Source organism: Andrographis paniculata, unplaced genomic scaffold (assembly GCF_009805555.1).
Source record: "Andrographis paniculata isolate CXL003 unplaced genomic scaffold, ASM980555v1 Contig61END, whole genome shotgun sequence".
NCBI classification, from domain to species: Eukaryota; Viridiplantae; Streptophyta; class Magnoliopsida; order Lamiales; family Acanthaceae; genus Andrographis; species Andrographis paniculata.
Window position 1 is genome coordinate 2,931,153 of NW_026137597.1, and position 72,089 is coordinate 3,003,241.

At 33.2% G+C, this 72,089-nt stretch overlaps 1 protein-coding gene, 1 long non-coding RNA gene and 1 pseudogene across 2 annotated transcripts; 2 read left to right on the plus strand and 1 right to left on the minus strand.

The window, feature by feature from the left end:
- The first annotated feature begins 13,266 nt into the window (after positions 1-13,266).
- Positions 13,267-15,636, plus strand: LOC127260348 (ADP-ribosylation factor 1-like). The gene is made up of 6 exons (XM_051288059.1): positions 13,267-13,369; positions 13,472-13,510; positions 13,810-13,872; positions 14,769-14,787; positions 15,324-15,371; positions 15,567-15,636. Exons 1-5 carry the CDS (start codon positions 13,267-13,269, stop codon positions 15,334-15,336), a joined length of 237 nt encoding a protein of 78 aa, XP_051144016.1. The 3' UTR covers positions 15,337-15,371; positions 15,567-15,636.
- A 16,171-nt stretch (positions 15,637-31,807) lies between these two features.
- Positions 31,808-32,597, plus strand: LOC127260317 (uncharacterized). Its single transcript, XR_007840705.1, has 3 exons — positions 31,808-31,924; positions 32,075-32,198; positions 32,293-32,597. It is a non-coding gene; the product is annotated as an uncharacterized LOC127260317 (long non-coding RNA).
- An 11,109-nt stretch (positions 32,598-43,706) lies between these two features.
- On the minus strand, positions 43,707-58,859 carry LOC127260329 (purple acid phosphatase-like; annotated as a pseudogene).
- Positions 58,860-72,089: the final 13,230 nt, after the last annotated feature.

The window sequence follows — 72,089 nt, forward strand, 5'->3', positions numbered from 1 at the left end:
AATTTCGTTGGCCCGACTTATTAGAAAAAACAGAACCAACAGCTTCATCACAAGACCCGTTATTGGAGTTTAATTTAGGAACCGAATTGGTTCCAAAAGTGATCAGGTTAAGTGGTTATTTGTCTAAAGAGCAACAAACAATGATGCTCGAAGTTATTAGAAACAACATTGATTGTTTAGCATGGGATTATTCAGAGATGCCTGGTTTGACAAGAAGTCTAATAGAGCATCGATTGCCTATCAAAGAAGGTTGTAAACCTTACAAACAACCTCCAAGGCGAATGAGCCCGGATCTGATGCCTCAAATCAAGGAAGAAATCCAAAAACTTCTCAAAGTGGGTTTCATTCAGCCTTGCCGTTATGCGGAGTGGCTGGCTAACATTGTGCCAGTGGTCAAGAAAAATGGTAAGATAAGGATATGCATCGACTTCAGGGATTTGAATCTAGCTACCCCTAAGGACGAATATGTGATGCCTATGGCCGACATGTTGATAGATGCAGCAGCAGGGCATAAAATCCTTAGTCTGATGGATGGTTATGCAGGTTATAACCAAATATTCTTGGCAGAAGAAGACATTCCTAAGACAGCATTCAGATGCCCAGGGGCTTTAGGTATTTATGAATGGACAGTCATGCCATTCGGGTTAAAGAATGCAGGGGCAACTTACCAAAGAGCCATGAATTCAATCTTTCATGATTTAATTGGCAGATCTATGGAAGTTTATATTGATGATGTTATTGTTAAATCTGCCAGTTTTGACGAACATTTGAGAGATCTTGAAGAGGCATTTGAAAGAATGAAGAAGTACAAGTTGAAGATGAATCCAACCAAATGTGCTTTTGGAATATCAGCCGGGAGCTTTTTAGGATTTCTAGTTCATGAGAGAGGAATTGAAATCGATGCCAATAAGGCTAAAGCCATTCTTGACAGTCGGCCACCCAAGACGGTTAAAGAAATCCAAAGTCTTTTGGGAAAGGTGAACTATTTGAGGCGTTTCATTTCTAATGCTGCTGGCAAGGTTAGACCCATTACTAAATTGTTGAAATCTGGAAAAAATGCCTTTGAATGGGGTCCCGACCAACAGACGGCTTTAGATGTTATCAAGCAGGCATTGGTTCATCCTCCAGTCTTGATGCCTCCTAAACAAGGTCGGCCACTCAAACTTTATTTGGCAAATACATATGAAGTGGTTAGCTGTTTATTGGCACAGGATGGTGATGACGGGAAGGAAAGGGCAATCTACTATCTCAGTAAAACCCTTACAGGACCAGAACTGAATTACACTATGCCAGAAAAAATGTGTTATTCATTGGTCTTCGCTTGTACTAAACTCGAGCATTATTTGTTGCCCAGAAGAATTGAGGTCATATCAAAGGTGGATCTCATCAAATTGATTTTACAGAGACCTACTATGAAGGGCAGACTCATGAAGTGGGCCATCAAATTGGCTCCTTTTGATCTTCAACATTCCCCTTTGAGGGCAGTCAAGGGACAAGCAGTAGCCGACTTCTTAGCAGAATTTTCACAAGTCGGGTACTCTCATTGTGATAGCGTCCGACCACTTGTTTGTTCATCATATTTGAATAATCTACAGGTCGGATGTGTACCTTATATAAGTACCAGAACATGGTTGATGTTCTTTGATGGCTCTACCTCTGGAAACAAATCAGGGGCATGGGTCTTTTTGCAAGGACCTGATGGTCAAAAGATCAATTTGCAACTACGATTGGAAGCCATGACCCATAATTCGGCAGAATATGAAGCTTTAATTTTGGGTTTGGAGGCTTTAATAGCCAGGAAGGTCCAGTCTGTAATCATAAGAGGGGATTCTCAACTAGTAATCAACCAGGTAAACAATCAATATGTCTGCAATTATCCTCATCTTCGCAGATACAGGGATATTGTGGGTCGGTTACTGACAAGAATCTCAGAAGTAATAATTGAGTTCGTTCCGAGGAAAGAAAACCAACGTGCTGATGAATTGGCTCAAAGGGCCTGTAAAGGAATTCTGGAGGATTTTGGGTCGGAGGTCAAGTCGGGCATAGAAGAAAAGACAGACCCAATATGTGACCGAATGGTCGGGCAAGAGACTGTCGGACAGGAGCCCGACTACGAAATTGTCGGACAGGAGCCCGACTGTGAAGTTACGGTCGGGCAAGAGATTGTCGGACAGGAGCCCGACTGCGAAGTTATGGTCGAGCAAGAGATTGTCGGACAGGAGCCCGACTGCGAAGTTATGGTCGAGCAGGAGATTGTCGGACAGGAGCCCGACTGTGAAGTTACGGTCGGGCAAGAGATTGTCGGACAGGAGCCCGACTGCGAAGTTATGGTCGAGTAGGAGACTGTCGGACAGGAGCCCGACTGCGTAGTTGATATCAGGCAGGAGTCCGACGGCGAAACAGTGCCCGATTGGAGAACAGAGCTTATCATGTATTTACAGAATCCAGGTGCGAGTGTTTCGGTTGCGACACGATTGAAAGCTTTACGTTTTCAATTGATAAGTGGAATTTTGTATAAGAGATCATTTGAAGGTCTGCTTTTGAAATGTTTAGGGTCTAAAGAAGCTCTAGAGGTAATGACAGAAGTACATGGTGGGATATGTGGAGCTCATCGGGCAGGTCTCAATATGCGATGGGCCATTCATCGTTTGGGTTTTTTCTGGCCTAAGATTTTCGAAGATTGCATACAATTTGCCAAAGGCTGCCAGGAATGTCAGAGACATGGAAATTTAAACCATTTGCCAGTAACCGAATTGCAATTCTTGGCAAAACCATGGCCTTTTAAATCATGGGCTATGGATATTATTGGTAAGATACATCCTGCTTCATCGAAACATCATTGTTTCATATTGGTCGCGACTGACTACTTCACCAAATGGGTAGAAGCAGTTGCTTTGAAAAATGTGGATCAGAAAGAAGTGATAGACTTCGTTTTGAATCAAATTATTTACAGGTATGGTATTCCTCAGTCTATAACAACCGACCAAGGTCTGGTTTTCACAGGGGAAAAGTTCTCTAGTTTCTTAGCAGAATTTGGTGTTCGATTACACCATTCGTCACCTTATTATCCCCAAGCCAATGGACAAGCGGAAGCAGCAAATAAGATTATTATTGGGATTATAAAGAAGATGGTTGAAGGGAACCCAAGAAAGTGGCATTTGTTATTGTCTCAGGCTTTATGGGCGCATAGGAACACCAGAAATACGGCCACAGGGTTCTCACCTTACCAACTCACGTTTGGCCAAGATGCTGTTTTACCAGCCGAGATTCGAGTATCATCTGGCCGAACAGAGTTTACTGATAGTGATCTTACAAAAGAATACCAACAACTTATGCTGCAACAGTTGGAGGATTTGGATGTTAACCGACTTCATGCAATAGGTCGAAGTGTGAAACAGAGTGAAATCAGAGCAAGGACTTACGGAAAGAAGGTTCTTCACAGGACATTTCAAAAAGGAGATCTAGTTTGGAAGACCATCCTTCCTACATATAAGAAAACTGACCAATTGGGAAAGTGGTCACCGAATTGGGAAGGACCATACATTGTTCAAAAAGATATTGGGAATGGTGCTTTCATTATTGTAAATCATGAAGGTAGAAGAGTACATGATTGTATTAATGCTAAATATCTGAAGAGGTATTATCCTGCCTTTTCAGATAACAAAACTGCCTGAAACAAAATATTATTTTCAGAACCCATTTATGGGGTTCGGGTTCGAACCTATTTAAAGGTTCATTTCTGTTAGTCATCATGTATTTGTGAAAAATTTTCTGCCTCTGAATCAGACTTTTCATCCCAGTGAGTGGATATTAGTTCTGGTTCTTCTTCAATAAGATCTTCCAAATCTGGTCGGTACCTTTCCCATTGGCTTTGCATGTCGTCTAGATCTTGATGGGTACGTGCTTGCATGTCTGTTAGGGCTTGATGTTCACGGTCAACAATGGTGCGCAATCTTGAAAAGACTTTTCGTTGATTGGAAAATATATTATCCCAACCAAGATCTGGAAGTATGGTTGCTGCGTGATTTTCGATCATTTCCATGTGATGATGGAGATCAGGAATGCGGCTAAGGATGTCACGAAGAGGTTCATACCCTTCAATGACTTTTTCTATCAGGCGGATGACGCGATGAATGGTTCTTCTTCCTCGTTGGGAGAATCGGAATTTGAAGTCTAGTTGCTTGAGTATATGTAACAAGTCTTCTGCATGGCCTCCAATAGGGTGATTACCCACAAAGAAGGGTTGAAGGACACCTTCCCAGTTGCTTGATGGAACATGAGGTCGGTCATTCGCCATGTTTGTTAACGTTTCAAGTGTTTTGATTTTTAAATATGCCTTGGAATGTGTTTCTTAAAATGTGAGAAACAGTGTTCTTTTAAAGAAGGAGTTTGTCTCGATTCCTACAAAATTGGAAATTGAAAGGTGATCCTTGTTTTGAGAGAAGAAAGAAAAAATAGATTACTAAGTCATGTTGTTACAGAAGGGGAAGTATTACAACAGTGCCCCTAGGGCAGTTTTTATATGGGTCCATTTGATTTCGTCCCTGGATAGCCTTCTGGTATTGGCAGCCGTCTGATATCTTATGATGAATTGGGATCGGGCTTGGGTTTTCAGCTCTTGGTCCAATTCAGCCTCATTCTTTGTATATTTCTCAAGCAGACGCTGTTCATTGATAATTTGCTTATCCAGGGTAGACTGTTCTTTCTTTAGTTCCCTCAATTCTGCCTCCTTTCTCTGGATAGCTTCATCAACTTGAGCTTTCGTGCTAAGGAGACCACCCAGCCTTCCAGTAGTCTGCTGAAGGGATTCTCGGGTCTTAGCCAAAGAATTCTCCAGCGTTGTTTGATCGAAGTCGGGCTGGGGGGTTTCGGCTGACAGGAGTCCAATGACTAGCACTTCAGTCTTGAGCTCTGTAAGTCTTTCCATCAGCCGATGCAGAATGGGGACGGCTGGCGATTCCGTTGGAGTGTAAAAAAGAAGGCCACCAACCGTCTGAATGAGTTTGTCCAATAAGTCGGACCTTAATTCTGACAGGGGATGGTTGATGGCCTCAGTGATTATAGTCTGGGCCTCCGCTGGAACTGGAACAGTCGATAGGACAGCTAAGTCCGAAGGCCCCTGTAAGTCCTACAATGTCAATAAGTATTCCAAGGGAGGTGCAACTTGGTTCAGATAAGATATGTGTTACCTCTGGGCGGACTGCTGTCAGTGAGGGGGGCAGCAATGAGGTCGGTCGAGTAGGGCAGACAGCTGGTATGATAGCAGCCGACTCGTCGGCTGCTGCGAATGGTCGCTGAGGTGCCGACCTGGGTCCCTATGAAAAGTGGTATATGAAACAGTTAGTGTTTCTGAAAGAAACATTGTAGCATGGATTGGTTTAATCTTACCAAATTCACAGAAGTCTCCGATTCGGACGAAGACATTTCTTCCATTTCTGGAGGTTGGATTGCCGCAGGTGGTTCTTCTGCCTGCCACTCGATGGCTAGAGGGAGCGCCGCTGCTGGTTGGGCGGCTGCAGGTTGGGCGGCTGCATCTAGAGCCACTGCAGCCGGGATCTCTGGGGCACCTTCGATTTCGGGATCAGCAACATCAAGGATGTCGTTTTGAGGGTCAGCTTCGGCGAGGGCAGTTGGTCCTTCCTTCGAAATGGATGAGTCTGATGCCATGTATGGTAGTTGACCCATCTGGGAAGTTGTCCCCTCACTGTCCGAAGAGACCCCTGCTGCTGATTCGATGGGTGAAGGTGTCTGTGAAAAATCATGGAAATGTTGTTGTTAGATATCTCAAAGTTGGTCATTAGAATCCTAAGTATTGCTGATGAGAGAACTTACTGGTTCTATAGGCACTGCGGGTAAAGATTGCCTCCTGGTCGGGTGCCTGACCCGACCACTCCTCGGTACGGGAGGAAGAGTTTGCCTCCTCGTCGGGTCCTCCGCCCGACTGCTCATTGGCAAAGTAAGAAGTGGAGTAGGGGTTTGGAGAGGAACTGCCTCAGTCGGGACCAAAGGTTGGTCGGCTGGGGCTGGCGTCGGTTGTGTGGTCGGTGCTGCCAAGGTCGGTTCTGGTGAATGATATGTGAAATCAAAGTTAAGATATAGTGAATTGGTTCACGATTTTAAGAAAAATTACCTAGTCGGGGTCGGGTCCTTGCTGACGTCCTAGTAGTTCCAAGGTCCGCTTGAGCTTGCTGGTCGGCCCCAGAGGTCGGGGGTGTTTGCAGCTGGGAAGCTTTCCTTTTTCGTATTGGAACACTTGATCCGGTCCCCGGGGCGGTGGTTTGTTGTTGAGTGCTAGTATGTCTAGCCGCCCCTAGAACCAATCCTTGGGGTGGAAGGAGTATGTTCAGCAACCGACCCTCATCAGGGGAAATCAGGGGCCATACAACCGACCACCATTCATTGAAAGTATCTACAGTCTCAGGGTTGGAGCGGAAAGGAATATACGAATTGGAAATTATATACGTGGTGAGCTGGGAGATATAAGAAGGGATTGAATTTGGTAGGACTCGTCGGTCGGGACTTTGAAAAATTATATGAGGACAAGCGACGGGTCCAGGGATACCTTGGCAACAGCCGAACTGGCGCGCCATGAATTGAGGTTCATAATTAAAAGTGTAAAAGGTTTTCTGCCCCTTTTTATCAAGTTTTTTGCTACTAAAAAGAGACCTGGGTTTGAGGGCAACGTCCCAGGCAAAAAGATAAGTGGGATGAGGACAAGGCTCAGGAGTCGGAAGTGGGTTTGGTGCTGGAAAGGGCCAAAAATGGTCGGGAGCATAACCCGCATACTTTTTATACATAGAAAATCGAGAGTTACTGCGGATATCTGTTAAAATTGCGGTTATTATTGGATCGGAAGATTGGAGTTTATTGCGTCCTGAACAGAGTCGGTTGAGGGCTAATCCCAAATGTTTTTCGGAGGTTGGCATAGTGGGCGGAGATCCTAAGTTGAACGCGTTAGGGAAGTAAAGACGGAACCAGAGTTCTAAAAACCAAAAAGGACCCGATGCAGCAGTGTCTAATTTTCTACTATCATTATCTGTTAGACGAAGGCTAACTCTAGTAAGTCCTTCAAACAGATTGGCTAAAAACAGGGTGCCGAGAGAAAAGAACCGACCTGACGCGATATGAATGGCCAGGTCGAGATGAGAAGGAAGAACACATTTGGAAGGGGAAACAATGATGTACCTGCAAAGCCAAAAAAGGATAAAGGCAGTATGCTCCCGGTCGGTCACAGGGGTCCCTGGAGCCCCTTGCTGGTCGGTTGCGAACTTTGTCCAACCCCATTCCTTCACACCTTGTAAAGACCATCCTGGATGGTCTTCTGATGGCTCCTGCCCATCTAGGGCTCCCATTACAGGGTCTTCACCCACGACTGGGAGATGCGCGATCATTGCCACATCCATAAGAGTTGGACCAAAGGGGCCAGAGGGTAGGAGGAAAGTCCCATTTTCCGCATTCCAGAAGGCAGACATGGCCAAGAGCACCTTCTCATGCAGGTTGATAGGCATGGTGGATAGTAGTATTGCTTGGTCGATTTTTTGAGATCGCCATTGGGTCTGGAAGTGTTCTGCTACCCGTCGATACCAAGCGCGGTAAGGATCTTTTGGGTCCGTGAGATGGGTTTTGATGCTATCTCGAATGCGAACTGCTTGGTAGTTAGGATTGTTGATAGCCAGGGAATTTCGGGATTCCAAAACTTCCCTCATTCGATTTGAGTCTTCAGGAGTAGTGCAATATGGGCGGATCGTCGGAGTTAGTACTTTCGAGGCTGAAAATGGGCCCTCTGGGAGGGTTCCGTCGAAAGGAAGGGCAGGAATGTATTGATTTGCCATGGTTAGAGTGTTTTGGGATTGTGATTCACAAAAGCTCGTATTGCAGGGAAGGAAGTTAATCAGGAGTGTTGCAGTAACTGGTGCAGTTGCTAAGGGAATTTTTCAAGAGGGTAGTGATGTATGAACTTCCAAACATTGATTGTTAAATGGCGTTTGAAAGTCCCTTGGCGGCGGGCAAGTTGTTACGTACGAAATTTAGAATTAGGTTAAAAGCCCAAGGAAAAAAGAAGAATGGGCCTGGTAATAGAGTTGATTGAACTGGCTGAAGGACACCGTGAGGAAATCAAGGAAAATAGGTTTATTTCTAAGGAAAGTCCTCAGGTCGGAAGGATCTCAGGTCGGTTGGTCCTCAGGTCGGAAGGATCTCAGGTCGGTTGGTCCTCAAGACGGAAAGTCATCAGGACGGAAGGACCTCAGGTCGGTAGGTCCTCAAGACGGAAAGACCTCAAGTCGGAAAGATTTCAGGTCGGAAGGTCTTCAGGTCGGGAGGTCCTCAAGACGGAAAGTCATCAGGACGGAAGGACCTCAGGTCGGTAGGTCCTCAAGACGGAAAGACCTCAAGTCGGAAGGTTTTCAGGTCGGAAGGTCCTCAAGACGGAAAGACCTCAAGTCGGAAGGTCTTCAGGTCGGGAGGTCCTCAAGACGGAAAGTCATCAGGACGGAAGGACCTTAGGTCGGTAGGTCCTCAAGACGGAAAGACCTCAAGTCGGAAGGTTTTCAGGTCGGAAGGTCCTCAAGACGGAAAGACCTCAAGTCGGAAGGTTTTTAGGTCGGAAGGTCCTCAAGACGGAAAGACCTTAAGTCGGAAGGTTTTCAGGTCGGGAGGTCCTTAAGACGGAAAGACCTCAAGTCGGAAGGTTTTCAGGTCGGGAGGTCCTCAAGTCGGAAGGCCCTCAGGTCGGGAAGTTCTCAGGTCGGAATGCTGCGGCAGAACCAACAAGTCAGATGGTTTGCAAGTCGGGAGGATTGGCAGTCGGACCCATACTATTGTAGAATGGCAGTCGGGCCTAAAGGGCGGAAGGTCTGTGGTCGGCTTAAAGAGTGAAATGTAGGGATAATTTTGGTCTGCTGGGGACACGTGTCAGCAGGAGAGGGGTTGGAAGACGGTTGGGAAGGAGACGTTGTAACCGTTCGGGTGACGGTTTTCGGTACGGTTTCCCAGAGAATATTGGTTTGAATCATCATTTGGCAAGGTATCTTCAATCAACTTCAACAAAGCAAAGTCAGATTTGGGGATCACCACTTTAAATTTCAGTCTTTTATTTTCCAGTTTATTTTCTGTACCATACAGTGTTTAGAGATTCCTAATCTCAGGCACTAATTAATCAAGTTTAAGGATATTTTCTATATCTTTGAATTTTACTTTATTTTTGTTGAAAAATTACATCAACAATATTATATCACACACTGTCACGTATCAATCCGACCACAACATACCTCTCACTCTCCTTCGGTTCCCAAATCTGTTGTCATCGCTCCAACTGAAGCAAGCAAACAAACAAATTAAAATCAACTAAATATAAAAAAAGTTAAAATTATCTGAAAATTGAAAAATTCAATCCAAACAAACAAACAAATTAAAATTAATTAAATATAAAAAAAATTAAAATAATTTGAAGATGATAAAACTCAAAATGAATCAAGCTCAGAAGCCATTTAGCAAAGAATTAGAACCATTCAAAAAATCCTAATAAAAAAATAAACCCTAATCATAGTCTGGATGTGTTTCTGGAAATCATCACACAAAAGCATAAACTTGCGAAATGAGAGAAGCGGAGTCCTTTTATAGGACAAAGACTCTACCAGAACTTAGAATATTTTAGGTGTTCTCAAATGATCTAGCGTGTTCTACAACCTTCCAGAAGGATTCCGGAATATTTCTAAAATATTTAGCCAAATTTGGGTGAACGCTTTTGAGACTGCTTCAAAAAGCTAAATCACCTTTTTCGCCTTAACCGTTTTCTATAATGTATTTATAATTTTTATTTATTTATATTGTAAATTTATTCTAGACTATTCTTTTTTTTTGTTATTATTATTATCTAATGTCTTTAGATACTCTTTCATGACATACTATATCTATATTATTAAATACCTTTCTTTATGTATTTTTTAATTAATTTATTAACAGTATATTATATGTTTTATTTTATTAATATTTATTATATATATTACTTTAATTATCTTATAATTATTATATTTTAACTGTGTTTGTTTTTTAATTTAAATAAAAAATTACACCACAATCCATGGGATTTCAATAAAAAAATATATTATTGTATCTAATAAAATTATTGTACAGTATTAAATATTATTTAAACAAAAATTCAAATAAAAACTCACTTTAAAATCAAAACAAACAAACCCTTTATACAAGGAAAATCTTATGATTTATTTAGTTTTGATTTGAAAATTAAATTTTTTATTTTAGTTTTCATTTAAATAGTATATAAGTGTGATATAATATTGATTTGTATTTAAAATAAAAAAAAAAAAACATAGAAACTTTTATCTAATATGAAATACTTTAATTTTGAATTATAAAACAGGAAAAAAAAAACACTATTTTCTCTCACAAAGTATTACTTCAAAATACTATCTAAACAAAAATTTAAATTAATATTTCATTTCAAATCAATTTTAAACCACAATCAAACAATTTCAATGAACATCATAAAAACATTTTTAAGTAGCCCGAGACTTTGGTCAAATAAAATGGTAAATCAATTCTAAATCTTGGGTTATTATTTTTAAGAATATGCACAAATTAGAAAAAAAAAAAAAAAATTCCCTATTATTTTTCTCATTATTTTCAATACCAACAGCTACATTATGATACAAGAATAGTGAATCATTGAAGACCATATATATATATATATAACAAGATAGGAAAATGACTATGCAACGTATCTACAGAATTAAAGGTAATTATGAATAGACCATTGTTAGTATCAAATGTGACTTCAAGGAAAGAACAATCTTTATACTTTCGGTTCAGGTGGGTTCTATGAAGAAATATAGTAGCTCTGAATCCACGACAAATCAAAGTAGGCATGCCAAGAAGCAAACGAAGTGGCAGTGCAATTTATTTGCTGTTGGCTCAATCTCGTAGTCTACAAAACTTCTGGGATTTGTTTGTTTCACGGAATTGAAATATCGTAATTTATCAAAGTCATTCCCTTCAAAACCATGTATACATCTCTTTCGCTCCCCATGTTTGCTTGTAACTGATTTTAATGCGATATTCAATTTGTCTATTTTTACTACAATGAAAAAAATGATAATATATATATCCCTCACTATAAATTTTAATCTCATATAATATCATATTATTTAATTAAAGAGTTTCATTGTTACTACTTGCATTTTTGTTATCATAATCAAGACATCTACTTTTACATTTGTGTCGAGCATTTAAGTGAATCATATGGTCTAAGCTTTATTTTTGTTTACTGTGGATATGTGCTCATAAATGACCCATGATTCTACATACAAACAACTGTAGTTGTTGATCTAGATGCAGTGTCATATTTTGAAAGAAGAAGATAAAATAAAATACACATATATGTTCCGGATTGAGAAAGGTTAAAAATTATAATTGATCAAGAATAATTAAGTTACAACAAAAGAAAATTATAAGTTTTAACTTTAAATTAAAATAAATAACACTTCACACTTGTCACTATTTAATTGATAATGCGGGAGGGGCTTAATTGCATTGGGGCTGAGGATCTCACCCCATATTCAATATACCTATTTTTCATCTTCCAAAACTTGGCATAAAATAAAATAAAATAGTCGTATTTTAACTCATATTGTTATTGATTCCACTCGAAAAAAAAAAAGGTTATATAATGCAAATAAAGATTTGAAGGATCTTAAATTGACTTTGGAATATAAGATAGGATTTTTTTTTTTTTAACCGATTAGTCAATTTGTAAAATTGCTATACATTGCTTCAGAGGCTGCGCTGCATCGACCTCGCCGCCACCACCTACCAAACACAGCACCTCACAGTTTGATAAGAATCGAAGTCATGAATTTTTATGGGTGACATTAACCATTCGTTTACCAAGGCAAGGACTTGTTTCCAGCTATTGAGCTATTGCAACGGTGATTTGAATTATGAATACCAAATGTGTTAATGTGATATTAACTACCACAACATCCTAGACACTCACTACCAAAAAAATGATCTTTCACCACGGCTCAACAGTTCGTTACAAAAACATCGTAACAAATAATGGTTTTTGTTACGACAATTTCCGTGACCAAATATATATTTTCTTGGTCAACGTTTCAGGTTCTTTAATTACGCAAAATAATCCGTAACAAAAACGGAGTTGGTAGACTTTGTTCAAAATAACATTAGTTACGATTGTGCTTCGTAAGAAATGGTGTTTCCTTTTATTTTTTAAATTTAAAATATATTTTGGATTTAAAAAAAGGTAGAAACGCTATAGCGATTTTGGAAAACTAAGAACGATTTCATACCCACACGCGCAGGCTTTCTTATTCCCCTCCTCGGTGCTGAATAGATTTCACACTTAGCAAATTTCAGAAAGTTAGGGCACATCTCATTCTTCGACGCGATTTCTCAATCAGCACTGGACGAAGGTGGGATCGAGGAGGTTAATCGGCACGGCGTCCAGGTAATGTTTTTAAGTTATCTCGAGTAGTATGAGGATCGATCCACGGATCTTCGTCGCGTCCTCTGTAAGGAGAAATCGATATAGGGCATCGTAATATTCTTCTTCTTTCTCATGTGGTATTGGGAATTGTATGGCTTGTGTGTGATAAACAGAACTTGATTAGTTGGTAGGATAACGTATTCTTGTGTTAGAGAACTAGTAGGCAGATTGTTTAAGTGCCCTGTGAAGTTTGATTTATTAATGTTGTAATTTTATCACATGATTATTTTGGTTCTGGAATTTTGGTTTTTGGTCTGCTGGTTTGAAAGGGAAGAATCTCAATCTGCACCTGTTCGACTCTACCCTAGGATCAGTATGGGTTGAGGTGTTTGTGTTTCTGTCTTGTTGTTTAAGATGGGTGATGAGAGTATAAAAATGATAAAATAATACATGGCTGGAGTATAAAATTATTTATAATGAGAGTATATTGTATCATGACTGGGAAAGATAACAACGCGCACAGCCGCGGGGCTGACAGCTGAGATGCACCCAGCCTGGCTCACTGTCATCTACAGGTATTTCGTCACAATGCCAATCAGCTTCATTTTTGCATTACAATTATACTCATTGTTCCAGTTACAGTGAGTCATCGTCTTTTATTTCAAATTTGTGCAGGAAAGGGAGGGTAAGAGGTGCTGATACTTTGCCTGGATCAGATCAGATCCTTTATTTGTTTATTTTATATATTATAACATAGTTAGATTCAATTCATCGTATTCACTCTCAAATTGATTGAGGGTGAGATGGGAATTGTTTTCACGAGGCTGTTTTCTTCACTCTTCGGGAACAAGGAAGGTCGGATTCTTGTGTTGGGCCTCGACAATGCCGGAAAGACCACCATTCTTTGTATGCCTCATTTTTCGCTTCATACGATTCATGTTGTTGTGGTTGCCTACTTGCCGTGGTGATGACTTTTAATTAATTCTCTATAGCTATTGGTTTTTGCAGATCGACTTCAGATGGGCGAAGTAATGTCTACTATTCCAAGTACTTACCTTGTTATCCTCACTTTAAGCAATTCGATACTGTTATTCTATGAATGTGGGTTGACTGACATTTAACGCGCTAATTTTTGGATATTTTGCGTTGTTTCTAATTGTTTTATGTTATTCTCTTCTCTTGAGCTTGTTTTGGTTGCTTTCTTGAGTTCATTAATTTGCTGCATCTATTTCATAGGCAGAATTTAATATGACAAATGGTGATATGCGAAATGTGTAGTCTGAAAATATGATTAGGGAAACTTTGCTTTACTTGATTAATGAGTAGATGTCTTTTTCATTTTACAGCTATTGGGTTCAATGTGGAAACAGTGCAATATAACAACATAAAGTTCCAAGTTTGGGATTTAGGTGAGTTTATCATCCTTAATAGAATTGGGATTGTTTTCAAAGTTTTTTGGCTTTCAGGATCCTTGCTGTTTGACTTGGACTCGTGAATTTGTTTATTTTCATATGGGGTTCATCATTTTAATTTTTAATTTCTGAGTTTGGTTGTTATTGACTGTGTCATGTGTCGCCCTTGGTGATTTATGTTGAAATTATGAAAAGAAGAAGTTGAGGACTTCTTGGCTTTAGGTTTTCACTCTCATTAGAGCTCCAGAGCATGAAAACAAATGATGTCCATGGATGAACTATTCACATTAATACACAGTGGAATGAATTTGTAACAACTATCAGCTATTAAATGTTGCCACTGGCTATGGTTTCAAATGCTGCCATACATTATAAAAGATAATTGTAGGTTTATCTTAGAGAATGTAGACTACAAGTCAACATTATCCTTCTAGTTAGCCTAAGATATATTTTTTTTTTAAATATATATATAATCACTTCACCAATGAGGGAGGAATATTGTTTTGTTATACTTGCAGTTTCGGCGTGTCTCATGAGCTAAATGATTGGAATGTAAATGTTTTAAACTTGCTTCCTTATTTTTTCTTTTTCATTCTTTCCATCAAGGAGCCGAAGGATTTTATAAGTTATGATTTACTTTATAGACATACGATTTGCTTATGAGGGTGGGTCGTGATTCTAGAGTATAATTAGGCATCTAGGCCATTAAGCTTAATGCAACTACAAAACACAGTTATAACTTTAACCTGTGGAAGTCATAAAATAACATTCAAGAAAATAACTTTATGCTAAGTGGTTTTGTGATTACTTAGTAGTTTCTCTTCCAACCATTTCTAAGAAGTCATTTTGAAGTTTTTTATTCGTAACATTGGTGGTTTTCCTTGTTGTGGTAGGTGGGCAGACCAGTATCAGGTAACTAATTACTCAAAAAAGTTCCAAGTAATTACTTGTGATTTTTATTTCTATCGTCTATTTAGTTAATTTGTCCAATTTAATGGTTCTCTTTTCAATCACACAATACTGACATGTGTCTGTACCTTGTCTAATATTGCCTATTGGATTTGTGCAGTAATGACATTTCTTCGTTCTAAATCCATGTTAAAATCTCTCTCTAATGATTTTTTTTCATACTTTTTTACTTTTCAATAGAATGTTTTATTTTTTATTCTGTATCTAAGAATTGATAGATTTAGTTAATTACTGCCATGGATAAATAGTTTACCCAGGTGAAATTGTCAAAATAATATTCTGTTTTCAGGTAGGAATTGCTTTTATTGTTATTATTTTTTTAGAAAAATTTTAACTTTTTTCTTTTGTATATTTTTTAATACTTTATGTGGTGCTTGACAACATCAAGTTCACTGTTTGTTTAAACTGTTGATGATCTTTGTTAATGATTGACTGTACTTTCCTCTTTCTTATATGGAATTACATTGGTCCCTTGCCAGGAGGAAGAGCTAAAAGGCGCCGTTGTCCTCTTGTTTGCTAACAAGCAGGTGGAATTTTATACCATTCTTTCTGCTATATATATATAAACATTAACATTGCACTTAATTTACATACGATAAGCATAAATTTCTTGATGCATTTGCATACTTGTTAACTCTGTGTGTCGGTTGAAGTTGCTTGTTAATCCACTCACAAGTTAGATAAGTGTACTCTCTTATGGCTTAACATTATCTGACTTACAGGATCTTCCTGGAGCAATGGATGATGCTTCGATAACTGAGGCCTTAGAGTTTCACAAAATTAAGAATCGGTAATGGTCTATCTTCAAAACTTCCGCCATAAAGGGAGATGGCCTCTTTGAGGGCCTAGACTGGTAATTCATGGATACATAATGTGCTTTGGTACCTAATTCATGGATATAATACCATGTATTGTACGACATGTCTGAATATACATACTCGTATTGTTCTAGTTGCAAAGCTTTACACTTCTAATGTCTGTGTTATGGCATTTTATACATACATTTTGAACGTCTGTTGATATCTATGGCTCAATATACTCAAAAATTGCACTTGTGGATGCTGTAGGTGACACACTTTTCCTGGTCAAGGTCTTCGTGACATCCGCCTCAGTCCCGGACACACCCCTTATTTTGCCGACCATTGCTGGGGCGACTACCCTTCGCGATGTCGTTGGTGAAGATCCTATTGAGTGGAACTACAAGGACGTAAGGATCTACTTTAATACCTTTCTTGTATTGCCTTCCGAAATTTATAAGAAGTATGACTTAAAGTAATCTCTGTGTTGGCAATTGCAGCTCATGCGCCGGGCTTGAAATGTTGGTACCGATACACCCATGTTAATTGCCCCGTTTGTCATATGGATTGAATGTCGAACCTGTCTTTGGATGGATTGTGTTGAGTTTTTGTTGAACTATGTCTGGAATTGATGCGTAGACCTTTGTGGTTTGAATTCGTATGGTGAAAAATGTGCCTAATGGGATTGATGGATAACCGTATTTGCTTATTGCGTTGTTTACTTGTGTTTGAACTGTTAAGCACGTTTTGCGGAACAGGTTGTTGATGTGTAGATACTAGTAGGCTTGTTCTATGGGTTGCTTTACTTTGTTGGTAGGTATGGAATTCAGATTTTAATATGAATTAATGTTTGCGCGGGGCGTAATGATGATGATGTTTATAGCAATCTTTGTATTCGTAATTTATTTTCGTATCATACGCATCACAGCAGGTCCATTTGTTACGAACAATTTCAATTGCAGCGTACCCCCTGTTTTTCACAATACGCTATTTTTCCGTAACAAAAGGCCAGAAAATCGTTACAAAAAGTGGTCTTTGGATATTTGTTGTTACAGACGGTTTCGTGACTATAAGTAGGTAATATTTTTTTTACGGCGTTCAATGCCGTTACAAATAGTCGTAACAAAAACCAAGTTCTGACAACCGGTCAATGGAAAACACTTGTAACGCGAGGAACTTCCGTAACAAATACCGTAACTAAAAGTCCTGCCACACGCGCGGAAGGATCTACCTTTCGTTACGAGAGAAAATTCGTAACAAACATCGTAACAAATACCATACTTCAGGGAGCGTTGACCGATCGTAATAGTTACGAAAAGTGGCGTGGCAAAAAACATTCGTTACGCGAGTACACATTACGGAAAAAAGTCGTAACAAAGGCGTAGCAAATACGCAAATTGCACGAAATATGGCTTTTTGTTACGATTTTCCGGCCGTAATAGAAAACAGTTTTTTTGGTAGTGACTATAAATATTAGTGACTACAATATGTTGACGTCAGCCAGAGCCGTCAAGACACAGTGTTGATGCATTTTTTCATATTGTGCTACGTATTAGACACAATTAGTGCCTTTATATTTGGCTAAATTAATACTTTTACATATCCTTGTATTTTTAGTAAATATAGTATTTACTTATTTCATAGATTCCATTGTAGTATATTTTAGACTGTATCATTGGATTTGTTTAATGAGATAAAATTATTTTTCTTCCATGACTATGAAAACTCTCCAAGCCATTGAAAGGAATGACAAAATCTCCACACTACATGGAAAGACATTGCATTAAGAATAAAGTAGCTAGCAGGACGACAAAAGTAACTAATGAAACCAATCATTTATAATGCATCAACATTATGTTTTTATGTTTTGGTTCCAGAAAAGCGCAAGCACTTCGCATTGTCAAAAGCACGGTTTGAAAACAGGAATTCGTTATTAGAATTTGAAAATGCCAATTGGCAAAACATGGAAACTAACCAACTCAACCACATAATATTTTTTTACCCCAACAAAACACAACCAGGTAGCATTGTCGAAACTGCAGTTTTCTGTGATCATATATTGAAACATGCAATTGGAAAAACATGGAAACTAACTAACTAATGCAGCCAAATTATGTTTTTTCGACTCCGAAGAAATATATGGCATGTCAAAACTGCGGTTTTTCAATGTAGCTGAATTATTAAAGTTCCACAAAACCAAAACAGAACCCTTGTAGCTGTAAAAACGAATGGAATTTAAAATTAGTGTTAACAGATGTAAAGCAAATACGAAAACGCAGTATGATTATGTTGTGTGGTTTGGGCAATCTTGTTAGTTCTAGGGTACACAACCACTCAGTATATATTAGGATTTATAACTTTTAAGGCATTCATTCAAAAAAGTTGAAACATTATACTATTGCTGCTATAAATTAATTCCACACACTCAAACATATATAACACATTTAACCAAATTAAAGGCTTCTTTCTTCTACATATCCGCACGCAGAAAAGCATTCACAAAGTTGACTCATAAGGGCATAAATCTACATACACATTGTATGCATGATATATGTAACAATTAAATAAAAAAGTAGAAGGAGATATGATTCTCATATACTCAGAGAATGTATTATATATAGATTATAACTCAATGTATTCCACCAATTTAAGAGATGGGTTGCGAATTGGAAAATGAGTATTGTAAAATTTACTTGGTATACATTGAACAAAATTGCAAAAATGCATAAATTGTTGGCTGAAATTGAACTTAATTGAAAGGATTAGCTATTCTTGACTCAAAAATATTACCAACCAATGGTCATGGAACATACATTTAGGGTCAATTGGGGAAAGTTGTACACAAAACTAAAGTAATGAATGCCACCCAAGAGGCGTTTGGGGAATATTGGGCTTGCTGATTTCCCAAAACATACTGTGATCTTGCTTTATGTATATATCTGGTTTCCACTCTCGACCCGCTTCACAGATTAAGGGGCATGCCACAATGTGCTCTAGGATCTCCTCATACTTTTTCGCAATAGATATCCTAGTGTTCATCTTTACTCTGTTGAACTTCAGAGATCAGAGACACTGTTCAGGCTTCCGGTGTCTGCAAGAGATGGCGAGTTGCTGCAGCCACTGTCCATAATTTGGGCAAGCCACGCTGCGTTTGCATCTTCGAAAATATAGTTGCCAGACATATGAATTCGCTGATCTTTCTTTGAGCCGGTCACATAGATATCGTTACATGTTGTTTCAAGGCCAACCTGCAAACATTGACATTTAATAGATAGAAACAATGCATAAATTGTTTGTTGTAATTGATCTTAACTGAAAGGATTACCAATTCTTAGCTCAAGAATATAACCAGACGATTTTCATGGAGCATACATTTTGGGTATATGGGGAAAGTTGTGTTGGGTATTTAATTAAATACGTGAAAGAGAAATAAATTATTTGTCCCAAATATAATATTCCTCCCTTTTTGGGATGGAAGACGGAATATCAATTCTAAAAATTTATTCTGAAAATTTATCTTCCATTCTAATTCGATTTGCGGAATTATTCCGTTCACAATTCGTTATATCCTGGGAGGCGATCGGTGGAAGGCCGAATTCGCTTCAAAGAAATCGCGTGCTACGCGAGGCTCGAATTTCATTTCGCATCTATTTGATTTTGTATTTTCGGATTTAGCCGTATCTCAAATTTCACCAAAATATTTTCCAACAATCTTGAAGTGAATCGGGTGGAATATGAGATGACTCGAAATTCCCGAAATCCGCCGCTAATCCGGACAGCCGTGGTGGAAGTGACATACATCTGAATAAATGATATTCAGATTGGCACAATTGGGGAAGAAGACGAGGAGGTTAACTCCAACATTTCACACTCATGTTCTCTATATTCCATGACCTCAACCACCCCGTCCAAACAGTGAGGCAGCCTAGAGGGCTTCTGCCAAAAAGGCTGCGCCGGCAGCGTATGAACAAGGTCTTCAAGGCCGCGATTGAGGGAGCGCAACCTGTTGTTGCCTCCTCCAACTAGCCTATTGGCGGGAGAAAAAAAATGGGATCTTGTTGATACCCGTGTGAAACAGCCTGTTGTTTCTGCCTCGTCCGCAGCATATGTTGCGGAACCTGCGCAGGGTCTCGTTGCGTCTGCCAGACAGCTACAAGATGACTTGGTATACAACCTATTGCTGTTGCGGACCATATAACGCAGCCTGTTGCTGCGTCAACCAAGAAGCCAGAAAAATTCACTGGGCTGAATTTTAAAATATGGCAGTAGAATATATTGTTTTATCTGACCACGCTGAATGGACAGATTGGCTAATGAAGGTTGCACCTGTTGTGCCGGAACGACCTCGGAAGAACAAAACAAAAACACAAATTTTGAAAGTCATGAAACACTCAGATTTGATGTACAAAAAAATTATATATTGAATGGCTTAGGCAACTCTCTATACCACCGGTGGCTAAGTAGCTGTGGGAGATGTTAGAGAAGAGGCGAAATGGATTCTTCACTCTTTTGAAAACATTCGAGAATGAGACAAACTTGTGTTTGCCATAACCCTTTACTACGATAGTAAATCTGTTATCGGCAGAGCAGAAAGTACAATGTACAATGGAAAGAGTCGACACATTCGTCGTCGATGCAATTCAATAAGATAACTGAACACAACTAAGGTTATTGCGATAGACCATGTTGCGTCAAAAGATAACCTAGCGAATCCGCCAACCAAATGGTTAAACCGTGATGCAGTTTACAAACTGACTAAAGGAATGTAGCTCAAACCTGCTGAGAAAAAAGTTTTATAAAGGAAAACCCAACCTAGAAATATTGGAGATCCCAAGAACTAGGTTCAATGGGACAACGTATCTATAAGACTTATGTGGGGATAAAAGCCTCAACCCATTTCTGTTAACTAATAGTAACAGAGTAGAGAGATCACCTATGTGAGAGAGAAGTGAGGCGGCTTCAAAGGAGAACTGTCCAGGCTCAGTTCTTTAGAAACTCTCGCACAACCAGGACGGGTTCCATGGCCAAAACGGACCAAACAATGAGAACCGAATTAGACCCACAAATTCTGTGTTGGTATGTAGTCCACTTACTAAGAAATTGAACAGTTCAAGGACAACGTGTCCACTAGGCAATTGTTTAAGGGAAAGTTCAAGGGAAATCCTACTTATCCTATGAAGAATTCATCTTTCTTTTTTTCATCAAGTGATCGTTTTCCTCTTTCATGTGGGGAATTGTTGGGTATTTAATTAAATAGGTGAAAGAGGAATAAATTATTTGTCCCACAGTTTATTTGATTGATTTATTTTATTTAGAAAATAAATAAATAAATAATCAAATAAATAGTTTGTTGGTGCAGTAGACGTGGACGGTTTTTTTCTCTTCTCTATACGTGATGAACTACAAAATAAGTTGGAATATAATATATATATATTATATTTTCCTCCCTTTTTGGGATGGAAGACGGAATATCAATTCTAAAAATTTATTCTGAAAATTTCTCTTCCATTCTAATTCCGTTTGCGGAATCTGTTATTCCGTTCACAATTCGTTCTATCCTAGGAGGCGATTGGTGGAAGGCTGAATTCGCTTCAAAGAAATCGCGTGCTACGCGAGGCTCGAATTTAATTTCGCATCTATTGATTTTGTATTTTCGGATTTAGCCGTATCTCATATTTCACCAAAATATTTTCCAACAAGTTGAACACAAAGACTAAAGTATTGAATGCCAACCTCATTCCACCGGGGAACATTTGGGGAATGTTGGGCTTCTCGATTTTCCAGAACCGACTGTGATCTTGCTTTATGTATATATCTGGTTTCCACTCTCGACCGGCTTCACAGAGGAAGGGGCATGCCACAATGTGCTCTCGGATCTCCTCGTACTTTTCCTTCATTGGGATTTGTCTCCATTTGAAACAAATAAGATATTCGATGGTTTTTTTCAAGGTCATCCTTGTTAAGTTGATATTAATAAATTAAATATATGATCAGACACATGAACTAATATCACATATCAATGCCAACTCCTACCTCCCACTCTTCTTCTGTTCCCAAATCTGCTGCCTTGACCTCATACCGCCTCTCTTGTCTAATCTAATCCCTCCCACTGAAGCAATCAAAACAAACAAACAAATTCAAATCAATTAAATATGAAAAATTAAAATTAAATATAAAAAAAATTAAAATCATCCGAAGATGAGAAAATTCAAAATAAATCAAGCTTAGAACCCACCTACAACGGAATCAGAACCAATCAAAAAGCCGTAACCACAAATAAACCGTAATCAAAGTCTTGATGTGTTTATGTAAATCCTTTCCTAAGCACTCATAAAAGCATAAACTTGCAAATGCTTGGATGATACGGGGCGGAGGTTGTTTTATAGGCCAAAGAGTCTATTGTATTCTACAACCTTCTAGAAAGATTCCTTTATAAGGTGGAGGTTCTTTCATAGATCAAAACTCTACCAGAATCTAGATTATTCTAGGTGTTCCTAATTAGTCTATGGTGTTCTACAATCTTCTAGAAGAATTTCCGAATATATCTAAAATCTTTAGACAAGTTTGAGTGAACTTTTTTGTGCTTCGTAAAAGTTCTAGACTATATTTTATTTTTTTAATTATTATTAAAGCATTTAGTTACTCTACTGTAACTTACTATATTTATATCATTAAATAGATTCACTACAAGAAAAAATCAATTTTGTAACAAAACTTTTTTGTCTCTAAATCTACTTTTTCCGTTACTAATGACATTAAAGACGAAATTAGTAATAGAATTACGTTAGCTACGTGAACTTTAGGGACGGAATTCCATTACAAATATATTATTTTTTTGTAGTGATTTCTTTATGTAATTTTTAATTATTTTATTGATTGTATTTTATATATTTTATTTAATAAATATTTATTATATTGATGATATATTACTTTAATTATTTTATAATTATTATATTTTAATTGTGCATGTTTTTTAATTTAAGTAAAAAACTATATCACAATCCGCGCAATTCCAATAAAAGTATATTATTTTATCTAATGAAATTATTATATAGTATTAAATATTATTTAAATCAAATTCAAATAAAAACCCACTTTAAAATCAAAACAATCAAACTCTCAATACATACAATATTTTAAATTGTTATTTTTAGTATAATTAAACTAGATATATAAATATATTAAATACATATTAATTATATCATTATATATATATTTCCAAAATTTTAAAATCATAATATATATGCACGTTAATTTGAATGATAAAAGAAAAAAATCTTACGATTTATTTGGTTTTGATTTGAAAATTGAACTTTTTTATTTTACTTTTCGTATGAAAATAGTATATTAACCTAATATTTAATATTGACATGTATTTAAAATAAAATAAAATAAAAACATACAAACTTTTATTTAACATGAAATACTTTTACTTTAAATTATAAAAAGAAAAAATATTATATATATTGTTAATATAATATTATATTACAACACTATTAGCCGCACACCATTTTCAAAATATCTGTCTTTGTTTGGCGGATTTGGATTTTTGTGTTTGAGATTTAAATTGAAATTTTTTTGAATTTGAACAGTGATACGATGGAATATAAATAGATGTTTAATGTAAAATTGATTTTTAATTATAATATAATAAATTAAAAATAAATATTTAATAAAAAATATTAACAATAATAGAGAAAGAATAATTAAAATACGGAGAAAAGGAAAAAATAAAATAAAAAAACTAGAAGATTTAATGTTAAATTAAAATAAATAACACTTGTCACCATTTAATTGATACGGGGGAGGACAAAATTGCACCGGGCTGAGGATCTCATCCCATATTCTATAGACTTGTATTTTGTCTTCTAAACAATTACATTCAAAGAAAAAAAAGTTATTATACTATAACACATATTGTTATTGATTCGACTGCATAAAAGTTATGACGCCAATGAAAGTTTGAAGCAGCTTAAATTGATTTTGGAAAATAAGATAGAGTTTTTTTAAGGAATTGCTCAATTATTAACATTGCTATATATACATTTTTTCATAGGCTGCGCTGCAGACACATAATACTGAGATTATTCCTGCTCCGGTACCTCTACAAGATTCCTTAGATCTTGGGGCTGTTGGGCCTGTATCCTCTGGTTACAACAGACATAGGACTTGTCGTACACTGGTTGCCTCTCATTTGCCGTCCTGACTTGGTCTGTTACCGGAAATCTCGACTGCAGGGAATTGAAGCAGAGAAATCATTACCACTTGTCTTCTAACCTACTTTAGAGTCAAACACAGCACCTCACAGTATGATAAGAATCGAAGACGTGAATTTTTATTAGTGAAATTAACCATATCTTTAGCAAAATATCGCTAATTAGCAGGTTTCAATGCACTACAAGAAAATATCATTTTTGTAACGAGATTTTTTCGTTTTTAAATTTACTTTTTCCGTTACTAATGATATTAGAGACGAAATTAATTATGGAATTACGTTAGCTACGTGATCTTTAGGAACAAAATTTCGTTACAAATATACTATTTTTTTTGTAGTGATGGAATATTACCGTTCTGGATATCATTCATAGCACTACCAAAGCAAAGACTTATTTCCAACTGTGATTTTAATTATGAATAACAAATGTGGCAAAATATGATATTGACTAACCAACATCCTAGACATAATAAATGTTAGCGACTACAATATGTTGACGTCAACCAGGGCCATCGAGTCACAGTGCTGATGCATTTTTTGCCATATTGTACTATAAAAATATTGAATTAAGCGGACACTAGCATAACTACAAAAGTAACTAATGCAGCCAATCGTTTATAATGCATGCATGATGCATCCGCATTATGTTTTTATGTTTTGGTTATGGCATAACGCAAGCACATGGCATTGACAAAAACACAGTTTGAAAACAGATTTTTGTTATAAGAATTTTAAAAGGCCAATTAGCAAAACATGGAAATAAGCTAATGCAGCCATCCACATTATGCTTTTTTTGTCAAAATTGGGATTTTTAAAGACAGGAATTTGTTATAAGAATATGAAACAATAGTCAATTGGTGAAACATGCATGGAAAGCAACTAATGTAGCCACATTATGTATTTCTTACTACAACAAAATGCAAGAATGTGGCTGTTCGGAGTAATTCTGATTATGTATTTGGTTGATTATATAATTAGTTATATATTATAATTTTTCATTATTTATTCCATTAATTTCCTAGGTAGTTATGTCTATTTAGAATTCAAATTTAAAATTGTGTTGAGAGGTCGTGTCTATTAGAATTATAAGATTGTATGCATTGGTCTTGTAGAATGTAATAGTATACACACGGTGTATCAATCTGTTTTTCTTTTGATCATACAAATCATTTAAATTTGTTTTTGCATAATCCCGATCTTTGAATTAATTTAACAAATAGTTGAATTAATTGTTTTGACTCATTAAACAACCTAAAGTTCTTCAAATTAGTAAAAGCTATTTGAAAAACTATTTTGCAAACACCCTCTATCTATTTTGAAAAAATGACCATCTAGAATAAATTGAAAATATAAATAAATAAATAAAAATCATATGTATTCAATATTCAAGAACCATCATCGTAACTCTATAAAAATAAGTGAATTGATAAGTCGAACAAGTGTTAAAGGCAATGATTGAGAATATGTGCAAATATTTCTGGCATTTTTTTTTTCTTTGAAAACTTGTTTTATTTCAATGAGAAGCAGTAAAACAACTTATCATTGCTCAAAAACCTTTGATTTAAAATTCTTTTTCTCTCTTTTTTCTTTTCATTTATAGTGGTATTATTGTATGCTCTATGCTACTGCACATAATTTTGAGTTATTTTTTTGGGCTGCATAATACTACTTTTTTATTTAATTGGTTTATTATACTTATAGTGTGTACTTAGGTTTTGTTTGTTTTGTGTTTTGATTTGAAATATTATTTTTAAGCGGGATATAGAAAATTGTATAAGTAATATAAAAATAATATTATATGTTGAACGTTGATGTTTGTGAAAATATAAAATATATATATTTTACATGTTGAGAATCATGTTTGAAAATTTTTTTTGGAAGAACAAATCCTTAGATTTTATGTAGTTATGACTCAATTTTGCAAATGCTACTTTTATGTGGATATAGGAAAGAAGACTATGACAAAATATGTTTGTTATGTTTGTAAATGCAATTTGATCGCACTGTAGTACTATTCATGTGATTGTGATAGAATTATCGAGATCGAGTTTTTTTTTTATTTGAATTTTGATTTAAATTATATTTGGTGTGATATTTTATAAGAGTAATTAATATAATTTTTTTTATTATGAACATTTGCGTTGAATCATAAATTTTTTATATAATATAAAAAACAGACACAAAAATATATTAATTATACAAAAATAAAGTAATATATATAAAATAAATATAAAAAATCTTTATAAAATTAAAAATATGCAAAATAAACTTAATAAATTAATTAATAAAATACATAAAGAAATGTATTTATTAATATATAGTATATGTATTGAATGGTAAAAGATTAACTAATTCAGTTAATATAAAAAATTGTAAAAATGTCTAGAATAATTTTAAAATATAAATAAATAATATATACATATACAACCTTCTAGAACCATCCCCTACTATAAAAATAGGTGAGCACAAGGTGGGTACAACGGCACACCAAAAAAATTCTACTTAAAATATTGTAAAAAACTTTAGAATAAAATAAAAAAATAATTAATTAAATAAAAATAAATTGAACCTTCTAGAATGTTTCACTGAATATATATTGTATAAATCTTCTCTTGTGAGATTAGGGTTATTGTATCTTTTCACCGGTGGCCATATTGTTCATGTTCAGATTAGAGTTTATGATGTGATAAAGGGCTTTTTCGGGTTTGCGTTAAAGAGAACTACTGTGGTTGATTTTGAGTTTTTTTTTAAAAATTTTTTATTTCTAATTAATTTGCTTTTTGATTTTAGTTTATTTGTTTTTTGTTGCTTCAGTTGGAGATATGAGAGATGAGACAAAGGTATAATGAGAAATGAGATCTTTGTACCACAATTAGACCAGAAGAATATTGAGAAAATCTGGCTGGGGATTGGGAATTGATTGTTGGACGATGGGTGCACGGGTTGCTAGATAGGTATTGATATTGCGGATGATGAATGAAATATTACTCTAATGTAGGTTTTATAAAATTGATTAAGGATTTAAAACAATTACCTTTAATGTGATGAAAAACTATGATGTATATCTATCAATCGTGTTGGGAAGGCATCCTAATTGGATGCGATAAACTTCAACTCTACTTCCCCGGTAAATTAATCCAACATATTGAATAAGTTGGCCTTTTCGACCCGCTAATTCTTATCAACTGATTCATGAATCTAACTTCTCCACAGGTGAGAAAAAATTTGTCGGTAGAGAGGAAAGACGTCAAGATTTCCAAAGATTGGATAGACAACAGCTGGGTGAACATCGAATCAGTGCCTGACATTCTAGCCTTCTTGACATCAGCGATGAACCCTGCGCAGCTGCTGGAGCTCCTGACCGCACCCCAATCTCCGTCACAACTTCTCGATAATGCTTTAGATGAGGTACCTTTGACGCCCTTATAACTCCCAAAAAGCCCCTTCTTTCATCTATTACTCTATCATGAATATACATACGTATTTTGTAATCAGGTTTGCAATGGGGCGACATACGTGAGCATCAATGTGCTTGAGAACAGTACTAATAGCAAAATGGCGGCAGTTGAAGGTGTGTGTATATATGATGTATATGTGTCTAAATTTTATGTCTGCATAGTAGCTTGATGTGAGGATTGTTAGGGGGGATAGTGTATTTTTTCTTGGGGAGTTTCGGGATTGCATACTAAGAATTTGAAAAAAAATTTGCTTGATGAACAGAGAATATGTTTTGGTAAAAATTTTGTATGTCTTGAGTAGAACCTTAGAGTAGTCTTAATGATTTTGTTCCTTATTATGTTTGATCTAGTTGTGTAACAATACACAATTTAAGTTTCTCCGTAGCACTTGTGGCTCTAATTCGATCTTATTTTGCTTATATACGTAGATAATGGTTGTGGAATGACTCCCGATAAGATGCGCCAATGCATGTCTCTCGGCTATTCGGCAAAGAGCAAGATGGCAAACACAATCGGGCAATGTAGGGCCTGTGATTTATTTATTGCCGTAAACTGTGCTTTTGTATATGTGTTATTCTTGGATATTGTTACTAATTTGTCTTTATGTGTTTGCACCAGATGGTAATGGGGTTTTCCGATGCAGAGCACAACAATTACGCAAGAGGGCATATATATTGATCTTCGGATTGATCAACACATGCAAGTTAAAGGTAATTTGCTATTAATGACATATTTGAATTGTCTCTAAATTCAAATATATTCCCCTGAGAAAAATGATTCATGTGCTCTTTGTACAAATTGGACATCCTAAATATTTTATTTACTTTCGCGTGTGTTGATCAAGCACAATGGCACAAGATGAATATTGGATTTGTTTATTATTTTAACATCTTATGTTGCTGATGAGACTTATTTATAATATTCATTTTGCTTCTAGAATCTGCTGATGTGGTCGATCCTCCCCAACCTGACTCTAATATGCAATTCCTCGTGTGGAGAATACTGAGAAAAAAGAAAATAACCATGTAATAAATCATAGGCCAGAAAGTCACCATAGGGATATAGTGGTGGAGGCAGAACCTCATTTAAGTGAAAACCATGGAGCAGCAACAGAAGAAGAATTAGCCCCCACAACAATCACATGCATCAATTCCTAGTTCACCAACGAAGAAAGGACGCACCAAAATGTATGTTTCTATCGGCATGGCAAGAGTACTTGCGACAAAGACCGAGATGGAGAGTGCAGTTTTCCTAGCTAATCAAATCATAAGATCAGCATATTCTCCATTCATCTTAGTGAACATTTGTCGGCTTTAATTTGGGGATGAATACATCTGTATATAGTTGAGTCAACTCTTTCTTGATATGAATATACCTTTTATTACTTTCTTATTAATTGGTTTTTATGTTTACACTGTGTATTTAGATTTTATGTAATTATTAGATGGTTGTAGCAAAATGTTTTAATATGTTTGAGTGTATTATTCTGATAAAATTATTAAGAACATATTTTTTTTTAAATTTAAATTTTGATTTAAATATTATTTGATATTATTGTGAAAGTAACTATATTTCATTATTATGAAGAAGTGCAGAGTGAATCACAGCTTCTTTGTTTTTTAAATAAAAAACAAACACAAATAAAAGATATTAACTATAAATAATTGAAGTATATATATAATGAATATGAAAGTATTTATAAAATTAACAATACACAAAATAGTAATTAAAATATATATATATATAATGTGTTTATAAATATATAGGAAATAAATATATTAAATTGTAAGAGAGTAACTGTTTTAGATTATATAAAAAAATGAATATACGGAAGAGTACCTTTGTTTTCAGTGTTGAATTTAGGTTTAGAGTTTAGGATAAGTAAATATTTTGATTTAAATAACTTTTTTGTTTCATTAGATATCTCGTGCATAGAAAACCCTCTGTCAATCTGTAAATTTGCATCTTGTCTCAGCAAAGCCCACCTTGTTGTATTCATGCACATAATTGGCTGTAAAAACAAAATAGAACACCACAATATGAATTAATTCAACAGGATCAAGATCACCTTTCTAGAACTGATATATGAACTAGCAGCAATTCTCATACACTTGAACATTATCATTACAATTGAAGGACAAATTCGAAGTATCCAGAGGCGTGGAGTGGAGTTTAGTTTGCCTTAAAGGAGACATGAAAATTCATACAAACCTCAGTATATTTGTACTGTTGTTCAATGTCTTTTATTACATTTCCACATTCTAAGCACTTGAATTTGTAGAACGAGATGTTGATATCATTGTTCGGACATTCATCGGTTATGAAAGCAAGCTTGAGCTCCATCACAAATCTTTTGCATTAGGTAAGGCTTGAATCGAACAAATTCCTCCGAAATGGCATTCAGATGCAAAAAGCACACATTATCATCACACAATTTTTAGTGTCTACAAAATAACGAAATTTCAAACAAAAATGCAGTCGAGGACATAAATCAAACTTCAGACACAACCAAATCAACAGAAAACACAAATTATCATCTCACAGTTTGTGTCTACAGAAAAAAATATATTTCAAACAAAAAATGCATTCAAAAACACAAAGTAGGCTTCGGAAAAAAAAAAAAAAAAAAGGAAACAATAAAAGATGAATTCTCCTACCACACATACTATGTTCCTCTTCAAAGGCAACGCCGCCTTCCCTTTCTTAGGCTTAAGAGGAACCGCAACCGCGACGCCGCCACCTTCCTCCTGCTCGGCTTCCCCTTCCGCTACCTTCGCCTAAGCTGCTAAAGCAGAGCCCACAACTGATTTTGGCGAGCTGCCATTCCCCGATGAGTGGAGAAGAAATGGATTAAGCGAGACAGTTTTAGGGCAAGAGAAGACAACAAGATTCACCCTGGCAAACACCATCACCTCTTCTTTTTATTTTTGAAAAATAATATTAGAACAGTGGCTCTTATTTACTTTTAATTAGCGGCACGAACACCGAAACCCCCCTCTTTTTTTTTAATGCATTTTAAAAAAATAAATTTACAATAGTGGCACCAACAATAGCATTTCTTATTTATTATTAAAAAATAATTTATAGTGATGGTGCTGACGTCTCTTTTTTTCTAAAAAGTAAATATTTCATTAAAAATAAAATAACAATAAACACATAAAATCGCATATACATAGAGTAATAATATTATTTTATATAGAAATAATACGGTATTATATGTCTGTTACCAATGGTGCCCGCGCCACGTTGTGCCACCCAAATGCAACTTTTTTGGGTAGTGTATATTATACTTGTAGTGTGTATTTAAATTTTTTATATTATTTTTATTTGTATAATATATAAAATAAACATAAAAAATATCTATACAAATAAAAATATTGTTGAGATTTAGCTTATTATTAAACCCAACCCGCAATCCAAACCCTTTAATCTGGTCCGGTTCTAAAGCCTTTGACCCAAACAGCACCTTATATATCCCCTTCTTTTCTCTTTCCGGTAAGTTAGTCCGCAAACAGAAATCGTTCGATTAAGTTTTTTTCTCTAGTTCTTCTTCTTCTTTGCGATTCTTCTAGGTGAGTTTTGGGGGTTTTCTTTCTTCGCCAAAATTGCATGCATTCTCGTTCAATCCCTTCTGCTAAGTTGTTTCTTTGCATGTTCTTTATGAGTTCTTGGGGAAATCGGTCGAGTGTTAGGGTTCTAGATCAAGTCCGTAGGTTTGGGATTTTGTTAGGAGGTGGTCAAGTTAGTCCTTAAGTGAGTAATTAGGTTGTAGTCTGAGCCGTCAAATATTTTCCCAAGTCGTTTTTGTCGAGTCACTTGGGAATCACCGGAGGAAGTTGCCGGAGTTGTTGGAGGATTCCTCGCCATTGTGCTTCCGCTACCATTAGTCGATGGAGGAGGGAGCCGTCGCCTAGTCACTGCCGCTGTCCAGAGTTAAAAGAAATAGGGAAGTGTTTTTGTTTTCAATCTTGTTTTCTTGCTAACCAATATATTGTGTTATGTGAGTAAAATACCAAATTCAATCAGTAAGTGTTTGTATATTGTTTTTGTTTGGAACACATTTTAGTTGATGCTTATTTGTTAGTTGACAAATTAGAATAAAAATACAACAAATATAAAAACAAACTTACTAATGTAATTAAAAAAAATACATATAGAAATCTATTTATAAATATATAGGAAATAAATTTAGTAAATTGTAAAACATTAACTAAGTTAGATAAAAAATTATATATATCCAACATTACAGAACCATTTTGCTAGTACCATCCAAATTTTTTTTACGTACATGGATATTGATAGAACATAAAGTCTAAAAATTGAAAAATTAAAGAAATATAGAAAAATAATCTTAAAAAAAATAATTTAAAATACATAAAAAAATATATTTATAAATATATATTTAGAAATAAATATAGTAAAAGTAAGGTTAGATAATAAAAGAAAAGAAGACTCCAGAAGATGTGGCCGGGGTTTACCCAGTCCAAAAGAAATTTAAAATAAAAATAATAAAATAAAAATTACACGTTCTAGAACCATCGGTCCTACGCTATAAAAAATGTGTGAATTGATGGGGGCGAACAAGCGTCAGGGTGATACTCTATCCTGGGGTTAGGGTTGTTTTAAGCCTTGTTTTTTTTTTTTTTCCGATTCAGCTCTCAATTCTTTGCTGTTTTAAAAAATTATTGAGGTTTCTCATCTTTAGTTGAATTGTTTGTAGAGATCTTGATTTGTTTGATTGTTTGTTTTGATTTTTTCAGTTGAAGCGATGAGTAGAGGGAGGGAGGCGGCATGAGATCAACAATTTGATGAAGAAGGAGACTGAGAGGATTCGGGCGACCATATTTCTTTCATTCATCTGAGTGGACAAATCCATGGTTTTGGGTAGGAGACATCTTTCTTGTTCGGATCTGTGTTGTTTGTTCCATAGCGTATATAAATTAGATCAACGTGAAATTTAATTGGCTGATGGTGACAGATTTAGAAGGCCTAACAATTTTGTAAGCCCTAAGGGTGACGCATTTTTCTCGGACCCCAAGTATTGCCTTGAGGAAACAACGCCACGAAGTTGTTTGGATTGATGCACTGGAAGTTGTAATTTTGTTGGATCATGTTCATTGTTTGCACTTAATTCAATAGGGTTTTGATTTTTCATAGTCAACTTACTGATTATTTTGTTTGTCCAAAGCATACTCCTTACGCAAAGGGGACATATTTGGATTTGAATTATTTTTAACCTCAAGTATATACCCGTTACGCAAAGGGGACATATTTGGATTTGAATTATTTTTAACCTCAAGTATGTCTGTCTTTTCTTCGTATGTTAAGAATTATCTGATCTCTTTCAATTTTCTTAGTTAATTGTTTTGTATATTATGCTTATATTGTGTATTTAGATTTTATGTAGTTACGGGTGGATTTTCGCAAGTGCTTTTGTCTGGATATGTATAAGTAGAAAGGCTTTGGTTAAATGTGTTATGTATGTTTGGTTGTGTGGTTTGGTCCGCCAATAGTACTCAATCCTATGTTTCTTATAAATTATTGAATCTCAATAATTTCACAAATCCTAATATATACTGAGTTTCTGCGTGTACATTATAATTGGCTGTTTGATTTCGGATAACGGGTTGGGAAGACGCCAAACTGGCCTCACCCCAAATTAAATGTCTCTTCCGTAGGAAGGTACATATAGATAGGCAATATTACAACAATTTGGTTTTGTGTTGATGGATGGGGACTACAGATAAAAGGGTATTAATATTGAAAAAACTAAAGAACAAATACACCGGGCACACCTGGGATGATCACAACAACTTTTCTATGAACCAAAAGGTGAAAACCTCAATTAGCGGAATAGACTAATTGTTTTGTTTGATCAAAGCGGTAAACAAATTAAATATGTATATACAAACATGCCCAAAAATGAGGCCGTCAAACGGGTGGCTATGAGCAGCAGCATGAAACTTAAAGTTTCCTGCTTGGTTCCTACAATTCAATAGGTAGATGCTGCGAGAGCGGCTCCCATTGTGCACAAGGATATGCTAGTGTTGCCTCCAAACCGTAAGGCGTTCTAAATTTGATGTACCAGTTAAGGGGTACAAAATTTGATAACAGTCACAGAAATAGTTGCATCCAAAGTGAAATTTTCCAATGCTGCTTTGTTCGAAGTGTCCAAATCGCTGCAAGCCAATTCATCACGTGATTTGCAAACCTGGGTCCCTGCAACCGATTCTCTTTATCCTGTCTGTTGTTTCCTCGATTGCGTCCAGCTCCCTTGGTGCCTAAAGCCATCAGTCTGACACTATAAAAGTCTATGAATTGAAGAGGCGAACAAATATTAAAACCAGTGATTATTTATATTTTTATCTATATATATATTTATTTATTTCAAAGAGAAACAGTAAAACAGATTTTTCATTTCCCAAAAATCTTTGATTTAAAATCTCTAATTACTCTCTTCTTTTTTCTCTTTTTCTTTTTATATATATATATTCCCTTTGGTGCACCAGGGTATATAAGAAGGAAAAAAAAAAACAAAATTAATGCGTTTGGAACTTGAAAAAATTTAACATAATTGTATAAATTTTATTATTTATTAGTAAAAAATATTGAATATTCAAGGACAAATTAAAAATATATATATAATTTTATTTTTTTCACGTAAATATAAACTAAAAAATAAAATTAGGGGGGAATATTAAGTCCATGTCTGTGTATTATTGTTACTCTCCGCTACTTTTGAGTCAACTTCTTATTTAATTGGTTTATTGTACTTTTTTTTTTAGATTTTATGTAGTTATAGATCAACTTTTCCCATGTTAATTTTATGTGGATATTGGAAGAATATTTTAGTTATGTTTGAGTGTGTAATTTGATCAGTGCATAATACCGATCATGTGGCTGACAAAATTATCAAATTTTTTTTTTTTTTTTTTTATTTAAGTTTTGGTTTAAATACTATTTGATATAATATTTTTTAAAAGTAAATAATATATTTTCTAATTGTGAACTTGTGGGGCTGAATTGTAAATTTTTTATTTAAAATAAAAAAAAAACAAACAAAATATATTAATTAAAAAAAATGAAGTAATATATATATTTAAAATATATATAAAAAATATTTATAAAAATAAAAATATACAAAACAAACTTAATAAAGTAATTAAATGTATTTATAAATATATAGTAAATATATTAAATTGAAAAAGTTTAACTATTATAAATAATATAAAAAATTATAGAAAAGTCTAGAGTAAATTTAATAATTAAAAAATAAAAGTGATACATATCTACGACTTAGAATCATCCCTTTAATGCTATAAGAAAATCAGTGAACTGAATTGACAGGGAAAAAAGTGTGAGTGGGCTCTCGCCCAAAAAAAAAACTCCACTAGATTAGGATTATTGCATACTTTCTCCTACGATGGGGATATCGTCTTGTTCTTTTATTAGAGTTTATTTTGTGATTAGGGTTTTTTGAGGTTCGGATTTGAGTGCAGTATTGAGTTTGATTTTGAGCTTTTTCATTTCCAGCTTATTGCTAGTTTGATTTTTGTTTATTTATTTTGGTTGTTTCAGTTGGAGATATGAGAGATGATATGCGAAATGCAAAATGATTTTTGTCTGATTTTTGTTTATGTGTCCAGTTCTTTGCTATAATCTAGGTTATTTATGTGGCTGCATTATTTACTCTATCTTAATCAATTGTGTGGCATTAGTTTATATACGTGTATTACTTATTTGTAAGCAACTTGTAATTATAAACTGCATCTCAAACCTCAACCACAACTCTTTTGTAGTAGTTTTGTGAGCAATCTCCACACAAGAGTTTTTTTTACAACATCAGGTGATTTTGAGTTTTCTCATTTTGATTTGCTTGCAGGAATTTTTGTTTGTTTGCTTCAATTGGAGAGATGAGATGAGAAAGGAAATATGATATCGTGGCACCACAATCCGGAACAAAACGATAGTGCGAAGATCTGGATGAGGATTGAAAATCAATTACTAGAAGATGGACGAAATGGTTGCGAGATAGGTGCTGGTTTCGCTGACGAAGAATCAAAGAAAACTCTGAGGTATGTTTTGTAAAATTGATTAAGGATTTAAAAAGGATATATTGTTACTGTGAAGAAAAACTATGATGTATGTATCAATCGTGCAGTAGTCAATGGATCCCGTGCTTATCAAACTCCACCGTCAACGAGGAGACCTTTGCCAACTGTAGGGAAAAGTCAGACCTGAGACTTGAGGTAGGAGCAAGTGTGGATGCATGGTAGGAAGACGGTGGTGGGCATATATATTGATCTTTGGATTGATTGACACATGCATATTTGTTTCTAACTTCAAAGATATTCCCATGAGAAAAATGATAGATGTTGCAAATGAGACATCCTAAATATTTTATTTACTTTCGTGTGTGTTGATCAAGCACAATGGCACAAGTTGAAGGTTGGATTTGTTTTTTTTTTGAACATCTTATGCGGCTGATGAGACTTATACATAATCTTTATTTTGCCTCCATAGCCTGTTGTGGTAGTCGATCCTCCCCAACCCGAGTTTAATTTGCAACTTCTCAAGTAGAGGAAATTGTGAATACTAAGAAGAAAGAAAATAACCAAGTGACAAATGATAGGCCAGAAAGTCACCATAGGGATATAGTGGCAGACGCAGAACCTCATTTAAGTGAAAACCATAGCGCAACAGTAGAAAAAGAATCAGCCACCATAACATCTCATGAGGATACCCAAAAGAAATCATATGCATCAAATCTTAGTTCCCAACGAAGAAAGGACCCAGCAAAAGGTATGTTACTTCCAGCATGGCAAGAGTATCTGCTACAAACACTGAGATTGAGAGTGTAGTTTTCCTAGATAATAAAATCATAAGATCAACACACAAAATAAATCTCCTACCATCTTTCTTCTTCACATGCTCTCATATAGTCTCTTGTTGCTGCACAATTGCCCTTGTTTCGTGATTACGGTTTCATGTTCTAATCAATGTAGCAGATTTGAGTACTGTCAGGAAGAAGAGTAAGAGGATTTAACTAGGGATTGTGTATAAACTACTAAGGGAGGCAAGCATATTTCTTCATTAATTAGAGTGAACATATGTTGGCCTTGCGCATGGGTCATATCTTGTACTACTTTGATATTTAATTAGTCTATTATGTTTATAGTGTATATCTAGATTTTATGTATATGAGATTAACTTTGCAAGTGCTAATTTCGTATGGATACAAGAAGGCTGTAGCAAAATTTCTTAGTTATGTTTGAGTGTGTGATTTTATCGGTTTACAATACTTATCCCAATACAATTTATTATTTGTGTTTTAATTTAAATAGTAATTCGTATAATATTTTTTTAAAATAAATAATATATTTCTTTTTTCAAAGTTCGGACTACATCTTAAGCTTTTCATTTGAAATAAAAAACAAGCACAAATAAAATATATTAATTATAAAAAATTAAAATAATATATATAATGAATATAAAAATATTTATAGAAATACAAATATATAAAACAAACTAATAAAGTAATTAATAATATATAAAGAAATGTCTTTATAAATATATTGGAAATAAATATATTAAAATATAAGAGATTAACTATTTCAGATAATACAAAAAAATAACAAGAATCTAAAATAAATTTAAAATATAAATAAGAAATATATATATATCCAATATTCTAGAACCACTGTCTACAATTATAAAATTTTTTGAATTGACAAAGGCTAAAAACCTTGTATAGTAGGTATAAGCATTTCATATTTTTTATTTTTATTTTTATATTTGTTTTGTTTTTAGGAGACACCAAAAAACTCTATTTTCTGATTAGAGTTATTGTATTCTCTCATGTTGCACGGCTATTGCTATTGTTCAGTATTAGAAATTATTATGTGATTAGGGTTTTTATGAAGCTTTGGATTCGGGTGCAGTTAATTACTGTGTTGATTATGTATACTCTAAAAGTGCGGACATTCTTATTTCTACTACTGCAATTTATGTTTGAGCCAAATATAGAAAAAAGTTTGCAGTATATATTTTAATTATGTTAATTATTAATTAATTATTATTATAATTTCCAGTAAATTTGATCTATTTATTTATTTTTAATATAAAATTTATATAATAAAAAAATACATAGGAAAATTAATAATATCTATATTATTACTTGATTTAATAAATTAATATATTTTACGAATAAAATAAATATATATTGATATTTGTGTAAAAAAATAATTAATTTTTTAGAAAATTATAAATAAATAAAATTAGAGTAATAATATTTAGAAAATATAGTAGGATAACTTTTAAAAATTAACTTTTAGGTCAATGTTTCAAAAAATTAATTTAACAAATAGTTAAATTGATTTTTTTTTTTTTTTCTCGTTAAACAACTAAGAGTTTTTTCAAATTGCTAAAAACTATTTGAATAACTGTATTGCAAACCCCCTCAATCTATATAAAATGAAAATGATCATCAAGATAAATTAAAATTATAAATAAATAAATAAAAATCATATGTATTGAATGTTCTAGAATTATCAGCGTGACATTATAAAAATCAGTGAATTGTAATGATTGAGAGTAAGTTCAAATATTTCTGACATTTTTTTTTTAAAAAAAACTTATTTAATTTCAAAGAGAAACAGTAAAATAACTTATTATTTTTAAAAAAATATTTGATTTAAAATCTTTCTTTTCTCTTCTCGTATATATGGTATTATTTTATACTCTCTGCTACTACACATAGTTTTGAGTCATTCTTGTTGGCTGCATAATACTACTTTCTTATTTAATTGGTTTATTATACTTAATAGAGAATTGTATAAGTAATATAAAAATATTATTTTATGTTGAATGTTGATATTTTGTGAAATTATAAAATATAAATATTCTATATATTGAGAATCATGTTTGAAAAAAATTGTTGGAAGAACAAATCCTTAGATTTTACGTAGTTATGGCTCAATTTTTTTAGTGCTAATTTTATGTGGATATAGGAAGGAAAGCTGTGACAAAATATGTTAGGTATGTTTGCATATGTAATTTGATCCACTATAGTACTATTCATGTGATTTTGATAAAATTATCAAAATCGAGAGTCTTGAGTTAAATAATATTTGGTTGATATTTTATAAGAGTAAATAATATAATTTTTTTTTTATTGTGGATATGCAAGTTGAATCGTAATTATTTGATTTAATATAAAAAAGGACAAAACATGTATTAATTATAAAAATAAAGTAATATATATAAAATGAATATAAAAAATATTTATAAAATTAAAAAATATGCAAAATAAAATTAATAAATTAATTTTAAAAAATACATAGAGAAATATACTTATAAATATATAGCACATATATTCAATTGTAAAAGATTAACTACTTAAGATAATATAGATAATTGCAGGAAAGTGTAGAATAAATTTAAAACATAAATAAATAATATAAATAAATACCACCCTTTTACAACCATCTCTACTATAAAAATAGGTGAGGAAGGATAAAAAGTAGGTGCAGCGGCGCACCAAAAAACACTATTTAAAATATTATAAAACACTCTAAAATAAAATAAAAATATAATTAAATTAATAAAAATATATTGAATCCAGTGAATACTATATAAATCTTTCAACCTTAGAATCAGGGTTATTGTATATATTTTCACCTTTGGCACTATTGTTCGTGTTCAGATTAGAGTTTACCATGTAATAAGGGTTTTTCCTGGTTTGGGTTAGTTGATTTTGTGTTTTCTTTTTAAATTTCCAGTTGATTTGCTTGTTAGATTTTCGTTTATTTGTTTTGTTGCTTCACTTGAAGATATGAGAGACAAAATGAGATCTTGGCATCACAATTTGGAACATAAGAATACTGAGAAGATCTGGCTGAGGATCAGGAATCGATTGTTGGGCGAGATAGGTGTTGGTTTTGCCGATGATGAATCAAATACAATTCTGAGGTAGGTTTTGTTAAATTGATTAAGAATTGGTTGTGCAGTACTCATTGGATCTTGTACTTATCAAACTCTATCATCATTTATGAGCAAAGGGAAAGGACTTGGATCGAACCCGAAAGATCTTCCACTCACTCCTGGCAACGAAATCTCAAAATCATCCAGCAGTGGTCGCCGTTCGACAACTACGAAGATCTCCTTCGTCGGGTAGCTTTCGAATCGATGACTAAGAACAGATACTATTCCTAGATGAACAAAAATTTATCGGTTTCTCCTCTGCAGTTGGATTTCTTGGATGAACAAGGGACGCGGATCATAATCTACAACATTTGGGAAGACGACGAGGGATCGCCTGAATTGGATTTCCACACAGTTGAAACATGTTCGTTTCTAACTTCTGCTCGTTGATTAAATCTTCATCGTTTATCTTTGAATATTGCATCTGTGCATTTGCTTGTCGAACAGGACATACAAATTCGAGGAGCCAGCCGAGACGAGAGCCAGATAGAGAATGCAGAAGTATATGAGATTTCACCCTGATTTTGCATCGTCTAACGGGGCATCGATGTTCAGCATCACGATATAATCAACGATAAGATTTACCATCAGATGTCTCCCGATTTCACATCTTTTCTTGTTCGATTTCCTTGCATCAGATGTCCGTGACGGGGATGATTGGATTCATCAAAGACGCAAGACACCATATCGACGTACAAGGATTCAATGTATACCACAAGAACCGCCTTATCAAGGTTCGCTGCGCCATATCTCTCCCTGTTTCGATCCATTTACGACTTTGAACTCTACTTACGCCCGCCCGGTGTTTTCGATTTTCTTACAGCCTTTCTGGAGGGTTTGGAGCCCGGCTAGAAGCGACGGCAGAGGAGTCGTCGGTACATTGTCCATCTCTATCGTTGGGTCGAACACATTTTATCATCGGTCATGTTAACATTGGTCATCTTTCAGGTGTCCTGAAAGCGAACTTTGTCGAGCCGGCGCACGATAAACAGGGATTTGAGCGAACGACTGCCTGGACTCGGCTCCAGTCGAGACTTATGTCCAACCAGAAAAACTACTGGTTTCTCACTTTGCTCAAAGTTCACTTTGATTCGGTTCAAACTGCCGGTTTTGATTTTTATGGTCGATTTACGCTTTATGCAGGTCCCGAAACTGCCATTTCATCGGCTACGCTCAGCGGTGTAGACCCGAGAAATGTGCTTCACCCGAGCCAGCTATCAAATTTCTTCATTCATCTGAGTGGACTGATCGACGCTGGATTTGGAGAGGAGACATCTTTCTTGTTCGGACCTGTGTTGACGGTGACAGACTTAGGAGGGCTAACAACTTTCGTAAAACCTATAGGTTGACTAATCCAATTAAGAAAAAAAATGGATAACATGCCAGGACGGATGAGAGAAGGCGCCTTTTTCTCGGACCCCAAGTATTGCCTCGAGCAACCCCACGAAGCTATTTGGATTGATGCCCGGAAGATGATTCTGCTCTTGAGGGATCTTCTTAGCTATTAGGTAACAAGTCGTAATTTTGTGGGATCATAGTCATTGTTTGTACTTAATTCAACATTGGAAATGAGCGTACATTGTAAGTTCAATAGGGTTTTGATTTTTCGTGGTCGACCTACAGATTGTAAGTATTTTGTTTGTCCAAAGCACACCAATTACGCAAAGGGGACATATTGATTTTCCAATTGATTCACATTTGCAAATATGGATTTCAATTGTTTCTAACCTCAAAATATATATATATATATGTATATACATATATATATATATTCTCATGGGTAAAATGATTCATGCGCGCAAATGAGACATCCTAAATTTTGTATTCACTGGCTAAGATAATTCGCTTGATTGGTAAGTTATGGATAGATTTTCGCAAGTGCTTTTGTGTGGATGATAACTTGAATTTGTTAGTTTTTATTTGTATAAATCCACAGGGAATTTATATGTGAAAATCAGTGAGTGATGTATATAGAAAAACGATCAGATATAATAGATTTTGTGGTTGTAGACTCTAAGTAGTTATCACAATTATTTATACTCTTTTTACTGGTGAGTTTCCAGGTCGAACACAAGGATTTTAAATCATGAATTTCAAATGGTGAAGATCTTGAAAAAGCGATGAGAATTGCAGGAAAGGATCCGCTTGCGGCGGATCAAAACTTCTAGTCTATTTGAAAGAGGTAAATAAGCGGTAAAAGAGGTGAGCGGAAGCAAGCGAAGCAAAGGCGTAAAGTGAAGTGCCAGCAGTAGCAAGATGATCGAGACATGAGCGGAAGCGGGGACTGAGTGAACGGGACATAGATGAATGGCGGTTACTGAGTGAACGGGACATGAGCGGGTGGCACATTATGATATATATATATATGTATATAGGTGAGCGACAGAGGTTGAAGGAGACGTGTTGTGTCTGACTTGTGCGTTACTAAATGGATAGATTCCCCTGGATGTAATGAGCGAATGATGTAAGTGTGTTAACGGAAATATATGTATATTACGGAAACGGTTAGAAAGAGATGATGTAATTATATAACCTGAAATGTAAAGAATTTATAACATTTTGACCTTAAGGGATTTACAATAAGACCTCAATGACACCCAGAATCGGAATATTATAAGAAAGAAACCCTACTGTCACTAGAAATCTCTGTGACCTAATAGACCACCTTCTATGCCCCATTAATTATCCCAACTTCTACCTCATTAGTGGCTTTACCCTTTTGTTACTTCTTTTTAATCAAAATTGAATTCATAACAGTAGTTGAGCAGGTCGACAAGGCTCCCGCGTACTCAACTACATTGAACTACCTTGAAACCGCTTTTGGTGTAAAACAAGGCTCAGATTAATCAATTCTTCTCATGCTCTAAACCAGTGAAATGAAGTTCTTGAAATTCAAAGTTTATATAAGTATGGATAAAGTGTGGAAGAAATGAGGATGGAGAACCGAATGATATTTCATTAATTACTACTAAAGTTGGAAAGACTAGAACTACAAAGCTGTAATTGAAAGCAAAATCTAATCTAAGAAAGCGATAAAGATTTGGCCAAGGAAAGAGGGAAATCCCTACTCCTTTGGCCATTCCTGTGGAGAACTCCCTTACAGGGTTGGAGCTCTCGGAGACAGGAAGACGACTGGACTGCAGAAAGTAATTGCTAAAAATACTTCAAAAATTGAAGAAGATATTTACATAGAGATATCTGACTCTATTAATAGTAGGTGAATTGGGACGGTTGCAAGCAGTTGTTGGGCGGTTTCAACCGTTGGACAGTTAGGCGGTTGCAAGATAGTTATTTTGTTGAAGTAGTTGCTGGCCATAACTCCCAGGATGCCCGCTTCGCTTGCATTGAATTGTAAAGGCTCAGATCTTCCTTGCTTGCCGGAGAGCTGGAGGGCATCAGCGCAGTTAGGCTCGCTTGTGCTAGCTGGAATTAAAATGGTTGAACCGCTGCAGTTGGAACACTCAGTCGAATTCTGGTGACATTTTGCAGCGGTGGGTGTTTGGGTTGTCGCTTGCAAGCGGGGGGGCTATCGCTTGTGACCGGTGGAAGCTACCGCTTGCCTCTCGCGCCTTGGTCTTTTTCAGTAGATATTCTGGGCGCTTGCAAACGGAGGAGGCTATCGCTTGTGGCGCATGCCTTAGCTTTTCTGGCACCAGACTACTGCTTAAAAAGGGTAAAATTCGTTAATAATCTCAACAACGAAATCTGGATCATGCCAAGCTATATAGATCAATAATGTATGTCATTAATGGGTTATTATGATGGTTTTTATATAGAAATTCGAGTAATACACAGTTTTGTCAAACTAAGAATATGTTCATATTTGAAGTCATCAGTGGATATGCATAGGAAGAAAGGCTTCGGTCAAATGTGTTATATATATTCGTGTGTGTGGTTTGATCTACCAATAGTACTCGTTCCTATTATTCTAATAAGGTATAGAATCTTTTAGAGCAACAATATAAGATTTTTGTTTTTCTAAATGAATGTGTTAGATTTCGTAATAATTGGCAATTTGAATTCGGATAAAGAATTCTTTTTCCAGAACCTCATGGTCCAAGCGATTCCATTATGAATGATTGACTTCATTAGATAGATTAGATAGTTTCCCCTTCCCTTCGTGCGGATTAATATTTATTGTTTCCTTCGATACAATACTCTAGCTAACATCAATAGTGAATAGTAGTTCACATTTATTATATCTAGGGTATTTGCGAGTCAAACTACATACATAATGTCGCATGGTAAATGCAAATCAACATACATAAGCAATAGTTCAATAGTCTGAAATAAGCATTTCACTTAGATATGATAAAAATATATATATATAATTTTGTACTGCTTCCTTACAAAGCAGCATAGCGATTGCAGTCGGAAATACAAGTACCCTATAACAAATTACTATTATTATTATTGAGCAGTGGCAGAATCGTCGACAGAACGCCAGTACCCGTTGAAGAACCACATGGAGTCGGCTTCCACCACGACCCCGTCCTGGTTCCGGTGGCAGCTGTAGTACGCGTGTGTCCTGTTCTTTATAGCGAATGTCGGATGTCCGAAGCTCGCCTCCCGGGCTCTGTCATGCTGACATTACATTACAACCATTTCAGCCTTCTTCATTAGGATTTATTTAGTGATTGTTATGAATCTCAGATGTATTTTAGAAGAATCAAATCAAATATTTATTTTTTTAATATATTAAAATTTTTTAAAATTTTCATTTAAAACATTATATTTTCTGTGTGTTGTTTCTTACTTGCTAGCGAGGCCTTCGAGATTTTCTCCATCTCCGATGATTATGTAAACAGGGGCCGACTGGTCTCTCACTGGTGTACAAATTCCATTCACAACATTGTACGCAATGTTAGACACGCGTTCCTGAAATATTTATCATTTTATAGAGAATAAACACGTACAAAAGTATATATACCTATATAAAGATATGAAACTGATTTTGATGGAAGAATGCGAATTAAAGCAATCAATCTGTGGCAAGGTGGACGTGTTTGATGCAACATACCGATTGTTCATAGGCGTGTACATGGCCAGCAAACACGACGTCGACTTTGTATTTGACGAACCACGGCTCGTACATAACTCTCATGGTTTCTCCTTCCATGTAGTGGTAGTTGTAGTTGTTGTACCATGGAGAATGCATTAGCACAATCAGCCATGGCGTCTCAGATCTGTTCACCTTCGGCAGCTCCTCTTCGAGCTACGTGTATTGAGGAGTGTATTTACCTTTCAAAAAAGAGCAAAAAAGAATAACAAACAAGTAGTCGCACGCCATTTTGACCAGTTTTGCGATTGCATTTTGTTTATTTACCGACCGTATGCTGAATAAGAAGCCAGAACTATGATATGTGCCGAAGCTCTCTTGATAGAGTACCAAAATGGTTCGGTGCTCTTCGATGCTTTGTAAGGGACGTGATAATGGTGCTTATAAGGCTTGAATGGTTTTGTTTCACCCTGCAAAGATTTAACAGCTGTAAGCCAAGTTGATCCCATATAACATATGTTACCATCGATTTCAGCACAAAAATATATTCATACAACACACCTAAAAGTATGAACCGACAACACATTCTTTAAATCCATCTTCTAAATTATCAGCTAATTACTCATCCTCTAATCCAACAGCTAGCATAAACATAATTCTTTTCCAGAAATGGAATTTGAGAAGCTCAATCAGTTGTGATTAAATGAAAATATGGATTGATTCTATGATATGATCCCCCTAATGAAAGAAACTACATAGTTAAAGGAAATGAAGAACACTTACAATTTTAGAATCGAAATCGATCTCATGATTTCCATCAGTCCAAATCCAGGGTTGGAAAGCCACACTTCTCTCCACAAACCTCCCCTACGAATCCCACCTCCTATTGTCATGGAAATCATACCTATCGGCATAAGAAAGATCGCCAACAAACAACAGAGTCTGCCCCTTCTTCGGATTCTGCTCATAATGTGTAAGTGTCTTGTTTGAGTCGTAACTCTGCCCCAAATCCCCTGTCAAAAAGCTCACAAAACTTCAATTCAATCATTTTGAAGCACTGGGAAGTTCCAAGTTTAGGCTATGATATTTAAAGCTCTCCAAGACCATAATACAGCATATTATGTATCTTGCCTATCCAACAAGTATGTATACAAGTAGATATATATGTATGTATGTATGTATATATATATGTATGTATGTATATACCTGTAAGACCAAAAGTATATGGAGCATCAGGTCCAACAGGTGGAGGTGCAGTGAACCAGAAAGTTCTTGTTGTGTGCTCAATACCGATCTCGTAATAGTATTTGGTATCATACTGCCCAAAATTTAGAGTACATTCAATGTTAGATTCACCACTTTTTGATGCACATTATCAAATTTTCTCTAATTTTCGTAATCAGGACAAATCAATAACAAATTATACTAAAGAATTAGTGTGAATTCAATGCTGGATACACAACTTTTTTATTTTCTATTTTACTTATCTTTCAACTTATAGAGAAATAAAATGAAATTGAAAATAAGAATGTTTCAGTGTATGTTTATTTTGTTAATTTGTTTTTTACTATTTAGTTTTTATAGTTTTCTTTAAAAATATATTATTATAATCTCATAAATATTATATTCAAATTTAAAATTAAAAAAAATCACCGACTAAATACAAAAATATTTTTTGACGAATTTTCAATGAAACTCTTTCTTATTTGATTTATCATTTTCTCATGAATTATTCATCCTGTAATTTTCCATTTGGTACACACTCTATATTAATGTATCCATCTTGTTGTAATTTTTCTTATATATTTTTAAGTGAATTTTCTATTTTACTAAATAAAAAAAAAATCAACTCTAATTTTCATATGATTTTTTTTTTTCAAATTTATTTCTTTACCATTATTTTTCTACAATCGTATTATTTATTCAAAACATATTCTCTATTTTTACACACGAGTATAACACATATTTAAACATGAAAAACTTAAATAATTATTTTAATAAAAAAGCTCAAATTTCTTTCACAGCTGGGTAGTAGGTCTGGAAATAAAAACACGGGCGTGTTCTCCAGAATACGCTAATGTTGGATCCGAATCACCTACCCAAGAGCAAAATTGATGAATAAGTTTTTTAACGGAATTAGTTTTGATACATATTTTTGAATGGGATTAAAAATGAAAAAAAAATAAGATTTTAAGATGTTAGAAATAAAATAATACTTCCCTGTCCAAAACAATAGTTTTATTTCTATAAATAACCGTATCACCATAAAACTAGCTCTTATTTTTCCATTTTAATTACACAATTGCCACTACTTTTTACACTAATGCAGCAAAAAGGTCTTTTATCTATACTTATTACCAACTACCAATATAATATCAATATTTCTTAAATCTCGTGTCCAACCCAATTAAGACTATAGTTTTGGGAAGGAGGGAGTATAAAAAAGTTAGAATTATAAAAAATAAATAACATACTAATTATAAACAAACAAAATTAAGTTTTCGCATCGGGTTTTATAAACAAGTTTAAAATTTTCAGATTTTCGGGACTATTTCGTATCAGGTTTTTCAGATTTGTTCGAGTTATCGGATGACTTGAAACAAAATCGTTGACATGTATCTGACCCGAAAAAATTCGTATCGTATTTGAATTGTCAGACTTGGATTGACGCCCTTAAAAGAAGTAAAAAAGTATGGGTTCAATCCTAGACAATCCCAATAAATTTGGCATGTGTGTGCACGCATGTGTTAAAATAAAATTTCAGCAATATCCGTGGGAACGCGCGGAAAAGTCAAGTCACACCTAGCGGCGTCGGGTTTGAACCCATTACCTCACAATTACAAGTTTACTCCACACACCACCACTAGACCATCCCTTGCGGGACAAAATATATATATTTTTTTATAATACAAAATATATATTATTTATAAATAATAAGTATCTCTTGGGTATCCAAAAATCCGAATGCAAAGTCACGAGTCTACTTATACACTATCAAGATTATATTTTACGGACTATTATTATTATTATTATTATTATTATTATTTAATGTCCATTGGGAGTGGTCTGAATAATTTATAGGTGGGCACGGACATGCCATCCCCTACTAAAGTTATCCATCTTTTACCATTGACTTCCCTGATGTGCGACCTCACTTGATCGCTTTATTCATCATTTAGCTTGCATTTGGTTTTTAGTTCGATCGAAACTTTTGTTACACAACCTGATTCTTCTGTTCTTCGACCAAGCCGCGTCTTATTTAATTTTTGCTTGATTGAGAATGGAGTCGGACAATTTCAACATATCAGATTTGCCCATTGCCGTTGGCTATTTCATCCCCACCTTTGATCAAGATAGCCATATGCTAACCCTCTCTTTGTCCCCTTCCGTTACTCTCCACCACCTCCTCCTCCAGACGAATCGGCGGCAGCCTGTCCTCCCGTCGCGCGGGGAAGATCAGCGGGGAGCGCCGGCAGTGACAGAACTAGCATCTAAATCTCGACGGAAAATGTTTTATTTATTTAATATTTACCTAATAAATTTAAATAAAAAATAATGACATAATTATATATGAATTTAGATAGTTTTGAAGGGGCAAATTGTATATAAATACATAAAAAATAATATTTTTAATACTTAAAAAAATTATAAAAAATTGGGCTTGGGGTGTGCTCAGGACAGTGAGAGAGGGACTTGAATATCAGCCCGCAATGAACCATCGGACGATGATCCACAGCCTGAGTTATTTGTTTCGAAGGAGATAACCATCATCCGCGGTACCGTCCAGTTCCGGTGATGCGAGCAGCAGTTGGAGATAGAGTTCGATCTGCAGGAGAAGTTCGGGGAAGTGGCGGCGTATTTCCAGCAGCACCAAGCTGAAGCAGCTCAAGTATTTCAGCAAGCACACCAAAAACCACCACACATTATCCAGAGGTCGGCTCCTTAAGAAGCAGAAAAATCGGATTGTTGATAATGTCAGTCGAAAACGAGATGAGTCTCTACCGGAGTCGAAAACGAGATGACTGTCCACCGGAGTCGAAAATAAGATGACTCTCCGCCGGAGTTGAAAACGAGATGACTCTCCACCGGAGTAAAAATCGACACGACTCCAAATGAGACAAAAACGAGATGATTCGTTTCTCTGACCTTCTCAGCTGGGTATCTACGTGGCGATAGTATGTTAGGTGCATCAAAGGCGGATCAGCGTAGCAAGTTCGGCACCGGAGGACTATTTTAGCGAAAAATATTTACTTGCGGCACTATTTTCAGACATGGTCCATTTAAACTCCTAAAATGATAAAATGAGTCAAATATGGAACTAAAAAAATATTTTACCTGCAGAAAAATCAGTGAAAAATTAGTTATTATTTCTTAAATTATGAACAATAAAAATATAAGGGGATAAAATTATTTATTATTAATGGATTGTGTATACATTTAGTAGACAAAAAATAAAATAAAATAGTGATACGATTTTAGTATACCGAGGAAGTATTGCTTATGAAGTGGGGATCTCTATTGCAAATATATTTTGAAGAATGTTCGAAATTTTTGTATGCAAACATTAACCACCGTGTGTCGTCTTGATCTATTTATGTATTTTTTAAAAAACGTTTCCTTATATAATTAATTCTCGTATCTCTAAATAGAAATTAACTCTTTTTTTTCCCTTAATTAACAAATATATGAATTATTTATGAAATACATATATATATATATATATGATATTTGCAGCATTAGAATATATTGAATCAACCTTCTTTTTTTTTTCTTTTTTTTTTTTCTTTTTATGTAAAAACCTGTCCAAATAATTACTACACAAATTGTAATGATGTTTTATTGCAATATAAATATAATGTATGCCTTAAAATAATGTTCACATGATCATAAATTGATACAACGTTTTTAATACATGAAATGTTCATTATGACTCATAAGTTTGACTTTTTTATTTGTTTAGATACAAAATCTATCAATTAATCAAATATATGAACAAAATTATTTATGAAAAACAATATTCAAATCCTTGTACTGATATTTTTATATATTAATTTTAGAATGTTCCTTAAACAAATATTTTTCATATATATATATATGGCTAAATTGCACAAAATCCACCCGTGATTTCATGAAACTGTACCAAATCCCCCATACTTCTAAAACTACGTCAAACTCCCTCGTGGTTTTATAAATTTTGCGTCTAACCCCCTCACCGGTCCTTATTTAACGGTATTTGACCTAAATGCGCTAAAATTGCAAATAAATTTTAGAATCTCAATTTCTAAACCCCTAAACTTACAAATATATTTATTTTTTTATATTTACCCTAAAAAAATAGTAAATATACTAAAAATAGTTATTTTTCTCAGGTTCTAAGAGTTTATTTTTACTATTTTTTTAGGCTAAATATATAAAAAAATAAATATATTTTTAATTTTAGGGGTTTAGAAATTGAGATTCTAAAATTTATTCGCAGTTTGAGCGCATTTAGGTCAAATACCGTTAAATAAGGATCGTTGAAGGGGTTAGACGCAAAGTTTATGAAACCACGAGGAAGTTTGACGCAGTTTTAGAAGTATGGGGGATTTGGTGCAATTTCATTAAACCACGGATGGATTTTGTGCAATTTAGCCTGTATATATATATTTTAACAAATTCAATAGTTTTCCAAATTCAACAATATATAACTGTTTACTAAATATATATGGTATGCTATTTACCGTGTCAGAATATGATATTGAAACAATATTTTTATTAAGGTAATAATACGAAAAGGTTAATTTAATTAACCCTCGGTGCAAACACCTCCCCCCACCCCCAAAATATCACCAGAGCCCTAATCCCGTCAGTGCAAAAATCTCCCCACGCGATTCCCAGCCACGCTGCCACCGTCTTTCCCTCCCTCCATTGGATGTACTAATTGCACTTGTTGGGATCAGTTTTTTTACTTTTCTTTTGCAACCCTCGACTAGGTGCGTATTTACAATATAATGTGTACACATCATCAATGCTTGAAAATGATGAATTCACCCGGTAATCATTGCCCTTAGAAGTAAATGATACATTATGTTATAAATTATACTACACATAATACTATGAATTAATTTATGTACTATAAAATTATGATGTCAATTCAGTATAAACATTGTGTAAGTAAATACTAAGCATTTTTTTTACCCAACGTATGACATATTTATGTATACAATTTTATGATGTTAAATATTAGAAAAATTAAGTGGAATTTATTTGATTTAAAGCCCGTATCAATTCTCCAATTTTCTTGGATATTGTCTCTAATTTCTAAACTTTGATATGATGTGATGCAGTTACATAGAACCAATTAAACATGATAATAATTTTTTAGGGAATATTTACCAATAAAAAATGTAATGATGTATAGATTTCTCAGTTATGATGTCATCATAGTACTATTACGATGTTTTATGGTAAACTAAATACAATATAATTTTTTTTTTCAAATGATGTTTATATAATCGCAATATGATGCAATAATATCTACAGTTAAAAAATTCATTGTAATGGGTAAGTTTGACTTTTCTACTTCATAATATACAAAATTTATTCATATATCAAATCTAAGGGGGTATTCTATTGAACTTTTAATGAATTCAATCCAAACTAAGTCTTTTAAAATGATATTCAATTCAGACTTTTAAATGTTTTTAAAATTCGAATGTATTCAATCAAACTTTTAAAAAGTATTTTAAAATTAGGAGGTATTCAATCTAGTATTTTAAAATCTTATGATATTCAACAATCCGTAGACCTAAAAGTCTGTAGATTTTATTGGATTTTAGAGAAAAGTTATGAACAAATTGTACAATACACAAGAAGAGATTTTAATGGATTCTTAAAAAATATTATTAAATTTTATGTACAATACACTTGACAATGGTATATTTTTCCTCTCCATATCAATTTTGCGTTATTGCCATTTCACATTGAAATTATTAAATTAATAATGCATATACAGACATAATAATATTATGCTAAAATTCTATTAAATTAAAATAAATTATATATTATATAATAATATAATAAAAATTATAAAATTAAAAATATTAATATATAAAAGTAATATTATGTTATAATTATTATACATCATTAATAATATATAATATATATTCATATATACTTTAATTTATAAAAATGTAATACTAGATATATATTTTGTATTTTTATTTAATTATTGATTTACTAATATGTTTCATATAAATTTATACAAATTATATAAATTAATAAAAAAAAAAACTATTTTACAATCATATAAATCTATATAAATTCATAAACAATCCAATTAAATCTATAAAAATTCATTTAAATCAATATATAATTAAAATCCATCAAACTCTACTTAGACCATGTGAATTTTGTCAATGCTCATAAAACTATGAACTTTTTAAAATCCAATAAAATTTTAAATGAATACACTCCCTAAATCAATTAACACAATTATTTTTAGAAAATATTAATCACACCTTTTCATGAAATGTTGGGTTTGTTTTTTCGGCAATATTTTTCTGTAATATTTACTTTCACACACAGTAAAATATAAAATCGTCCCAATGAAATCATTCCGATCACTTTGTTTTTTTCTTCCTACAATATTCTATTGACTATCTGTATTTTTAATTGATTTCGGTGATGATTCAATAACTCCTACCTGCGACTACTGATATGCTGGATAAGCAATATAAGTATGCTTTATTTATATGTATAATATGATGTTCAAAGAGTAAATGTATGATATAAAATAAAGTCACTAGTACGTTACATTTTTGATAAACGAAAAAAAAAAAAAAAACTTACTCTACATTCACGGGTTTTTTTAAATTTCATCTTCGATCATGGGGTGCTGGTACTCACTGAAATGTACATCATTTTGATCCATCTTCTTCAAAATCCAAATTCATATTTTCTTTTTTTTTTTAGTGTGAAAATGATCGTGCTTGGATTTATGATCACTATCACTAACCTAATAAAGAAATGTAATATTTATAGATGCATTTTCTTAATTTATGCATAAATTTATGTTTGCCTTATTTATTATATAATGCAAATTACATATCCACTCTCCTCGCGTTGTTGACTGTCCATCTTTCATCCAATCTCATGGTTGTGATGGAATCAGAATGATCCCTAATTATAGGGTTCACGACCATACTATAACTGTTATTTTACTCTATCTACTGAATTTATTCCATTGTTTGATGATCTTTTAGTTTTACATTAAAAGTTTACTATCTAATTTACCATTTATTTTGTAAAAATATATCTTTCTCAATAGAGTTAATTGCAATGTGCCGTATGAAGACTACATGATTGAATATGTACCGCATAATCATATGTATACTTTTTAAAAAGCATAAAAATATATCATTAAGTTGCATTAATTAATTCATGTTGGGAAAACAAAAATCAAAGCATTGATAGTCATAGCACTAATTTTAAAATATTTGTCATAACATCATATATTAAAATTATTTTGACTTCAAATCTATACTCTTAGAACAAAGCAAAATAAGAATATTTGTACTAATAATAATCATATACTTGACAAGTTAGCATAATTTGTATAATATCAAATTCAAAAAGCATTTTAACCTGAAAGTTCACCACATTTCCTAATCATCAGCCAATTGAAAAATGGCCTCAACCATATCTATCTTTCAACGCTCGAGCCATTTGATTTGGGCTGAGGCCACATTGGTGCTGCTGCTTCGACCACCACTAAAGTTTCCTTGACCCTTGAAGCTATCACTTTGGAGACATGTTTTGTGGCTGTTGCGATAGTTTCCTTGACCACCACTGCTGAAGTTTTCTTGCGCAATAAACCAGAAGGTTTCACATCCGATGCCCACTTAATATGGTTCAATATATAGAATATATAGTAGCATAAGAGAACAGAACTCCGAAGCATCTTGCAGCAGCCTTTAAAATTTATTTCCAAGACTTCTAAAGATGGCTTGTCAGAACTTAATACCTCAACTTGTGAATCATTTAATCCATTTTTACGTTACATGTAAATATACCCGTGCACGCTAAACAAAACTAGAGATGGAGCCTGACATCGGAAAAGAGCAGCATTCTAATCGCCTAGTCCAGAAAGTGAAACCGGATTGGACAAACATGAGAAACTTAGGCTACTACCCAACAAAATGATCCCAAATAGATGAAACAGATATTTCTTTCTACAAATGAAAAAAAGGACGTCCCAAACTCACATCGAGTAGAAGCCTAGCCTGAAGATTAAATTTGTATCCCTGCATTTTAGCTGTCAAAAATATTTGCAGTGATAACTAATGTAAAAGTCAAATGAAAAATTAAATTTGAATGAAGCATTTTAATTTGTATCCCTGCCTTTGTTGTCACACAACAAAGGCAAAGCCAAAATCCTAGACATAATAAATGTTAGTGACAACTCAATATTGATGTCAGCATTGTATTGTATGCCGAAAACAATGCTTGGGTCATTCACACATGGTACTGAGGGAAACAATAAAAAATCCACACAACATGGAAAAAGCTTTTAGTTAAGAGGTTCAGTAATTTTAGCATAATCATATGAGTACTATAGGTTGATCAAACCACCACTCAAACATATAAAATCATTTTCAAAATTGACCCATAACTGCATAAAATCTAATAATTACATAAGAAAGTAGAAAAAGAATGATTCTTTATCATCACATTCATCCACCAATGCAGCATTTATTAATGGAGCATACATTTTAGGTCAATTGGGAAAAGTTTGAACACAAAGACTAAAAGTATTTAATGCCACCCCTTGCCACCCGGGAAGCATTTGAGGAATGATGGGCTTGTCAATTTCCCAAGACTGGGTGTGATAGTACTTTATGTATATATCTAGTTTCCTCTTACTTTTCCTTCAAACCATAGATCTCCACTCAGATGAATGAAGAAATATGTATATGTTCCCTGCAAGACAGGGTTTAAACACACTACTTGCGTTTCCGGTGTCTGCAAGAGATGGCGAGCTGCTGCAGCCACTGTCCAGAATTTGGGCAAGCCACCGCTGCTGCATTTGCACCTTGGGAGACATAAATTTGCTGATTTTTTTTGAGTCGGTCACATAGATATCGTTGGATGTTGTTTTTCAACACCAACCTATTTAAATTGATATAAAAAATTAAATATATTATATCACACACTGTCACATATCAATCCGACCACAACATACCTCTCACTGTCCTTCTGTTCCCAAATCTGCTGTCATCGCTCCAATTGAAGCAACCAAAACAAACAAATTAAAATCAATTAAATATAAAAAAAATTAAAATTATCTGAAAATTTGAAAATTCAATCCAAGCAAACAAAAAAATTAAAATTAATTAAATATAAAAAAAAATTAAAATAATTTGAAGATGATAAAACTCAAAATGAATCGAGCTCAGAAGCCACTTACCAAAGAATTAGAACCATTCAAAAAACCCTAATAAAAAATTAAACCCTAATCACAGTCTGGATGTGTTTCTGGAAATCATCACACAAAAGCATAAACTTGCGAAATGAGAAGAGCGGAGTCCTTTTATAGGACAAAGACTCTACCAGAACCTAGAATATTCTAAGCGTTCCCAAATGATCTAGACGTGTTCTACAACCTTCCAGAAGGATTCCGGAATATTTCTAAAATTTTTAGCCAAATCTGGGTGAACGCTTTTGAGACTACTTCGAAAAGCTAAATCACCATTTTCGCCTTAACCGTTTTCTATAATGTATTTATAATTTTTATTTATTTATATTGTAAATTTATTCTAGACTATTCTTTTTTTTATTGTTATTATTATCTAATGTCTTTAGTTACTCTTTTATGACATACTATATCTATATTATTAAATACCTTTCTTTATGTATTTTTTAATTACTTTATTAATAGTATATTATATGTTTAATTTTATTAAAATTTATTTTATATATTACTTTAATTATCTTATAATTATTATATTTTAACTGTGCTTTTTTTTTAATTTAAATAAAAAATTACACCACAATCCACGGATTTCAATAAAAAAATATATTATTTTATCTAGTAAAATTATTGTACAATATTAAATATTATTTAAACAAAAATTCAAACAAAAACTCACTTTAAAATCAAAACAAACAAACCCTTTATAAATAAAATATTTTAGGTTAGTTGTTATTTTTTGCATAATTAAAATAGATATATAAAAATATGAAATACATATTAATTATATCATTTTTATATATTATTTCCGAGATTTTAAAATCTAAATATATATGCACCCAATTTAAATGATAAGAGGAAAATCTTATAATTTATTTAGTTTTGATTTGAAAATTAAATTTTTTATTTTACTTTTCGTTTAAATAGTATATAAATGTGATATAATATTGATTTGTATTTAAAATTAAAAAACATAGAAACTTTTATCTAATATGAAATAATTTAATTTTGAATTATAAAACGGACAAAAAATACACTATTTTCTCTCACAAAGTATTATTTCAAAATACTATCAAAACAAAAATTTAAATTAATATTTCATTTCAAATCAATTTTAAATCACAATCAAACAAATCCAATGAACATCATAAAAACACTTTTAAGTAGCCCGAGATGTCGGTCAAATAAAATGGTAAATCAATTCTAACTCTTGCGTTATTATTTTCAAGAATATGCACAAATTAGAAAAAAAAAAAATCCCTATTATTTTTCCCATTATTTTAAATACCAATAGCTACATTATGATACAAGAATAGTAAATCATTGAAGACCATATATATATATATAACAAAATAGGAAAATGACTGTGCAACGTATCAACAGAATTAAAGGTAATTATGAATAGACCATTGTTAGTATCAAATGTCACTTCAAGGAAAGAACAATCTTTATACTTTCGGTTCAGGAGGGTTCTATGAAGAAATATAATAGCTCTGAATCCACGACAAATCAAAGTAGGCATGCCAAGAAGCAAACGAAGTGGCAGTGCAATTTATTTGTTGTTGGCTCAATCTCGTAGTCTACAAAACTTCTGGGAGTTGTTTGTTTCCCGGAATTGAAATATCATAATTTATCAAAGCCATTCCCTTCAAAACCATGTATACATCTCTTTCGCTCCCCATAACACGATATTCAATTTGTATATTTTTTACTACAATGACAAAAATGATAATATATATATCCCTCACTATAAATTTTAATCTAATATAATATCATATTATTTAATTACAAGAGTTTCATTGTTACTACTTGCATTTTTGTTATCTTAATCAAGACATCTACTTTTACATTTGTGTCGAGCATTTAAGTGAATCATATGGTCTAAGCTTTATTTTTGTTTACTGTGGTTATGTGCTCATAAATGACCCATGATTCTACATACAAACAACTGTAGTTGTTGATCTAGATGCACTGTCATATTTTGAAAGAAGAAGATAAAATAAAATACACATATATGTTCCGGATTGAGAAAGGTTAAAAATTATAATTGATCAAGAATAATTAAGAAATATATGGCATGTCAAAACTGCGGTTTTTCAATGTAGCTGAATTATTGAAGTTCCACAAAACCAAAACAGAACCCTTGTAGCTGTAAAAGCGAATGGAATTTAAAATTAGTGTTAACAGATGTAAAACAAATACGAAAACGCAGTATGAGTGTGTTGTGTGGTTTGGGCAATCTTGTTAGTTCTAGGGTACACAACCACTCTGTATATATTATGATTTATAACTTCTAAGGCATTCATTCAAAAAAGTTGAAACATTATAATATTGCTGCTGTAAATTAATTCCACACACTCAAACATAGATAACACATTTAACCAAATTAAAGGCTTCTTTCTTCTACATATCCGCACGCAGAAAAGCATTCACAAAGTTGACTCATAAGGGCATAAATCTACATACACATTGTATGCATGATATATGTAACAATTAAATAAAGAAGTAGGAAGGAGATATGATTCTCATATACTCAGAGAATGTATTATATATAGATTATATATAAGAGATGGGTTGCGAATTGGAAAATGAGTATTGTAAAATTTACTTGGTATACATTGAACAAAATTGAAAAAATTGCATAAATTGTTGGCTGAAATTGAACTTAATTGAAAGGATTAGGTATTCTTAACTCAAAAGTATTACCAACCAATGGTTATGGAACATACATTTAGGGTCAATTGGGGAAAGTTGTACACAAAACTAAAGTAATGAATGCCACCCAGGAGGCATTTGGGGAATATTGGGCTTGCTGATTTCCCAAAACATGCTGTGATCTTGCTTTATGTATATATCTGGTTTCCACTCTCGACCCGCTTCACAGATTAAGGGGCATGCCACAGTGTGCTCTAGGATCTCCTCGTACTTTTTTCCCAATAGATATCCTAGTGTTCATCTTTACTCTGTTGAACTTCAGAGATCAGAGACACTGCTCAGGCTTCCGGTGTCTGCAAGAGATGGTGAGTTGCTGCAGCCACTGTCCAGAATTTGGGCAAGCCACTGCTGCGTTTGCATCTTCGAAAATATAGTTGCCAGACATATGAATTCGCTGATCTTTCTTTGAGCCGGTCACATAGATATCGTTGGATGTTGTTTCAAGGCCAACCTGCAAACATTGACATTTAATAGATAGATACAATACATAAATTGTTAGTTGTAATTGATTTTAACTGAAAGGATTAGCAATTCTTAGCTCAAAGAATATAACCAGACGATTTTCATGGAGCATACATTTTGGGTATATGGGGAAAGTTGTGTTGGGTATTTAATTAAATAGGTGAAAGAAAAATAAACTATTTGTCCCAGATATAATATTCCTCCCTTTTTGGGATGGAAGACGGAATATCAATTCTAAAAATTTATTCTGAAAATTTATCTTCCATTCTAATTCGATTTGCGGAATTCTTCCATTCACAATTCGTTATATCCTGGGAGGCGATCGGTGGAAGGCCGAATTTGCTTCAAAGAAATCGCGTGTTACGCGAGGCTCGAATTTCATTTCGCATCATTTGATTTTGTATTTTCGGATTTAGCCGTATCTTAGATTTCACCAAAATATTTTCCAACAATCTTGAAGTGAATCGGGTGGAATCTGAGATGGCTCGAAATTCCCAAAATCCGCCGGTAATACGGACAGCCGTGGTGGAAGTGACATAAATCTGAATAAATGATATTCAGATTGGCACAATTGGGGAAGAGGACGAGGAGGTTAACTCCAACGTTTCACACTCATGTTTTCTATATTCCATGACCTCAACCACCCTGTCCAAACGGTGAGGCAGCCTAGAGGGCTGCCGCCGAAAAGGCTATGCCGGCAACGTATGAACAAGGTCTTCAAGGCCGCGATGGAGGGAGCGCAACCTGTTGTTGCCTCCTCCAACTAGCCTATTGGCTGGAGAAAAAAAACGGGATCTTGCTGATACCCGTGTGAAACAGCCTTTTGCTGTTCTGCCTCGACCACAACATATGTTCCAGGACCTGCACAGGATTTCGTTGCGTCTGCCAGACGGCTACAAGATGACTTGGTATACAGCCTGTTGCGGTTGCGGACCATGTAACGCAACCTATTGCTGCAACTTTCAAGCAGCCTGTTGCTGCGGCAACCGAGAAGCCAGAAAAATTCAATGGGCAGAATTTTAAAATATTGGCAGCGGAATATTTTGTTTTATCAGATCATGCTGAATGGACAGATTGGCTAATGGAGGCGTGCTCTATTGTGCCGGAACAACCTCGGAAGAACAAAAAAAAAAAAAAAAACACAAATTCTGAAAGTCATGAAACACTCATATTTGATGTGCAAAAAAATTATATATTGAATGGCTTAAGCGACTCTCTATACCGGTGTCTGCCAGTATGCATTAATGGCTAAGCAGCTGTGGGAAATGTTGGAGAAGGCTAAGCAGCTGTGGGAGATGTTGGAGAAGAGGCGAAATGGATTCGTCACTCTTTTGAGAACATTCGAGAATGAGACAAACTTGTCTCTGCCATAACCCTTTACTACGATAGTAAATCTCTTACCGGCAGAGCAGAAAGTACAATGTACAATGGAAAGAGTCGATACATTCCTTGTTGATACAATTCCATAAGATAACCGAACACAACTAAGGTTATCGCGATAGACCATGTTGCGTCAAGAGGTAACCTAGCGGATCCGCCAACCAAATGGTTAAACCGTGATGCAGTTTACAAACTGACTAAAGGAATGGAGCTCAAGCATGCTGAGAAAAAAGTTTTATAAAGGAAAACCAAACCTAGAAAGATTGGAGATCCCAAGAACTTGGTTCAATGGGGCAACCTACCTGTAAGACTTATGTGCGTCACTGTGGGGGATAAAACCTCAACCCATTCCTGTTAACTAATAGTGACAGAGTAGAGAGATCACCTATGTGAGAGAGAAGTGAGGCCGCTTCAAAAGAGAACTGTCCAGGCTCAGTTCTTTAGAAACTCTCGCAGAACCAGATCGGGTTCCATAGCCAAAACGGACCAAACAATGAGAACCGAATTAGACCCACGAATTCTGTGTTGGTATGTAGCCCACTTACTAAGAAATTGAATAGTTCAAGGACAACGTGTCCACTGGTTAATTGTTCAAGAGAAAGTTCAAAAGAAATCTTACTTATCCAATGTAGAATTCATCTTTCCTTTTTTCATAAGTTATCGTTTTTCTCTTTCATGTGGGGGATTGTTGAGTATTTAATTAAATAGATGAAAGAGGAATAAATTATTTTTCCCACATTTTATTTGATTAATTTAATTTATTTGAAAAATAAATAAATAAATAATCAAATAAATAGTTTGTTGCAATTGAATGCAAAGTGCAGTAGATGTGTGCGGTTTTTTTCTCTACACGTGATTAAATACAAAATAAGTTGGAAAATATAATATATTATATTTTCCTCCCTTTTTGGAATGGAAGACCGAATATCAATTCTAAAAATATATTCTGAAAATTTCTTTTCCATTCTAATTCGGTTTGCGGAATATGTTATTTCGTTCACAATTCGTTCTATCCTGGGAGGCGATCGGTGGAAGGCCGAATTCACTTCAAGGAAATTGCGTGCTACGTAAGGCTCGAATTTAATTTCGTATCTATTTGATTTTTTATTTTCGGATTTAGCCGTATCTCAGATTTCACCAAAATCTATTCCAACAAGTTGAACACAAAGACTAAAGTATTGAATGCCAACCTATTTCCACCGGGGAGCATTTGAGGAATGTTGGGCTTGTCGATTTTCCAAAACCGACTGTGATCTTGCTTTATGTATATATCTAGTTTCCACTCTCAACCAGCTTCACAAAGGAAGGGGCATGCCACAATGTGCTCTCGGATTTTCTCGTACTTTTCCTTCATTGGGATTTGTCTCCATTTGAAACAAATAAGATATTGGATGGTTTTTTTCAAGGTCATCCTGGTTAATTTAATATTAATAAATTAAATATATGATCACACACATGAACTAATGTCACATATCAATGCCAACTCCTACCTCTCACTCTTCTTCTGTTCCCGAATCTGCTCCCTTGATCTCACGTCGCCTCTCTTGTTTAATTGAAATGATAAAAGAGGAAAATCTTATGATTTATTTGGTTTTGATTTGAAAATTGAATTTTTTATTTTAATTTTTTTTAAATAGTATATTAATGTGATATTTAATATTGATATGTATTTAAAATAGAAAAACATACAAACTTTTATTTAATATGAAATACTTTTTATTTTGAATCATAAAAGAAAAAAATATATATTGTGAATATAATATTATATTACATCATTGTTTCCAAAATACTCCCTCCGTCCCAGAACTATAGTCTGGGTTGTGTTCGGCACAAGATTTAAGAAATATTGATATTATAATGGTAGTGGGTAAAAAGTATAGGTAAAAGACTTTTTTATTAGTCTAAAAAGTAGTAGCAATTGTATAACAATGAAAAAGTAAGGGTAGTTTTATAGTGATATGGTTATTTATAAAAACGAGACTATTGTTTAGAGACGGACAAAAATGGTAAACAGGACTATTGTATTGGGACGGAGGGAGTATGTGTTTGTTTGAAGTTTTGGATTTTGGGTTTGGGATTTAATTAATTTTTTTTTGAATTTGAATAATTATATGATGCGATATAAATAAGTGTTTGAATGTAAAATTGAATTTTAAAATAATATAAAAAATTAAAAATAAATATTTAGTTTGATATTTTAGAAGAAAAAATTCGATGAAGAGTGAAAGTTTGGCAAAATCTTTGAGAAGAACAAATTCTAAAAATACATTATTTTCTTTCACTAAAAAGTACTTTAAAATACTATCTAAATAGTCCCGTAAGGATCCGACGTCTCCAGTCCACCTGCCACACATGATTCGCCTGCAGGGTATTAGGTTAGTAAATCATTGAGGACTATACCTATAAGAAGATAGGAAAATGATTGTGCAACATATTACTGGAATTAAAGGTGCAAATGAAGAGGCAATGTAATTTGTTTGGGATTGAAATATCGTAATTTATCAAAATCATTTGTAACTGATTTCAACCCGATATTCAATTTGTATATTTTTTACTGTAATGAAAAAAATGATAATATATATCACTAACTATAATTTTAATTCTCATATAATATTATATAATTTAATTACAAGTGTTTCATTGTTACTACTTGCATTTTTGTTATCTTAATTAAGACATGTACTTTTACATTTGTGTCGAGCATTTAAGTGAACCATATGGTCTAAGCTTTATTTTTGTTTACTGTGGATATGTGCTCATACATGACCCATGATTCTACAAACAAACAACCACGTGCATTGTCATATTTTGGGAGAAGAAGATAAAATAATATAATTAACATATAAAAAAAAATTATAATTGATCAAGAATAATTAAGATATAAAAAAAAATTATAAGTTTTAACTTTGAATTAATTAAAATAGGGTTTAGGAGTTTAATTGCATTGGGGCTGAGGATCTCACCCCTTATTCTATAAACCTATTTCTCGTTTTCTAAAACTTGGCATAAAATAAAATAAAATACATGTACTTTTAACACATTGTTATTGATTCCACTCGTAAAAAAAGTTATGGAATGCAAATAAAGGTTTGAAGGATAAATTGACTTTGGAATATAAGATAAAGTTTTTTTTTTCAAACCAATTAGTCAATTTGTAAAATTACTAGACATTGCCTCAGAGGCAGCACTGCATCGACCTCACCACCACCATCTACCGAACACAAAACCTCACAGTATGATAAAATTGAAGTCATGAATTTTTATTGGTGACATTAACCATTCGTTTACCAAGGCAAGGACTTATTTCTAGCTATTGAGCTATTGGAAGGGTGATTTGAATTATGAATACCAAATGTATTAATGTGATATTAACTAACCAACATCCTAGACATTATATATAATAGTCTTGTTAATTAAATGATAGGTGAACCAAAGAGGAAGATGATATGACTGAACATAATTTCTCATTCATAATCTTACTTACATTAGCACCCTTTTATTCTAGATGGAAGACCTTTCAAGTCATAATAATTAATTGTATCTCTTAGAAACCAAAACTCTATAAAATATAATGAAAATCATAAATTAGACAAAGCACATTAATCATCATAGCACATTATTCAACATACTCCCCCTTAATGTGCTTTCACAATTCCAAGGCGCTCTCTTAATTGATGAAATATCTCCTTCGGAAGAGCTTTTGTAAAGATGTTTGCAACTTGCTCGTTACTCTTACAATAACTGAGCTCCATCTCGCCTCCTTCAATAACATCACCAATAAAATGATGCTTGATTGCGATGTGACGAGTGCGACTGTGATAAACTGGATTTTTGGCCATAGCAATTGCCGATTTATTGTCACAAAACAATATAGTCGCCTCATTTTGGATCTCACCGACATCCTTCAAAATCCTTCGAAGCCAAATGATTTGTGATGTTGCAATAGCCGCTGAAACATACTCTGCTTCAGCTGATGATTGCGCCACAGATTCTTGCTTCTTTGATGACCATGAAATCACGCCCGAACCGAGAGAAAATGCATAGCCAGAGGTGCTCTTCATATCATCCACACAACCTCCCCAATCGCTATCGCAATTACCATACAACTTAACAATTGTATTTTTCTCAAACATGATTCCAAAATTTGTAGTACCTCTAATGTACCTCAAAATCCGTTTTGCTGCCCCTAAGTGATTTTTGCTTGGATCGTGCAAAAACCTTGACAACAAACTTGCAGCAAACATAGTATCCGGCCTCGTAGCTGTAAGATACATCAAGTTTCCAACCAAACTCCTGTAAAGAGAGGCATCCACTTTCTTTGGGTCATTGATTTTCAACAAATTTTCACCAATTACAAGAGGAGTTTCGGTAGGATTGCAATCATCCATTGCAAACTTAACCAAAATATTCTCAGCATATTTCTTTTGACAAAGAAACACTCCATCGCCATTTTGATGAATTTCCATTCCAAGAAAATGATGTAGCAGACCCACATCATTCATGTCATATCTCTTCATCATATCTTTCTTAAACTCAAGAATCATCTCTTCATTATTTCCCGTATAGACCAAATCATCAACATAAAGAGCAACAATGAGAATAGATTTACCTTGAGTCTTCACATATAGAGTCGGCTCACTTTTGCTCTTTTGAAACATGTTACCCTCAAAATAAGCATCAATATTTTTGTACCGAGCGCGAGGCACTTGCTTTAACCTGTACGATGCCTTCTTCAATTTGTATACCTTGTTTCATCACCTTCCTTCAAGAAACCTTGGGGCTGCTCAACATAAAATTCCTCTTGCAATTCTCCATGCAAGAAGGCTGATTTGACATCCAATTGTTAAAGTTTCCAATCCTTTTGGGCTTCTATGATAAGAGCTCGAATCGTGTCGAGTCGGGCTACCGGTGCAAAAGTTTCATTAAAATTTACTCTGGGCTGTTGTGTGTAGCCTTTAGCAACCAATCGCGCCTTCTTTTTCTTGATTGAACCATCTGGATTCACCTTCACTTTGAACACCCATTTCAGTCCAATAATCTCCTTATCATTTGGCGTCGCAACCATCTCCCAAGTCTTTTTCTTTTCTATGGAATGAATCTCATCTTCCATGGCTTTTCTCCAATCTTTATCATTGTAAGCTTCTTCGAAGCTTTCAGGCTCTAAGACAAAAAATTTGCACCTTTCATAACTATCACTCAAACTCCTTAATTTCTTTGGAGTTGAGTCTGGAGAGGACGACAATCTCGAACTCGAACTTGAGGATGCTTCTGGACTACTAGGTGTGTTTGGATGATCTTCTTCTTCATCGTTTTCTTCTTCAGTTTAAGATTCCTCATCCTCAAAGTGAACCACCTTCTTTTTAAGTTCCCTGTTCTTTCAATTCCAAGAAGCATTCTCGTCAAATAAAACATCACGGCTAATTATAACCTACTGGGTGTGTTTGGATGATCTTCTTCTTCATCTTTTTCTTCTTCAGTTTCAGATTCCTCATCCTCAAAGTGAACCACCTTCTTTTTAACTTCCCTGGTCTTCCAATTCCAAGAAGCATTCTCGTCGAATAAAACATCACGGCTAATTATAACTTTGTTATTTTTCAAATTCAGAAGCCTGTACCCTTTCGACATAGTGCTGTACCCAATGAATATGCACTTTTCACTCGCTTCGTCCAGCTTCTTTCTCCTCTCTTTTGGAACTTGAGAATAACAAATGCATCCAAATACTTTCAAGTGCCTCAACGATGGTTTTCTTCCACTCCAAGCTTCAAATGGAGTTTTGTTGTACAAGGCCTTTGTGGGACTTCTATTAATCAAGTACACTGCTGTATTCACAGCCTCTCCCCAAAAATCTTTTGGCAAATCCTTTGCGTAAATCATGACTTGCTCATCTCCACCACTGTTTGGTTCTTTTGTTCACTTACTCCGTTTTGTTGAGGAGTATAACGGACAGTAAATTGCCTACTTATGCCTTCATCTTCACAAAATTTGTCAAAAGCATTGTTGTTGTACTCTTTTCCTCGGTCACTTCTGAGGCATTTAATTACACACCCACTTTGCTTCTCAACAAGAGTTTTAAACTTCTTGAAAATGTTGAACACCTCAGATTTTTGTTTCATAAAGTAAACCCATGTCATGCGAGTGAAATCGTCAATGAATAGGATAAAGTACCTATTATTGGCATGACTTGGTGTTTCCATGGGACCACATACGTCTCTATGAATCAGCTCCAGTTTCTCCGTAGCGCGCCAAGCACCTCCTTTGGGAAAAAATTGGCGATGATGCTTCCCAAGTGCACATCCTTCGCAAACTTCATGGATCTCATCAATTTTTTGAAGACCTTGAACCATATTCATTTGTTGAAGTAGCTTAAGGCTATGGAAATTCAAGTGCCCGAGTCTTTTATGCCATAACCACGAATCTTCAAGTGTGGGAGCATTCATGGCGACATTTCCTCCGTACTTGAAAACAAGCGGAAAACTTCGATTTCTCTCCATCTTAATTGAGACACCAGCTGCTGTACATCACTTTTATCAAATATTAAACAGCAATTATCCTTAAAATTTACGGTATATCCATGCTCCACAAGTTGCCCAACACTCAACAAATTTTGATCCAAATCTGAAACAAGTAAAACATCATGGATATACTTTGCCCCCTTCTTTGTTTGCACACAAATTGTACCTATTCCAAGCGCCTTTTCCACAGCTCCATTTCCCATATTCACTTGTGAGTCTATAGAGCTATCCATATCCACAAAAATTGATTTGGCTCCCGTCATATGATTACTACAACCGTTGTCAACGTACCATACATCATTCTTGTATTCTGCTGCACTTTGACAAGCATAAAACAAATTCCATTTACTTTCCTTTTCTTCAGAAAAATGGGCCGGCTGCTGCTAATTTTTGCTCCTGCAATCTTTCTCCTTATGACCGAATTTCTGACAGTGGTAACATTTTGGTTTGCCTTTAATTATTTAACGTACACATTTATAATTGACTATATTTATACTAATAAATGCATAATTACTTTATTAAGCTTGTTTTATATTTTTTTAAAATATTTGCTATATTCAATATATATTATATCATCCTCTATTTCATTATCTATTTAATCTCTCTCATCCACATACTATTCATCTATAACATTCAAATTATTTTATTTATCACTTCTTATGTTAATCACTTTCAACACATTACTTTACTATTTTATAAAACACATAATAATTTATTTATTTTTATAGTATATTCTTACTCCATCCGTCCCACGTACCATGTCCATGTTACCGTTTTTGTCCGTCCACATCTCATGTCACTTTCCTTTTTTGAAAATAATTAAGCATTTTAATCTCATTTTAAATTTTCTAATTTAATTTTTTTAATTTTAATTAAACTAATTAGTCATTTAATCTCAATCTACAATAATTTATACTATAGGTAAATTACTTTCACTAATATATTCTTAATTATCTACTAATTATATTTAACTTCAATTCCCGTCTCTACAATAACCAAGACACCTAATGTGAGACGGAGGAAGTATTACATAATATATACATATTATTTATTTGTTTATACATATTTTTATATATTTTTATTGGCTAATAACATTTTATATAATTTTATTTTTATTTTAAAATATTCGTTTATATAAATTTTAATATATTAAAACATATTATTTACTATTTTAAAAATTGAAATTATTCAAAATAAATCAACATATATATTAATTAAAAATAAATTTAAAATAATTGTAATATGATATAAATGTATAAAATAAATATATGAAAATATAGAGAACAAAAAACACTTGATAAAGTGTGATAATTTGTTAATAAATTTTAAATATATTTATAGATATTTTTTGTTAAATTTAAAATTTAAATTTTTAAAATTTTTTGAATAATATCTAATTATTTTTTAAGGTAACCAGTAAATATGTAATAACTAAATTAATAACTAAAAGTAATGACGAAAGTAACTATTATTAACTGAAAAGGCAATCCTTTTAAGTAATAAGGAAAGTAACTGCAACAACTCTATGTTCTTATAATTGTTATACTCTCTCCTCCCGTAGTAAGGTTGTTATTTACTTTTTACACGTAGATTTTTTAATATTAGTGTTATATTGAGTTGTAATAAAAAAGATAAAAATATCCCTATTAGTATTATGTAATATAAAAATAATGGTATTTGTGTAATATAGTGTAAGTTTGAAGGGTATTTATTATGTTAGATAGGTAGTACAAAAAATTGTAACCTTGTTTTAAGATAAACAAAATAAAAAATTACAATATTTCAATGGAATAGAGGGAATATTTAATTTATTTATTGTTTATTTTAAATTAAAAACTACACCATAATTCATACCATTCCAATAAAAATATATTATTTCTTATAATAAAAACTAGCATATATAAATCATACTAATAAGTTTCCTTTTAATAATAATATATTATTATATGTTTAATTTAGATATGAAAATATTTAAAATTGATTAATAAAAAAAATAAGTTATATGCATAAATTAATATACTAAAAAGCTTAATAGATACAAAAATAAATGATAATATAAATAAGATTTGAATTCAACTTTTATATAATAGTATATTTTATTTATCTATAATAATATACAAACATAAATATTGTTAGAACTTCATGTATGATTGGCGTATTAATATTTTAATTGATATTTTAAAATTTTATGATAAATTTATTGGTAAATTTTTTATTATTTAAATATACTTCAAAAACTACATTAATTTGTATTAATAGTAACATAATTATCAAATTAAAAAATTTAATTACTTTGAACTAACAAAAGTATAATTTATTAAATTATTTATCAATTAATAGTAATATTAAATTTATATGCAGTATAATTTAACTATATGCAAACATTTTATTAAATTTTATATACTTAAAATATATAAAAATATTATTCAAATAAAATAACAAAGAATGAAAAAATAAAAATAATACTATTTAATCATAACGAATAATAAAACATAACGAATATAAAACCAGATAATAAAATAAAAATATTAGATATGATTAATATTCAAATAACAAACTAACTTTGAAATAATAAAAAAAAAACCTTTATTTATAAAATATTTGAAATTGCTTTTTCAGCATAATTACTATATATATATATATATTAGATACATATAAATCATATCATTTATATATATTATTGTTGATGCAATTTTTCAATAATAAAAAATAAAATCCGAAAATAGGAAATTATCTTCGAATTTGATATAATTGGTGTCTGAGATTAGGAATCTCTAAACACCGTAGGATACATAAATAAAATAGGAAAATAAAACTACATACTGGAAAATAAAGTGGTGATCCCCAAAAGTAATTCTCTTGAATTTTGTATGTGCACGTAATTTGAATGATAAAAAGGGAAATTTTTAATTAGAATTTGTTTGATTTTGATTTGAAAATTAACTTTTTTATTTTAGTTTTAGTTTAAATAATATATTGATTTGATATTTAATATTGTTATGTATTTAAAATAAAAAACAATTATAATTTGTTTAATATGAAATTTTTATTATTTTGATTGATAGAAGAAAAAAAAAATCATTTATGATATAGTGTTTTGAGGAAATACAGTTAGTATTTTTGTTTCTTAACTATCTTTTCCTTTTATAATATAACACTTTATGATATTATACTTTGTGCTCTATAGTTCTAATTATAGTGTTTTTTGTGTATGTTACATAGTGTTTTAAGGGAATAAAGTTAGGGCTTTTCTTTCTTCACTGCTTTTCCTTTTTATAAAATAGCGCATTATGGGATTATACTTTGTGTTCTAGAGTTCTAATTACAGTGCTTTTCGTATATGTTACATAGTCCTTTAACGTAATATAGTTCGTGTTTTTGTTTCTTCACTGCCTTTTCTTTTTATTATATAGCACTTAATGGGATTATACTTTGTGCTCCATAATTGTAATTACAGTATTTTTCGTATTTGTTACATAGTTTTTAAGGTAATATAGTTAGAGCTTTTGTTTTTTCACTGTTTTACCTTTTTATTATATAGAACTTTATGAGATTATACTTTGTGCTTTAGACTTATAATTACATTGCTTTTCGTAAATGTTACGTAGTGCTTTAAGGGAAATAAGTTACTGCTTTCGTTTCTTCACTTATTTTCCTTCTTAGTAAATAGCGCTTTATGAGATTATACTTTGTGGTCTAGAATTCTAATTACAGTTCTTTTCGTATTTGTTAAATAGTGTTTTAAGGTAATATAGTTAGCGGTTTTGTTTCTTTATTGTTTTTTTTTTATTATACAACACTTTATGAGATTATACTTTGTGATGTAGAGTTCTAATTACAGTGTTTTTCGTATATGATACATAGTGATTTATGGGAATACAATTAGTATTTTTGTTTCTTGACTGCCTGTTCGTTTTATTATATAACAGTTTATGAGATTATACTTTGTGCTCTATAATTCTAACTACAGTGCTTTTCGTACTTGTTACATAGTGTTTTAATGTAATATAGTTAGCGCTTTGTTTCTTTACTGCTATCCTTTGTATTATATAGCATTTTATGAGATTATAGTCTATGCTCTAGAGTTATAATTTCAATGCTTTTCGTATATGTTACATAGTGCTTTAAGGGAATACAATTAGTGCTTTTGTGTCTTGACTGTCTTTTCCTTTTATTATATAGCAATTTATGGGATTATACTTTGTTCACTATAATTCTAATTACAGTGCTTTTCGTATTTGTTAAATAGTGTTTTAACGTAATATAAATAGCACTTTTGTTTCTTCATTGTTTTTCCTTTATATTATACTTTATGAGATTACAATGCTTGTCGTATATGTTGCATAGTGCTTTAAGGGAATACAATTAGTGATTTTGTTTCTTGACTGTTTTTTCTTTTTATTATATAGCTCTTTATGGGATTATAATTTTTCCTCTATAGTTCTAATTACAGTGTTTTTTGTATTTGTTACATAGTGTTTTAAAACAATATAGTTAGAGCTTTTCTTTCTTCACTTATTTTTCCTTTTTATTATATAGCAGGTTAGGAGATTATACTTTGTGCTCTAAAGTTATAATTACAGTGCATTCCGTATATGTTTCATTGTGCTTTTAAGGAATACAATTCGTGTTTTTGTTTATTGACTGCTTGTTCTTTTTATTATATAACATTTTATGGGATTATACTTTGTGTTGTATAGTTTTAACTAGAGTACTTTTCGTACTTGTTACATAGTGTTTTAAGATAATATAGTTAGCGTTTTTGTTTCTTCACTGTTTTTTCTTTGTATTATATATCACTTTATGAGATTATACTTTGTGCTCTAGAGTTATAATTACAGTGCTTTTTGTATATGTTACATACTGCTTAAAGAGTGTACAATTAGTGCTTTTGTTTATTGTTTGTTTTTTCCTTTTATTATATAGCACTTTATGGGATTATACTTTGTGCTCTATAGTTCTAATTACAGTACTTTTTGTATTTCTTTCATAGTGTTTTAAAGTAATATAGTTAGAGCTTTTTTTTCTTCACTGTTCTTTTCCCTTTTATTATATAGCATCTATGAGATTATACTTTGTGCTCTAGAGTTCTAATTATAGTGTTTTTCGTATATGTTTCATTGCGCTTTTAGGGAATACAATTAGTGTTTTTTTTTTCTTGACTCTCTTTTCTTTTTATTATATAGCACTTTATGAGATTATATTTTATACTCTATAATTCTAATTACAGTGCTTTTCGTATTTGTTACATACTTTTTTAACGTGATATAGTTAGAGATTTTGTTTCTTCACTATTTTTTTTTCTTTTTATTATATAGTAGTTTATGAGATTATACTTTATGCTCTAGAGTTCTAATTACAGTTCTTTTCGTATATGTTTCAAAATGCTTTTAAGGAATACAATTAGTGTCTTTTTCTTTTATTTTATTTTCTTTTTATTATATTGCAATTTATGGGATTATATGTTTTTTTCTATAGTTCTAATTACAGTGCTTTTCGTATTTGTTAAATAGTGTTTAAAGGTAATATAAATACCACTTTTGTTTCTTCATTTTTTCCTTTTTATTATACTTTATGAGATTGCAATGCTTTTCGTATATGTTACATAGTCCTTTAAGGGAATATAATTAGTGATTTTGTTTCGTGACTGTCTTTTCTTTATATTATATAGCAATTTATGGGATTATACTTTGTACTCCATAGTTCTAATTACAGTGCTTTTCATAATTTTTAAATAGTGTTTGAAGGTAATATAGTTAGCGTTTTTGTTTCTTCACTGTTTTTCCTTTTTATTATATAACACTTTCTGAGATTATAATTTGTGCTCTATAGTTCTTACTACAATGCTTTTTGTACTTGTTATATAGAGTTTTAAGGAAATATAGTTAGTGTTTTTGTGTCTTCACTGTTTTTCCTTTGTATTATAGTTTGTGTTCTAAAGTTATAATTATAGTGCTTTTTGTATATGTTACATAGTGCTTAAAGAGAGTACAATAAGTGCTTTTGTTTATTGATTGTTTTTTCGTTTTATTATATAGCACTTTATGAGATTATACTTTGTTTTCTATAGTTCTAATTACAGTACTTTTTGTACTTCTTACATAGTGTTTTAAAGTAATATAGTTAGAGCTTTTGTCTCTTCACTGTTTCTTTCCTTTTTATTATATAGTAGATATGAAAATTTATTTTGTACTCTATAGTTCTAATTACAGTGCTTTTTGTACTTGTTACATAGTTTTTTAAGTTAATATAGTTAGCGCATTTGTTTCTTCAGT

What these genes read in the sequence shown, in the direction of transcription:
- LOC127260348 (XM_051288059.1), top strand. Translation starts at nt 13,267, where the DNA reads ATGGGAATTGTTTTCACGAGGCTGTTTTCTTCACTCTTCGGGAACAAG. An exon ending in CGGAAAGACCACCATTCTTT is followed by an intron (nt 13,370 to 13,471) that starts GTATGCCTCATT and finishes TGGTTTTTGCAG; the next exon opens with ATCGACTTCAGATGGGCGAA. An exon ending in AGTAATGTCTACTATTCCAA is followed by an intron (nt 13,511 to 13,809) that starts GTACTTACCTTG and finishes TTCATTTTACAG; the next exon opens with CTATTGGGTTCAATGTGGAA.